The sequence below is a fragment of the Eumetopias jubatus genome, unplaced genomic scaffold (assembly GCF_037043125.1).
Source record: "Eumetopias jubatus isolate StellerSeaLion01/CBP00866 unplaced genomic scaffold, mEumJub1_p1.0 scaffold_4, whole genome shotgun sequence".
Classification (NCBI taxonomy): Eukaryota; Metazoa; Chordata; class Mammalia; order Carnivora; family Otariidae; genus Eumetopias; species Eumetopias jubatus.
Window position 1 is genome coordinate 159,921,528 of NW_028274810.1, and position 72,089 is coordinate 159,993,616.

Consider the following 72,089-nt stretch of genomic DNA (forward strand, 5'->3'; position numbering starts at 1 on the left):
GAGTGTGATTTTGGAGGAAGCAAGAATGACATTTGCAATATTTGGCAAGATAAGTAGGGGAAAGGGCAAGAGCTAGAATAGCTGCTTCCAAGGGTTAGGGCAATCAGGAATCAAAACTCCGGAGAAACTCAGATGAAGGGAAATTCCACTCTGACATCCCTGGGAATGCTTCAGCTCACAGTCTTGCCTGCTAATATTATTGAAAGGATGCTGATTTTTTTCCTTTGGCTAAACCAAGACAGAGAAAGAAACATGTTTTGTAAAACCCAGGCACATTATGGCAAAACAAAAAGAAAAAAAAAATTGCATTTCACATTAGATGTTTTCTCCAAACCAGAACTCCTTTCTTTGAGGATTTAATAAATAAATAATTCGGAAAATTCTAAGGAACATAAGCATATTCTAGGGACTATGTTGGAGCAAAAACACATATATTAGAAATATAAATCTCAACAATTGCTTGGAAAAGCACAGCCTTCAAAGCATAAATGAAGTTGCAACCTCTGCAAAATCTTTACCAAAATGATGTCTCCAAGGGAGGAAAAGGAGATAAAGAACCCCTTAAAAAAAAATCAGCCCTTGTCAAAGTCATTCATGATTCTTCACACCCATACATAATGATTAATCCACTCAGAACTAATCAAGGGGATGACTTTATTGGTAGTAGACGAACCTGTCACTACGTGAAGGTTTTCATTTACCAATATCTGACACTAGCAGCAATTTTTAATAGAGATGTTCAAAGGAGTTTTTCAGCATTTGTATTCATTGAAGTACCTTTGAAGAATGACTTATGTCTTTAAGTAGGCAAAACAATTATTCTCGGTAGAATCCTCGCTCTGTGCAGTATTAATGATCAGGAGGCAGCTTCGTGGTGCATGCAACCACGGGAGGGTCATGAAAAGGGCAACTGGTCCCAATGGTGCACCCTCAGGCATGGAAGTCATAATGTTAGGAAACACAATCCACAGTTTCCTAAATTTTAAATCAGATTTTATGCTAGCTTTTCTCTGTTTCCACATTAAAGGAACGCCTATGCTATTTAAATATGCCATTTGATATTATCATTTATTTATTGCAGATTTGCACTTAATTTGATTTGGCTACCCAGGTCCCTGACTGATAAACCCCATCATGCAACACGGTCTTTAATATGTATAAGTCACTCCCTAATATTTATACACTAAAGAGAATAAGCATTCTAAGAGAATTAGAATCAAAGTAACTCTTTTTAATCCCAGAAAAATACAATATTTCCAACTTGCTTTCTATACTTAAAAATAAAGAAAATCACCTCCATTGGGAACTATAAGTACAAATCCTCAGGCACCCAAAAGGCACAAAGGGGGAAAAGCATATTTTATAAGGGCCTCCAGGGAGTAGTTACGACCAAAGCATAGTCGTTGTAATTTTCCTGCTTCCTTATTTGGAAAGCATACGAAAACATGGCAATTGGAAGATGAATACTCTACCTGTCTCTGACCAGAACTGGAAAAGTTTCAACCATCTCCCCTAAGCCTTCTCAAATGAAGTTGCTTCAAGCTCTTCACTCACACATTTTTGTTTTCTTAGCAGAAGACTGTGAATGCTAATGTTGGTACATAATGTTACTTTGTCTTTATTCCATCTACTGGTCTTTCCTTGAGCCAGGCCCTTGATGAGCTTGGTTAGACAGCCAGATGCTCAGTCTGTCACCAAATCTGTACTGAGTGACTACTGGCTACCATAAACCAGGCCCTGGATAGCATTCTGGCTCCGGGTTCTAGTAGTCAACTTTGTGTTCTCTTATTTATTTACCTTGTGCCCCTGTTGACTACTTCAAATGATAAGCCCCACTGAAAGCAAGCCCCATTTTAAGCCAGTTCCTCTGAAAGGAAATAGGTGATGTCATTCACCACTGGCGGGAGTTTAAAGAGCATAAGCTTCTTAGAGGGCAATTCAACAACGTGTATCAGCATTTACAATGTGAATGCCCACTGGCCCTTCAGCTCTACCCCTAGGCATTTATTCTACAGGAATACCAACACAAATAGACAAAGATAAATATGTACAAGAATGTTTACTAAAATTATTTTAGCAGTGAAAAGTGGAGTTATTGGTTAAAACATGGCACACATACAAATGGAATACTCGGCAGCAATTTAAAAAAATGAGATCTTTTATATTTATTGACACAAAGAGATGGCCATGATGTATTACTAAGTGAAAATGAAAGTTACGGAAGAGTATGTATACACAAAATCTTGACATAGTATCCAATGTCTTTAATAAAAATTCATACTGATATTCCATATTTTTGCTTACACATGCATAGAAAAAAGACTGAAAGGATATTCCTGGAATCATTAGAAGTGATAATCCAAACAGTGGCACAATGATTTTCTGCTCTATATCTATATTATTTGAATTTTTGTTATCAAGCATATATCCACTTTTTTAAGAGCATTAAAAATATTTCCATTTGTGGAGGAAAATTTTCCACAGTGAGAGGAAGAGTATTAACACGGTATCATCTCTTGAGAAAAAAATATTCTTGCTCTGAAACATGAATATCAAGAAACCTTCTTTGGATTTCATGAATTTCTCAGGTTTCAAGATTGAACTTTCATTCCAGAATCATTGCTGGAGAGAGCACTCAACCTTTTGAGAGTTCTAAAGTCAAAGATAACTGAGAGTAAGGCTATTCTGCATTAGAGAAAATTTTCCAATTCTTCCCAGCCCAGACTCACATCCCCAAGTGTGTGGTTTATCTTCTGGGACTATATTACCACTACCACCACCATTACTAGCTGCCACATGTTGAGTGAGGTACATGCTAGGCAACATGCAAAATACTTGACATCAAGACTGCGAATTTAAACGATACCATAAAATACAGCTTTCCAATTTTACAGATGAGAAAGCTGAGTGCCACAGGAATTAATTAGATTGCCAAAGGTCACAAACCAGTGAATAGTGGAAACAGGATTTCAGTATGTCTTAACTCCAGAGTTTCTAGACCTTTTTCTTAATATAACACTTGCTTATATGGCAACCATGAAAATGTCATAGGTATGTTGGTATTCACTGAATATTTTAAAATAATGAGAGAATTATAAGGAATAGTGACAGAATTATAAGGAAGAGATATATAAATTTGTCTTTATAGCATCAAATCATTACCAAGAATCCTGTTGCAGGGATAATAATATCTAGGTTTGGAGAATCTTGGCAAGCCACTGAATGAATGCAGGAATGCACATTTCACCCAGTGAGAGAGGATTTTCATCAAGAGGGAAGTTAACACCTAGATGGCAAATAGAGTTCACAGATGCCTGATGTGTGTGCTTTCTTACTTGATCAGAGTTCACTGGGGAGAAGTCCCACAGCAAGAGTGCCTCCTAGAAAGAATATTCAGTGTCCCCTTGTAATCAAAATTGTTCCTGGATGAGCTGCTCCTGTTCCATGTCTCTGCCAGTGTCTGGTCACAGTTCGTGCCCTACTGCGGCATCTGCTACCGTCTGGCGTTTTCATTCTACCGCATGGTTCTCATTTTGTCAACAACCTGGGGCCCCCAAGTGCTCATCCTAAGCATTCCCTTTCTCTTTCCCTTCTTCCCTCTTCCCTACTTTCTCTTTCCTTTCTTCCTTTTCACCTTCTTTTTCTAGTCCTCCATGTCACTGAGCTCTTCCTTCTCTCTTAAATGTCACTTCTTCAGTGCCTTCTGTGAAGCAGAAACTGTGCCTACTGTCTGCCAGAGCCACTCGAGACCACTCCAGATGCACGGGCCCTCCCCTCCAGAAAGTTCAGAGTCCTCATGTGCCTGTCCCTGCTTGTCTTCCTCAGTTTTATGCCAGAGCGTCCAGCACAGTGACTGACACTTTGTAGACATTTGATGAATATGTGGCTGAATACCTCCTTTGTATTTAGTTCTATTTATGTAATTAAAACCACATGATGTCTGTGCAATTTTTAAAAGCATATAAAATATAAGTGGGCTGAGACTGCTAAAAGTGAGGTTATGAACAGATGTTTCGAAAACACAGGGTGTGCTCATTCCCTGTGGGTTGAAAAAAGTTCTTAGACGCACAAGTAGCAGTGTATATACATACTACTATGACTTGAGGAAGCCAGGCTAGTTCTTCTGTTCTACTGTATATTTACCACACCTGAAATTTTTCCCTTGACTCTGTCAAAAATAACCTCAAGGGGTTAACCAGGATCTATTTTTAAAAATGCAAATACTTCTACTAATATTACAACATCACCTGTCATTTATGCCTTGATATGATCTAAATCAATCCAATTGATTCCCTCCTAATTCAACAATGAACAATACAGAACGTCCACATCATACAGAATGGTAAGCCTAGGGTATCCAAGGATGAATAATGTAACACTTACCTCCAAGGAAATTATAGCCAGGAATTAAAAAGGGAATAACTTAATGTTAAGTGAACACAGAGAAGAGAACAAACTTGATGTGTGTGTGTGTGTGTGTGTGTGTGTGTGTGTGTGTGTGTGTGTGTTCTGTGTGTTTCTGTCTGTCCTCCTGGACATTTTCTTAGTGATATCTTCTAATATCACAACTGGTTCATTTGTACATTCTTTTCTGGTTTTCCAGATTCTCTTTTTCACTTTCCTACAGGCAGTTCTTCATAATGATGCTTGCTTTATTAAATAAAGACAGAGTAGGACACATTCAACATTCAGAAAGTGCTTTGCCAGCTTTTTAGTTGGTTCCTACTTGCACCTGCTACACTATGAAAGAACAGTCCCTTTTATGAATAAGAGGGCAGGTAAAGAAATTACACAACACCCTTGAAGTCACAACACAAATCCATAATTAGCCACAACATTTTTAACTGATGCATAGCCTACCGGCTCAGTCACTCTTTCCAAAACCATCACTATTTGAAACCAGAGTGTCAATGATCAGTCACTGTGAACAAATATTCAATGAATGATACACAACCTAAATAAGGTTACCTTTACTTTGCCTGTTAAACCTAGGATAGGAAATATAAAATAATTCTCACATTAAAAGTTCCTAATAACCTGTGGGGGAGAGAACCAAACAAAATATGCCTAAATTACCTGCCAACATTTTATTTTAAAACTCTACGAAATCCCCAAACATTGGTAATAATATTACATCAATATGGGAACTTTGTTAAAATAAAAGGAGAACCTTGGCATGAACCCCTTCTTAACCTATCACACACATTCTGTGAAAACACTCCCTCTCATCATGGCTTTGTCTCTACTCCTTATTATCCCAAGATTGGGTATGTTTCCTCTTCAACTTAAAAATTGTCAGAAAAAAATACCCTCATTTCCTCCAAAAGAAATAAACACAGGCAAAGGCCAGAGGGATGCATTCCATGGAAGCTGTCCATAGTGGAGCAAAGTGCAAAGCTGTCGCCTGAACCAGAGAGGGCTTGTCCCCAGTCAGCACTGGGTGGTCTGGGGCCACATCCCTAGTCTCCACATTTCCAGAGCAAAGGAAGGCTTTAGTCACTGAATACCCCTTCTCTATGGCTCCGGAGTAAGAGTATGGTCTGGTATATGCATTTTATTGTTGTTATTTGAATATTTGTGAATAAAAACATAGTTGTTCCTATGGGAATTCCTTTTACAGCTAAAGGCACATCTTCTCGCATGTACTTTGTTCATGGGGACCAGGCTCCTCCAGAAGGAAGGAGCTTCCTCTACCCTTCCTGTCATTCCTCACTTTCTTCTACTGCTTTTCCATCATCTCTCCGCTGTTACCCTTGCTCAGCTCCTCACCATCCCACAAGTCATGCCTTGTGAAGGAAATTACATCTGCTTACTTTATCCTTTATAATATATCCTTCCTAGTACCGCTGTATCTTTGTAAAACACAGATTTGAGCCTATGGTTTTATTGGTTTAAAACTCATGCACAAGCAGTAAGAATGATTACATAGCCTAAACACAAACCTCACTCTTTTTGTTAATTAATGTATTAATATAGCAAATATTTGGTGAACAAGTAAAGTACAAGGAACTTTAAGTCATGATTGAGATAAATTTCAGGATGGTGAGGGTAACTCAGGAATGAGAGACTGGAGATGGAATGAAGATATCACTTATCTTGTGCACATTATATGTGTACAAGGTGGGGAGGCAGAGGGGGAGAGAAAGGGAGAGGGAAAGAATCTCAAGCAGAGTCGGTGCTGAGCATGGAGCCCAGTGTGGGGCTTGATCCCATGACCCTGAGATCATGACCTGAGATGAAACCAAGAGTCGGAGGCCTAACCAACTGTGCCACCCAAGCACCCAGAAATCACATCTTATTCATTACTTTGTTCCCTCATTGCACCTGGTACAGTGCCTTGGACATAGTAGGTTTGCCAAAAAAGATTTTGTGAAAAAATTTTGCCAGCATGAGTTTTAAACAATGAAACAAGATTTGAAAATGTTAACGGTATAATTTCTACTAGTTTTCAAGAAAGGATGACCACAGAATTTTGGTTAAATCTGAATTTTCTTCATTAATACACAGGGAAGATTTCTTCAAAGAATGTTGAATCCAAGGTCTTATAATGTTGAATTGTTTTTTAATGTGATTCTCCTTATTGTATTCCATCTGTTTGTATAACAATCCACCAATACTGTGGTGAATGATACTGATTATTTGATGAGGGCACATTCTATCTTATCCAGGCAGCAAGATTAAGTCTTAGGAACTGAGATGAAGGTAATTTATGGAAGTACTAGGTAGTTGCTTATATTCCAAGTTATACTGCAAAGTAAATACATAAGATATGACATATGGGTCTTTGGATTAAATTTCTGGACAGTTTATGGTTCTTTGAAAAGATCAGGAAAATTGACAAACCTTTAGCCAGACTCATCAAAAAAAAAAAAAAAGAGAGAGAGAGAGAGAGAGGATTCAAATAAAATCAGAAATGACAGAGGAGAAATAACAACCGACCACAGAAATACAAAGAATTGTAAGAGAATATTATGAAAAATTATAGGCCAACAAATTGGACAACCTAGGAAAAAATGGATAAATTCTTAGAAATATACAACCTCCCAAATTTGAATCAGAAGAAGTAGAAAATTTGAACAGACTGATTACCATCAATGAAATTGAATTAGTAATCAAAAAACTTCTCACAAACAAAAGTCCACGACCAGTTTGCTTCACAGATGAATTCTACCAAATCATTTAAAGAAAGTTATTATCTATTCTTCTCAAACTATTCCAAAAAAAAGAAGAAGAAGGAAGGAAATTCTATGAGGCTAGCATGACCCTGATCACAAAACTAGATAAAGACACTACAAAAAAAGAGAACTACAGGTCAACATCTCTGATGAACATAGATGCAAAAGTCCTCAACAAAATATTAGCAAACCAAATCCAACAATAGATTAAAAAAAAATTGTCCATCACCATCAAGTGGGATTTAGTCCAGGGATGCAGAGGTAGTGCAATATTTGCAAATCAATAATGTGATACATCAGTAAGAGAAAGGATAAAAACCATATGATCATTTCAATTGATGCAGAAAAAGCATTTGACAAAGTACAACATCCATTCATGATTAAAAACTCTCAACAAAGTTAGAGGAAATACACCTCAACATAATAAAGGACATATATGAAAAACCCACAGTGAATATCGTATTCAATGGGGAAGAATTGAGAGCTTTCCCCCTCTAGGATAAGGATGTCCATGCTGACCACTTTTATTCAACATAGTACTGTAAGTCCTAGCTAAAGCAATCGGACAACAAAAAGAAGTAAAAGCCATCCAAATTGCTAAGGGAGAAGCAGGACTTTCATTATTTGTAGATGACATGATACCATATACAGAAAACCCAAAAGACTACCAAAAAACTACTAGAACTGATAAATGAATTCAGGAAGGTCACAGGGTACAAAATCAATGTACAGAAATCTGCTGCATTTCTATACACTAATAGTGAAGCAACAGAAAGAGAAATTAAGAAAGCAATCCCGTTTATAATTGCACCAAAAATAATAAAATACCTAGGAATAAACTTAACCAAAGAGTTGAAAGACCTGTACTCTGTAAACTATAAAACACTGATGAAAGAAATTGAAGATGACAAAAACAAATAGGAAAATATTCCATGCTCGTGGACTGTAAGAACAAATATTGTTAAAATGTTCATATTACCAAAAGAAATCTACAGATTTTATGCAATGCCTATCAAAATACCAATAATATTTTTCACAGAACTAGAACAAATAACTCTAAAATTTACATGGAACCACAAAAGACCCCAAATAGCTAAAACAATCTTGAAAAAGAAAAACTGGGGGCTCCTGGGTGGTTCAGTCAGTTAAGAGTCCAGCTCTTGGTTTCAGCTCAGGTCATAATCTCAGGGTCCTGGGATGGAGCCCTGTATTGGGTTCTGCACTCTGTGAGGAGTCTGCTGGAGATTAACTCCCTGTCCCTCTCCCTCTGCTCCTCCCCCTGATCTCTCTCTCTCTCTCGCTCTCTCAAATAAATAAAATATTTCTTTTTTAAAGAAAAAGCTGGAGGTATCACAATTCCAGATTTCAAGTTATACTACAAAGCTGTAGTAATCAAAACAGTATGGTCCTGACACAAAAATAGACACTTAGATCAAGAGAACAGGATAGAAAGCCCAGAGAGAAACCCATGATTATATGGTCAATTAATCTTTGACAAAAGAAGCAAGAATATGCAATGAGGAAAAAAAAAAAACACTCTTCAACAAATGGTGTTGCTACATGCAAAAAAATGAAACTGACCACTTTCTTAAACCAGACACAAAAATAAATTCAAAATGGATGAAAGATCTAAATGTGAGACCTGAAACCATAAAAGTCTGGAAGAGAACACAGGTAGTAATGTCTCTGACATTGGCGGTAGCAACATTTTTCTGGGTATGTCTCCTGAGGCAAGGGAAACAAAAGCAAAAATAAACTACTGGGACTACATCAAAATAAAAAGCTTCTGCACAGCAAAGGAAACAACAAAACAAAAAGGCAACTTACTGAGTGGGAAAAGATATTTGCAAATGACATTTCTGATAAGGGGTTAGCATGTAAAATTTATAAAGAACTTATATAACTCCACACCCCAAAAAAACAAAGAATCCAATTTAAGAATGGGCAGAAGACATGAACAGACATTTCTCCAGAGAAGATATATGGATAACTAACAGACATATGAAAAGGTGCTCAACATCATTCATCATCAGGGATATGCAAGTCAAAACTACAGTGAGATATCACCCCACACTGTCAGAATAGCTAAAATCAAAAACATAAGAAACAATAAGTGTTGGTAAGAATGTGGAGATAAAGGAACTCTGGTGGACTGTTGGTGGCCATGCAAGCTGGTGCAGCCACTGTGGAAAACAGTATGGGCATTTACTGAAAAATTACAAAAACGCTAATTCAAAAAAAATATGCACCTCTATGTTTATTGCAGCATTATTTACAATAGACAAATTATGGAAGCAGTCAAGTGTCCATTGATAGATGAAGAGAGAAAGAAGATGTGGTATATATAGTGGAATATTACTCAGCCCTAAAAAAGAATGAAATCTTGCCATTTGCAACAACATGGATGGAGCTGGGGGGTATAATGCCAAGCAAAATAAGTCAGTCAGAGAAAGACAAATGCCACATGATTTCACTCATATGTGGAATTTAAGAAAAAAAATGAACAAAGGGAAAAAGAGAGAGAAAGAGAGAGAGACAATCCAAGAAACAGACTCTTAACTATAGACAACAAAGTGATAATTACTGGAGGGGGAGGTGAGTGGGGGATGGGTGAAATAGGTGATGGGGATTAAAGAGCACACTTATCACGATGAGCACTGAGTAATGTGTAGAATTATTAAATCACTATATTGTACACCTGAAATTAATATAACACTGTACTTAACTATACTGGAATTAAAATAAAAAACTTAAAAATAATTTCTGGAAAGCTTCTTGTTTGAAGGAAATCTCTGTCTTATATGATACATAACTTAGTGGACTTGTTCATAGAATATTAGCATTCCACAGGATGGCCCATGTGTTTGGAACATAAGCTGAGCTGCTTTCAAAGACACCATCCCTTGAGTAACTCTGGCAAGCTTACTTTGTTACTCTACACAACTGATAAGGTGAAATTTTTTCATGTAGACCCAAACAACCTTCTTCTATATTAATTCTTTCATTGCTATTTAAGTTACCAAGTTCCTATACCATAGGTTACTATTTTTGTTGATATGAAATCAATAAAGGAGCCAGTTGTGTTTCTAGAAAATTTCAATATGCCATTTCTCCAGCAATGATCAGACACTAAATATGTTAAAATAGGAACATGAAGCTAATAGCCCATAGAAATATTCCTGAGGTAATTTTACAGGAGTGTTACTGGACTCTCAATTCAATTTTATTGAATACTTAGCTATTGGGTATGCACCAGTAAATAATCACAACAAAACCTCCTGCCTTAATGGAGTTTGGACTCTGCTCACCAGGAACATATATATGTATTTTTGTCATGGTTTTAGAAGAACATATGTCTATGTGTGTCATGGGTTAGTACTGGTGGTCATGTTTAGGTGAAACTGTAATGAACGAGAATGGAATCCGCAAACTCCTGCTGTTCCCTCTGTCTGGAACATGTTTTGTCTTTTATCTTTCCATGCCTCTTTTCTTCTCATCCTCTAGGTATCAGCTCCATTGTCCATCTCCTTTGACTGACCTCCCTGAGCTGCCCCACCTAGTGTTGCCAACCCGCAGAGCAGTCTACGTCAGATTACCTCGTTCTGTTTTCTCTTGAAATCACCTGATGTTGGCTTATTTATCTCCTTGTATATTATCTTCTCCAGAACTAGAATGTAAGCTCTATGAGAGCCAGCAAGTGCCTGGTAAGGTTGCCCATATTGAATCCCCAATGGCTGGCCAAGTTCCTGACACACACGTTGAATAAACAAATAAACGTTGGTGTCACTATGTGACTCTAAAATAGTGCTACTCAATAGAAACATAATGTGAGCCATATGTGTAATCTAAAATTTTCTATGGGGCGCCTGGGTGGCTCAGGCGTTAAGCATCTGCCTTCGGCTCAGGTCGTGATCCCAGGGTCCTGGGATCCAGTCCTGCATCGGGCTTCCTGCTCGGAGGGAAGCCTGCTTCTCCCTCTCCCACTCCCCTGCTTGTGTTCCCTCTCTCCCTGTGTCTCTCTCTGTCAAATAAATAAATAAAAATCTTTAAAATAAATAAATAAATAAATAAATAAATTTTTCTAGTAGCCAGGTTAAGAAAGTGAAAAGAAACATTAATTTATTGAATTAATTTTAGTAATGTATTTTATTCAGCCCAAAATATCGAAAATGTCATAATTTCAACATTTCATAGTTTATATAATCAGTGCAAGAATTTTAATGAGATATTGTACTTTTTTATATTATCCTCAAAGTTCAGTGTGCATTTTATACTATTAGTACATCTCAATTCAGATTCTAAATTTTCTTTTGAAATGCTTGATTGACACTTAGATTTCATAAATTTAGACATTTCTATAATTGGAAGAGTAGATTCACATATTCAGGTTCTCCCACATATATTTAAAAGTTTCTCAATAACTGTATAAGGATCATTTCTTAAATTTTCATTAAAAGTAAGTAAAATTAAAAATTCAATTTCTGAATCATACTAGCCACATTTCCAGTATTCAGGAACCACATGTGATTAAAGACTGCAATGTTTGGGCAGTCCATCTCTAAAAAAAAGTTTAAATTGCAGTGTTAAAATATACATGATATATTATTCAAGTGTGATAATCATTTGAAAACCTGTCTGAAGTAATTTGTTACTAAAAGTAAAGCATCAACATATATCCTGAAAAGTAAACCATTATTCAAAGGCTGGAGAAAATATTTGCAAAAAATATATCTGATAAAGAACTACTACCCAAAATATACAAAGAACTCTTAAAACTCAACAATAAGAAAACAAACAACCCAATTAAAAATGGGCCAAACACCTTAACAGACACCTCACCAAATAAGATGTACAGAGGGCAAATAAGCATATGAAAAGATGCTCCACATCATACTCCATCAGGAAAATGCAAACTAGCAATGTGACGCCACTCTACACCTATTAGAATGGCCAAAATCTAGACTACTGATAACACCAAATACTAGTGAGCAACAGACCTCTCATCCATTGCTAGTGGGAATGCAAAATGGTATAGCCACTTTGAAAGACAGTTTGGTGGCTCCTTACAAAATGAAACATACTCTTACTATATCATGCTCCTTGGTATTTACCTAAAGGAGTTGAAAACTTATGTCTACACAAGAACCTGCATGTGGATGCATATAGCGGCTTTATTCATAATTGCCAAATCTTGGAAATAATCAAAATGTCCTCCAGTAGGTGAATGACATAAACTATAGTATGTCTAGACAATGGAATATTTTTCAGCAGTAATGAGAAATGAGTTATGAAGTCATGAGAAGACCTGGAGGAAACTTAAATGCATATTACTAAGTAAAAGAAACCAATCTGAAAAGGCCACATACACAACTATATTCTGGAAAAGGCAGAATGATGGAGACAGTAAAAATTAGTGCTTGCACAGGTTGAGGGCTTAGGGATGTGGTAAGGAGATGAATAGGCAGAGCCCAGAGAATTCTTAGGGCTGTGAAAATACTCTATGATATTATAATGATGGATACAGGTCATTATACTTTGTCCAAACACACAGAATGTACAACATCAAAAGTGAATCCTAACATAAACTATAGACTTTGGGTGATTATGATGTGTCAAATGTAGGTTCATCCTTGGTAAAAAATGTGAGTGATGTTGATCATGGGAGAGGCTGTGAATGTGTGGGGGCAGGGGGTACATGAGAAATCTTTGTACCTTCCTCTCAATTATGCTGTAAACCTAAAACTTCTCTTAAGAAAATCTTAAAAAAGATAACCCAAAACCAAGCCAAAACAAAAAAGCAAACCATTATTAATTGAGAACATTGTCAAGTTATCACTGTATTAAGGTTGATCATTTTTATTTACTTGTTCAATGGGAAACAGATGAATTTTTAATAGCAAGTCTACCCGGAATGGTACATCACCCACAGTCCATGTATCTATGCAACAGTCCAGAGTGGATGAACATTATTACCGTGCCATTAAAAAAATGCAACAATTAAAACTTACTGTTGTAACATACTTTATCAGGCCTTTATAGCAACTTGTTTGCCTACAGAAAAAAAACCTGTCCTTTATAGAACCTCTGCCTCAAACATTTCTGGGAAGCCCTCTGGATACTTACATGGGTCTGTGAATCGATTGTGTGTGGTGCAGGTACTACGCAGTGGGGTACACAGTGTAGTGATTCATCATGATGCAATATTTTTATTTCTTTTTTCTTTTCTAAAATCTGGGTATGTTCATGGCAGTTTGATGCACATATGAACATCTTCCATCGTTCTGGTATGGGGTAGGAGGAGACTGAAAGACAGGAATACTTTAGAAAAGTAATCTCATGAATTATTCACTGTGTAAAAGAAGGAAATAAAATTTTGATATTGTGTGGCCACCCACCACTTCTGATCATTTTCAAGTAAAGCAACACCATTGAGAGCCGGATAAATTTTGAGCTCATAATAACATAATTCAGGAACTGGCTGAATTTTCTCAGTATGAGGAGCCTATTTTGGGAGGGGGCCTATTTTTTTTTAAAGCCCCAATACTATGGAAATAAATACTATGCTCTCATTTATGGGGTGGAAAGAGTGAGATTAAGTCATTATTAATTAAATTGACAGATTCCTGGTGTATAATTTCTTTTTCACTCATGCCAAACATTTGAAATGAGAAATCTGAGGTACTTTAAGATGCCATTATTTATTTCGTTTTAATTGGCAAGTAAGTCCCAAGACAGCACTGTCCCAAAGAGCCTTTGCAATTACTGAAGAATCTAAGATAATTCTTAGGTTCCTTAATTCAAAAGAACCACATAACTGTAATTTTAATAGAAACTCCAGAAAAGGGGGTCAAAGTTCATCCCAGGAAAATTAACCTACTCTACACTGGGATAAATATGTATGGAAATAATAGGTACAAATTCAATGTACTGAGCATTAAACTCAAAATAGGAATGTTGAAAATATTTTGTGAACGCTGACAAATAATTTGTACTCTAAGTCAAATGACCATTTGCCAGGGAGAACCAAAGTTGAGAAATTTCTATTAAAAACATGACTCAGAGTAAAAATTGCAGAGGCTGGTAATGAAGGAAATGATCTGATACTGTCCCCAATTGGTTATGCCTAAGATCACATGACCTGCGTATCTTTAAAAGGAAGTTATCTGGACTCAAGAAGGTCATAGCACCTTCCTGAGAGCCACAGCTCTTTTTCTCATCTTGAAGATAATTCTAGAAAGCTCATAAAATGTGTGATGCCTTTGTTGGTACCTGGAAACTTAGCTCCAGTGAAAACTTTGATGATTACATGAAAGAAGTGGGTAAGAAACTCCGCTGTGGGGGGACTGGATTTATAACTTTTTCTCTGGGGGAAGAGGGGTTTATGGCTGCTTTTCATTCTGGAAGTATTGGCCAGATAGGAAATGCTGCTTTCTATACAGAGGCTATAAAAGTAGCAAGTGAGAATTATTTGTTTGTAGAAACATTCTAGACCAAAGTCACAACTAATGTTTCCTACAGGTGAACCAATATGAAAAAGGGTCTAACTGGAATTTTTATGGTCCACAGAAATGACAAGATTTTATTTCACTGCTAAACTGGGGTATCTTTGTTTTACTTGGCTCTTTGCCTGTTTCTCTTTCATTCCCTCTTGCATATAAAATAAATAAGATGATTTTTATTTCCTAGTGTTCAATAATTTCTATTTGAAGCTGAAAGCACACTATATTTCTCTTTTTTAATGTAATTTTTAAAGTAAACATATATTAATTATTTCATTTTCTCACTGTCAATCTGTTAAAATGCGTGGCTGTTTTATGGGAGCCAAAATCTTAATTTCAGAAAATACGTTGTCTTAAGGGGTTAAATATTTTTTTGACTAGGAATTACATGGGATGCCATAGGATTATCAAGTCAAAAGGACAATGTTATATCCATAACATACCTCCTCCTTGATAATGGAGGCTTTCAGGGTTTTAGATTCTGCTAATATCGCCAGTGTGTTATGTGAATGTTCCCTGGATAATTACTGTGGTGAATCAAGGGGGTACGGAGGCTCGTTTTCACTCAGACAGCTTCTACCTTGAAAGCTCTTCTCCTCACACCCTTATGCACGATAAGGTTGTATCCAGGGGTAGCAACTTGAGGTGGGGAGGTTTACAGGGGTTAGTATTTAATCTCCCTATCTCAAGACTTCACCTTTCCCTAAATCATATAGTATATATACATTTTCCTTGCCAGTAAGTACTACTATTTTCCTTGTTTATAGACAGGAGGGAATTTAGGGACTTCAGCATAAGAGACCTAACTTTCTAGAATATCAACTAACCATGATTCAATAAACTAATTGGTATGTGCTGATACAGAAATGTCAGGATTTCAGGCTATTTTGCTATTGATTTTTAGGAACATTTTATACTTTTAACATTTATATGTAAATTCTTATACCACTGTGTTTTAAAATTATAAAGTACTGAGGATAATGAAAGACAATAAGATATCTCCTGAAATTAGTTGCTCTAACTGATGATCAATCAGTCAGCAGGTATTACTTTCATCAGTCAAAGAAGGACTATGGAGAATGTGATTTTTCCCAAGGTCAGCCATTCTGGAATTATACTTAATGCTGCAACCATTCATTATGCTGACTCACTCCACATATGTGAAGTTATATTTTGTAACAGAGCCAGGACTTGATGAAGCCAGATATCTTTCCACCTGCAGCCATTTTTTCAGAGAGGTAGCTAAGTAAAAGCCTCAGCATCACTTGTTTTGTACAGTATTTTTCTCCCTCTTACCCCTCTATCTAACCTTTGGTATAGATAAGTAGTCTTTAGTAAGAGAAGTAGCTTAGGTTTATGTACATGTGTTACATGTGTTACAAAATTCAACACATCTACGACTGTCATAAATTCTGTATAACATATGCAGTGACAGTAAGTTCCCACTGTCTACATTAAGTTGTAAATTGTTCATCCCTCACCTTACTTACATAAGAAAAAAGTTCCCTTTTTAAAAGAGGGGTTTGCAGCTGAGGTGATTGAGAATCAAGGTATTGAATTCTAAACTTACTAAAATAGTGGTTCTTTTCAATTTTGCCTTTTGGAGAAATTAATCAAAATCTTCATTTTGTAGTGATTTGGAAAAGCCAAGAAAATAGGACTTGGCAGCAAATGCCATGAAATGTGACTTTTGTACACCCAAACAGATTATTTTTAAGTGGAGTAACTCTGTATTTGTTTTAAAAACCCTATTGAGAATTCTGTCTTTGACCATGGATTTTTGTTTTCCAAAAAGGAAAGGTCAAGATGACCCAGGTGTTTCATGAGTTGAGCAAAATGATAGTTGCTGCCCTAATGGTTGAGGTGGCCAGTTAGAGAGTGTAGTGACTATATATATATATATATATATATATGTATATATATATATATATATTTCAGAAGACTTAATCTTTCTCAAAATTAACAATGTATCTCCTGTGGAGTTGTATCTGCGCAGAAGAAGAAATTTAGGTAGACCTACACTTAGTCGTGCCATGGGTTTCTTTGAATATTAGCCTGCTTTACTTATCTGCAGCTGCTGTCTTATGAGGCTTTTAACAAACTCACCGGTATCTTTTTTCCTTTTATGCACACACCCCCACCTGTACACACTAACCTACCTATACATACACAAACACACACATACGCTGCAGTTCTGACTTTGTTAAAGTTGTGAAGGAAAACTGGACTTGACATTTCTTTTTTCTTTTCCCAACTGTAGGAGTGGGCTTTGCCACCAGGAAAGTGGCTGGCATGGCCAAACCCAACATGATCATCAGTGTGAATGGGGATGTGATCACCATTAAATCAGAAAGTACCTTTAAAAATACTGAGATTTCCTTCAAACTGGGCCAGGAATTTGATGAAGTTACTGCAGATGACAGAAAAGTCAAGGTGAGGAAGAAGGAATTGGAGCAGAATAAAAGCACGGTTTCTAAAAGACTGCTGCCTAGAAGAAGCCATTTTGTATAAAAGGAGGGGAACTATTCTATCACAGGTCAAAGATCCCTGACTTCCTAGATTTAAACCATGTTGCCTTTGATATTTAGTTAGTGAATCTTCTCCTTTCTATAAAGTTGTCTTTATTCTTTTAAAAAAAGTGATTAACACACTTTATTTGTCATACAATATACAGATTATCTGAAGTGAATTAAAATAACATAACAATGTTAGAGAATGTTCATGAAAGACTAGAAGCAAAAAAGGAGAAAAATCACCTATAAGACTGTCATCTCAACATAAATTTATTATCTATATTTTTTACAGTATTATTTCAAGTATGTGTTTTTGTATAATTTTTTGATCACAATGTATTATTTGTATGCTATCGTTTTTGACATTTTTTTTTGTTTTAATATATCCTTACAATTTTGAGTGACTAATGACCTCAAAATATTCCTTCATTCAAAGGTGGTGTATTTTTTATTTTATTTTCCTCTACCATATACCAATGGCAATAATTTTTTACTATGCTCACAGAGCATCATAACGTTAGATGGAGGAGTCCTGGTACAGGTGCAGAAGTGGGATGGAAAATCAACCACCATAAAGAGAAAACGAGTGGATGACAAACTGGTGGTGGTGAGTCTCTTCTAGTTGCTTAATTCTAGACTCTACTGCTAGGTCATCTTATAATCACTATTCTATCTAAAGAAACAGTCATGCTTGCTTGCATAGAACAAAAAAGGTGATTCCATTGGGATTATGGTTTCGCTCTGGCAATTGCCCTTCATGCTTTTAAGTTCAGTCGAGGTGTGCTGTCCCCCAAGAAGCATTCTGTGATTGCTCTCAGCACACACCATATTGTATGATGCATTTCCTGTTATATTTCTCACTCATTATACATTGTAAAGTTCCTTGAGGGGAAGACTTGTGTTTTCTCGGTCTCCATATCTCCCTAACTTACTACAATATCAGGTATATATAGGATCTCAGAATGAATATTTTCAAATAAATACTGTTTCTTTCCCAACATTAAAGGAGAAAATAAATAACCCATGGTTTAGTCCCGTGATTGATCAAGAATTTTTTTGTGTGTGTCTAGGAATGTGTCATGAAAGGCGTCACTTCTACCAGAATTTATGAGAGAGCATAAGTCAAGGGACATGGAGCTGAAGTTTGCATCGAACTTCTGTTGGCTATATTGTCCAAACATGTATTGTTATTTCCTACTAATTAGCAAGCGACTAATTTTCCCCAAACTGATTTTATTCAATGTGGATGTGTTCATTAAATAAAACTTTTTAGATTTAGAAGGTGATGTAATGATTCATTTATTGTGCTGGATCATTTCTTACTCATAATTCAATGAAGGAAATAGGAAAATTGTATTTTTGCTTTGTTTCTCATGTAAGTAGTATGATTTTTCATGGTAATCCAAGGTAAAAAATAAATATTCATGAATTTTCCATTGTCTTAGGTAGGAGATGATAAATTTGTTATCCCTGAATACGTGTTCCTTATGCAGCATGTTTACAGTCAAGTAACTATCTCTCAAGGACCTAAGGTAGTTTTAAGTGTAGTGAAGTGGCCCACAGCCAGCTGGGCCAAATCCTGCCATTTCACACCTACCTGTCCTAGGGCATTGACAAAAAGAACAGCAATACATATTGCAGAATAAGATTTCTAGAACATAAATTTTAATCTGAAAAGTTACTGGTAAACAAAGCTACCTCTGGAATCTCAAAAATTAAGTGCAAATAATCCCATAATGTTCATTCCAGAAAAGAGATGACAGTTTGTAATGAGTAATGATGCAAATGTTCTTATAGTGGTTTCCAAATTTTTCTTTTTTCTACTAGTGGAACTTTTTTATTAAATAAAATATTGAATATGTTCTGGAACTTTTTATTCAAATAAAATCTCCATGGAATCCCAAATTAAAAAAAACAGACAAAAATGATAATGAGGCTTCCCAGACAGAGGCATGCGCATGTGCGGGTGTGTGTTAGAGAGAGAGAGGTTTCTTCTGCCTTTTGTGGAAACTTTGAAGCTACTCTAGAAATTACTGGAGTTCCACACACACAGATTAAAATTTCCAAACTGCATACTTATATTTTAGTCAGCCAAAATCTGTTAGTGTGCTGCAATTGCTAGAATTCTGTTTGTGATGCTTACTTTAAGTCCATTATTTTCTGAATAATTATTTTATGCACAACACCAAGATATGAAGAGGCCAGAAGAGGTGAAGTAAGTTCCTGAGCATAAGAATTTACTTTCTTTGTGAAAACAGAGAGTCAGACTCTCACTTTGGGTTCACTGGAGGATTGAAGAACTCTAAAAGAGAAGACTTGTAGGAACTAATTAGGACAATTCTGGACACACCAATATTTATTAAGCACTTACTTTGGTCCCAGTCACTTTGCATGCTTTACTTCATTTATCATCAAAATAATCCTATAAGGAGATTTTAGTATTCCTGTTCACAGATGAGGAAACTGAGGTTTAGGGTTGAAATGTATAAAGCTAAACAGGGAATAGACACAGAATCTGAAATTCAAGACAGCAACCCTGGCTGGGATATAGATCTAGGAGCCAACAATATCCCAGTGGTAACTTAATTCATCAATGGTGATAAGATCATCCAAGGATAAGGGAGACTTAGAAAAAAGAAAGACTTGAAGGCAATCAAGTGGATGTCCCAGCCACCTCAACTCAACATGTTCTACTATTGCTGCCCCCTTCCACCCACTCCTTAAAACTTGTTCACCATCCTATTTTCCAAAGTTCAGTGAATATCAGGATGTTTTGTCTAATTTCCCATTCCATAAATCTTAAAATCATCATTGAATATGTCTTCTTCCTCACTCCACAGCATCTATTTTATTTTTTAAAAATCATGTTGATTCTATTAACTTAAAATTTCTTTAATGTTTGCTTTTCTTATTCCCATTGCCAATACCACCAAACTTTTTTTTTTAATTACTTCAGGGCTCTCCTAATAAATCTCCCTCTTCTACTCTCAGTTCTCCCTTCTCTTTTCCAAGCCCTGTGGACTTCATAAATGATATTTATACCATAAAAATCTGACCTGGACACTCACTGATTAAAACATTTTAGTGGTGCCCATTGCATCCAGAGAAGGTCCAATCTCCGTAGCATGGCATGCATATTTGTCTTATGCTTGCCTTTTCTCTGTCTAGTTTTATCATTGCTCTTATTGTCTTTCCACTTCTGGCTTCAATCATACCAAGCAATTTTCATACTGTCTTGCCTCTAGTTGTGTGTGTGTGTGTGTGTGTGTGTGTGTGTGTGTGTGTGTGTTCTGCTTCTTTCTGTCTAGAATTCTCCCTTCCCTCATCTTGAAATTTCCTCATCCCTTACTGGTTCTTTTACAAAGTTGCATTAGGCGCCACTTTTAATTATGTGTATTTGTGGATCTAGTTATTTTTGAAAATTTACACTTCAAGTTTAATTCTTATTTTTCAGATGGTATGGAAGCATAGAGTAAGAAGATCCAGTCCAATGTAAATTCGCTAGATAAGTTGATTTTTTTCCTTCTATATTTTCATAACACTAAGGCCATAGATACAGTAGATATCTTAGAGTATCACTGCTCAAATTTATCCTGCCTGGGACTTCTTTGAAGCTCACAGAATCTTCCATCGTCTGACATTGCTTCTACCAACATTATATACAGAAACATAAAGAAGATTCTACTCTTAAAGGAAGAGAGATAAGATCAAGAAGATACTTCTCAGAAAAACAGATATGTGGATATAGAGTCGATCTATATCTTGAAGTAGATACGAAAGGTTCAAAAAGCTATTCACTTAGTCTTTGGAAACTGTGAGAATTAGATGACATGATAGGCCAGCATATCCTTTCTTTTCTCCAGTTCCCACATTACCTTGGAAAATTGTCCTGATATTTCCTTCCTACAATTTCTGGCTTAGAAATACTTCTTCCAAAGTCCAAAGCATTACTGACTTAAATTTTTCTTTGAAAATTATGCATCAGTCTTGAACAGGTGACCTAGCCTGTTTAGAATAGTGATTTTCACCCAAGTCATTATTGTGACTTGAACCATTGTGTGGTATGTCAAAGTAAGTTACTATCCATAATAAAGTACAAAAATTTATGAATTGTTTTGCTTTTAAAAATAGATTACTTAAATTCAATATTATCCTGTAAAATATTGTTTTTTCACAAACTTGTTCTTTTATTTGCTTTCTTAAGTGGGAGAGAGAGGTTATCACTTGTACATGCGAATTACTCAAGGGTTTGTGAGGCACTTGTGAAAGTTATCGCTCAGGTGCATTGCTGCTGAAGGAAAAAATAGATTGTGAAGTCTTGAGTTGGAACATGTAAGCCCCCGAGATGGTTGTCAGGTAGTGATGTTTTTTATCTTTGGGGTCTAGCTTTTAAGCAATGTGTTTATAGCACTCCTAGCCAGACTCTATGGGTAGAGGAAATGGCTGGTGAAGGAGTATGCACAGTGCCTGGATAGCTTATTAGTGACCATCTCTCTAGTTAGTTAGATGTGAAAAACACAATATTGACCTTACATCCAATTATGAATCTATCCATTTGTTCATACACCAGCCCTCTCCCTAATGCAGAATACATTAAAAGGATTTACATGGAGTCAAACAAAGAAAAATGGCAGGCAGCAGGGAAAAAAAAATCCATTATTGAGAGCATCTCAAAGGCAAGGATTGTGTCAGATTTATAGCTGGGTCCCTAGACACTGGCACAGTGAACAGGAGAGTCAGAGCTTAATAAATGATTCTTGAATGAGTAAGTGAACTATCTTCTTTGTGCTAGGTGTGGTATGGAACACAGAAAGAATGACAACCCATATTCATAACCTCAATGTAGTAGAGAAATAGCATGAATACCATCACATTACCTTGGAAAATTGTCCTGATATTTCCTTCTCTTCCCTCTACCCTTATCCCCCTTTCCCCCAAATCTAGGAAGGGTTAAAACTTTCCTCCCCATGACCAAAGAAAAATGTATGTGTTCTTACTATAACAAGATATTAATTACCACATTCCCATTTCTCATCTTTCCCATTCACTAGGTTATCACTGCCTCTAGAGCAGATCACTTACATGTATATCCAGAATCTAGTACAGTGCCTAAAGCATGGTAATCCCTCAATAAATTTTAACAGAAGGAGTGAAGATGCAATATAGGGGAAGAAATGAATTATATGCTAAATTATGTGGTATAGTCAGTGGACTGAAGGAAGTCAAAGGCAAGCAGGACCAACATGTGCTAGAGTATTCAGAAAAATTTGCAACATAGAAGATGTATTTGAGCTAGGCCATGAAAGATAACTGTAATTTATTGCTTATTAATTAGTTTTATGATAGAACAACTTGGCAAATGCCAAGCAGATTTTGCATGTTTTTCAAGTTAAGGTGGCATTAATTCAAATTAGAATTAGTTATAACATTTGAATGTTAAATGTAATTCCCGTGGAAATAAAAAAAGAAAACTGCTATAGAAAATATACAAAAGGAAACAAGAAAGGAATTTTAATGTTTCATTACAAAAATCAATTAAGCAAAAATGAAAATAGTAATGCAGGACATGAGGGATAAAAAAAGCTACAAAGCACAAGGAAAACAAACAGCAAAATGACAGAAGTAAATTCCTCCTTATCAGTAATTATTTAAATATAAATAGATTAAACACTACAATCAAAAGACAGAGATTGGCAGAAAGAATAAAAAAACATAGTCCAACTTTCTGCTATCTGCAAGAGACTAACTTTAGATCCAAAGATCTGAAGTTGAAAGCCAAAGGATAGAAAAGAATATTACATGCAAATAGCAACCAAAAGAGAGGAGAGGTGGCTATACTAATAACAAACAAAATAGACTTTTTGTATATTAATGAAAATTTCAATACATCGAGAATATATAATTATAAACATTTACCCAGAAATAGAACATCAAAATATGTAAAGCAAAAAATGACAGAATTTTTATATCTCAATAACAAAAAACTTGCCAGAATTAAAGAGAGAAATAGATAGTTCTACAATACTTGGAGAATTCAAATCTCTCTCAATAAAGGATAGAACAACCAGACAGAACACATGTAAGGAAATAGCAGACTTCAAAAACACAATAAACCAAGTAGGTGTAACAGACATATATAGAAAACTCAACCTAACAACAACAGAATACATATTATTCTCAAGTGTACATGGAACATTCTCCATGATATAAAGAATACAGATTGTTTCTATACATTTAAAAAGATAGAGATACAAAATATCTTCTTCGAACATAATGTGATGAAGTAAGAAATCAATAATAGAAGGAAAACTGGAAAATCCACAAATTTGTGGAAATTAAACACCAACCAATGGATCAAAGAAAAAAAGAGAAATTAGAAAATACTTAGAGATGAATGAAAACTGAAACACAACATATCAAAACTTATGGGACACAGTGAAAATAGTGCTAAGTGGGAAATTTATAGCTAAAATGCTTCTATTAGAAGAGAAAAAGAAAAAAAGAGAGAAGTTCTTGAATCCACAACCTAACTTTACAATTTAAGAAACTTGAAAAACAAGAAAAAACTGAACCCAAAGCCAGCAGAAAGAAATAATAAAAATCAGAGCAAAGATGAATGAAATTGGAAATAGAAAAATAAGAGAGAAAATCAACCAAACCCAAAATTTGGTTTTTCAAAAGATCCACAAAATTGACAAGCCTTTAGCTAGATGGACTAAGAAAAAAAGACAGAAGACTCAAATTACTGAAATCAGAAATGAAACTAGGGACATTACTTCTGATTCTACAGAAATAGAAAAGATTAGAGAACACTATCGTATACCAACAAATAGGATAACCTAGATAAAATGAACAAATTCCTAGAAATACAAAACCTACTAAGACTAAACCATGAAGAAATAGCAAATCTGAATAGACCTGGAACAAGTAAGGAGACTGAATCAGTAACCAAATACCTGATAAAGAAAAGTTCCAGGGGTTAATGGTTTCACTGATGAACTCTATCAAATTAGAGAAGAACTAATGTCAATCCATCTCAAACTCTTCCAAAAAAAAAAAAAAAAACTGAAGAAAAAGGAAGACTCTCTGATTCTTTTTATGAAGCCATATTACCCAGATGCCAAATCCAGACAAAGACAGTTGAAGAAGAAAAAAAATAGAGAGCAATATCCCATATAAATTTTGATGCAAAAATGCTCCACAAAATGCTAGCAAACAGAATTCAGCAGCATTTTAAAAGGATCATACACCAAGACTAATTGAAATTTATTCCGGGAATGCAAGCATGGTTCAACATACAAAAATCAGTCAATGTGATGTATTGCATTATCACAAGGAAAGGGGGGAAAACTATGTGGTCATCTCATGTGATGAAGAGAGGGCATTTGACAAAATTCAGTACTTTTTCATGTAAAAACCTTCAACAGACTAGGAATAGTAGGAAACTACCTTAACATAACAAAAACCAAATATGAAAACTCCACATTGAACATTCGACTCAATGATGAAACCTAAAAGCTCTTCCTCTATAACCAGGAATGAGACAGAGATGTCAGCTTCTTCTATTTCTATTTAATATGTTACTGCAAGTACTAGTCAGAATAATTCGGCAAGAAAAAAAAGGTATCCAACCTGAAAAAGAAGAAGTAAAATTATTTCTGTTCACAGATGGTATGATCTTATATGAAGAAAACCCTAGAGATTCCACCCACCTGAAAAAAAACCTATTAGAATAAAGGAATTCAGCAAAGCAGCAGGATACAAGATCAACACACAAAAAGCAGTTGTGTTTCTATACCCTAATGATGAACAACCTGAGAAGTAAATTAAGAAAACATTTCCATTTATAATAGCAGCAAAAAGAATAAAATATGTAGGAATTAACTTAATTTAACTTAAAGGAATTAACTTTTGGTAAAAGATTCATACTATGCAAACTACAAAACATTTCTAAAAGAAATTTTTAAAAGACATAAATAAATGGAAAGATATCCCATATTTCATAGACTGGAAGACTTAATATTGTTAAGATGTCAATACTACCCAGAGCTATCTATAGATTTAATGGAATCCCTATCAAAATCCCAATGACATTTTTTGCAGAAATAGAAAACCCATTCTAAAATTCATATGGAATCTAACGGGACCACAAAGAACCAAATTCTGAAGAAGAACAAAACTGGATTACTCATACTTCCTGATTTCAAAACTTACTACAAAGCTACTATAATTAAAACAGTGTAGTACTGGCATAAAGACAGACATATAGACCAGTGGAATAGAATAGAGAATCCAGAAATAAATCCTCACATACATGGTCAAATAATTTTCAATGAATGTACCCAATCAATGGGTAAAAGACAGTGTTCAACAAATGGTGCCGAAAAAATTGGATATCACATGCGAAAGAATGAAGTTGGACCCTTACTTACCATCGTATGCAAAAATGAACTCAAATGGATCCATGACCTAAATATAAGACCTAAAACTATAAAATTCTTAGAAGAAAACATAAGGTAAAAGCTTCATGACACTGGATTCGGCAACAGTTTCTTGAATATGAAACCAGTGGCACAGGCAACAAAAGAAAAAATAGACAAACCAGACTTCATGAAAATTAAAAATCTGTGTGTATCCATTGTGTTGATATATGCTATCAACAGAGTAAAAAGTCAACTCACAGAATGGGAGAAAATATTTGCAAATCATATATCTGATAAGGAATTAAGATACGGAATGTATAGAGAGCTCCTAAAACTCAATAACAAATAAAACAAACAACCTAATTCAAAAATGGGCAAAGGACTTGAAAAGATCTTTTTCCAAAGAAGATATACAAATGTCCAATAAGCACCTGAAAAAACGTTCAACACTACCAATCAGTAGTGATTATGTGAATAAAAATTACACTGAGATACCATGTCACATCCATTATGATGGCTACTATTAAAAAAACAAACCAGGGGTGCCTGGGTGGCTCAGTCCATTGGGCAGCCAACCCTTTGTTTCAGCTCAGCTCAGGTCATGATCTCGGGTCCTGGGATCGAGGCCTGTGTTGAGCTCCTTGCTCAGTGGGGAGTCTGCTTGAGGATTCTCTCTCTCCTCCTCCCTCTGACCCTCCACCCACTTGCTCTCTCTAAAATAAATAAATAAATCTTAAAAAAAAACACAACGTGTTGGTGAAAATGTTGAGAAATTGGAACCCTTGTGCATCATGGATGGGAATATAAAATGATATACCTGCTGTAGAAAACAGTATGGCAGTTCCTCAAAAAATTAAAAATGTAAATATGTGATCCAGCAATTCTGCTTCTGAGTATATACTCCCAAAATTGAAAGCAGTATCTCAAAGAGATATTTGTGTACCCATATTCATAGCAACATTATTCACAATAATTAAATGTAGAAGAATTCAAGGTCCACTGACAGATGGATAAGCAAGATGTGGTATTTACATACAGTGGAATATTATTAAGTATTAAAAAGGAAGGAAATTCTGACACATGGTACAACACAGATGAAACTTACGGAATTTATGCTGAGTGAAATATGCCAGTCGCAAAAACACAAATACTGTATGATTCCACTTAGGTGAGGTACTTAGAGCAGTTAAAATCGTAGAGACCAAAAGAAGAATAGTGGTTGCCAGGGGCGGGGAGAAGGGGACAATCAGATTATTGTTTAGTAGGTATAGCATTTCAGTTGTGCAAGAGAAAGAGTTCTGGAAATGATGGTCATGATGGTTCTACAACAATATGAATGTATTTAATGCCACTGAACTGTACATTTAAGAATGGTCCAGGTATTATTATGCTACATGTATTTTACCACAACAAAAAATTGGAAAATGGGGGCGCCTGGGTGGCTCAGTCGTTAAGTGTCTGCCTTCAGCTCAGGTCATGATCCCGGGATCCTGGGATCGAGCCCCGCATCAGGCTCCCTGCTCCTCTCCCTGCTTGTGTTCTCCCTCTCCCTGCTTGTGTTCTCTCTCTCACTGTGTCTCTGTCAAATAAATAAATAAAATCTTTAAAAAAAATTGGAAAATAAATCTAGTGTGGCTCCAGCTAAAATAGTATATGTACAGCAATAAATTACCAGACATACTTCTGAATACTTCTGTAGCTGCCAGTATATTTTTATTTTTTACCACTATTCCTCACCAGTGGAGAATGTGGCATCTCAAAATTAAGCCTTTTTAAAAACTACTTAATATCTAAAATGTCACAAGAAAAGAGTTAATATAGAAGATGAGATACTGGAGAAACATATAAAAAGGAGATAATGGAGAAATAAGCATTGTAACTATCATGAAAACAAGATGTGTGACTGTTCTATAACAAATTACTGTATTCTAGTTCCTTCGCTAGGATTAGCAATTAAGAACATTCTCACTTGACTTTAAAAGAATGCCACCATTTTTTTTTTAAAGAGAATTGAATAAACCTACCTGTTACAGGAGGGTTGTCTTAAAAATGAAAATAAATCCTGCTTAACCGAAGCAAAAAAAAAAAAAAAAGAACATTCTCACTTGAAAAATTTTTTACTTGAGGGAATGGTGTTTTTCATTTTGTTTTGTTTTGATAATCAAACAAGAAAAGCTAAAGGCTAGTGGTGCAAGCAGCAGAACTAGCAGAACACTTTCTTAGTAGAGAAGAGAGACTTGTATGGTAATAATGAGACACGGAGCAAAGACAAAGAAAGTCTGAGAATCCCTCTACCATCTGATGACCCTAATGAAAGACCTATTAACAGGAGCAGGTTGGGAGAGAACAATGTATTACAAGCTTGCCTATAGTCACTGTTAGAGAGATTAAGATCAGTAATGAAGGGAACTGTCAATTAAAATGAAATAAACACCGCTTATTCCTTTTGTCATTCATTCGTCAAACATTCATTGACCACCTACAGTATACCAGGCACTGTCTTAGGGATGTGGAGGTGAGTAAGAAATATTTTCTTTGCTTGATGCACTTGTAAAATAATTCAGGGGACAGCTGGAAGATAACTACTCGCAATACTATGAGAAATGTTCTCCAATACACTTCTGTTAGAGTTTAATTGTATTACATACTAGGGATCAATTAGCTCTGAACAAGTTTCACAGAGAAGGAAATGTTTGAGTCAGACCTGGAAAGGTGGGAGTTGCTATGCATGAGGCCAATATCATAGGATACATGGAATTGGTTGCTTTGAGAGTCCAAATTAATCATTTAGGTAAAGCTATTTACTAAGGCATATTACAAAGGCTTAAGCTGCAAGTAACAAAAACTCAGACACACCGTTGTTTAAATAATAATGAAATTTATTAATTCACAAATTCAAAATTCCAGAAATAAAATGGTCTTAGGTCCTCCCCACTTTCCCCTCTGCCATCCTCAGTTTTGGCTTCATCTTTGAATTGGTAACACAGTGGGTGCAGGAGCCCTAAATATCATACAAAAAAGCAAAATGTGCAGAGGAGAAGAGAAACGGTCCCTCTGGCTCTTTCTTTTAGGGGTAAGGGAATTTTATGGAGGCCAGAATTTTTACTTTCCCTTTTGTCTCACGGGACAACTGAGTTCTCTAAATGGACCACAGGGTTGATTTCTGAATCAATCAATGGAAGGGAAATTGGAGCAAGGATGATTATACTAATGTACCTTAGCCCACTGGCAGACGTATATAGCCATGGTGGCGTGGCGTGCTATCCTTTCAAGCAGATAATGTAAATACCCATCTAGAACCAGTAAAGCAAGATCTGATCGTTTGTTCTTTATTTGAACATCACCTCTGAGTATACTTTCAACTGTTAAGGCACGTATTTTGGGGAGAGGTCTCAGTTTCCTGAAACTGATTCTAGAGTTTTTGCTTCCCCTGTTTTGCCCTCCAAATATTTTAGTAACTATTCCATCTCTAAAGATACTGCATTGTAAATTTCTTCTTCACATGTTGTCATCAAAAGAAATTCTTTATCCCACTTAAGTTATAACATTATGGTGCCAAAACATCAACCTTTTTAAAAATTTGTTTTTTCCACAAACAGATGATTTAAATATTTCTTTGAATGGAAGAACTATTTGACACAAGCAGAATATAGTATGAATATTCTTCTTCTGGTGCCTAATTTTCCAGCCTTTTTCAAAACAACTGGAATTCAAAGCTGAGATATAAATCTAGAGCCTCTGAATCTAATCCTTTTCAGTAAAGGCAAAATTGCAAAGCCCATATTACGTGGGTTACAGAAGATGATTTCAGAAGTCATTGTACAGAGATTTAAATTCTACTGCCTTTGTCTTTTAGAATGCAGATACCAAAATGCTGTTTTTCTCTCTAAAACTTCCCCTCACAATTTCAAGCGGTATCTTTGATGTTTTTTTTTCAAGTAGTATCTTAACAATCAAGATCACCTTGTAAGCCTAAAAGATGAATTTTCTAAGCATTAGCTCCACCTCCTTTTTAGGGCTTACGTCACAAAACACCATTCAGTGGTAATTGTCACCTTTCCTCCCAGTGGGCAATTACTCTTGATGAACAACAACGATAATATTAATAATACTCTATACCTCACTCCAAGCAACTGAAGACACTTCAGTTACATTAACTAATATCAGTTCATCAACCCTGCAAGGAGGGGAGGGGAGGGGAAGATATTATTTTAATGAAGAGTGTGCTCTGGCACCATGACGTGTCCAAACAAAAAACAGCTGAGATGGACAAAGCGAGGATGTACTTCTGTTACCAGGTGGGAAAACAACCTTAGTCAGGTGTTTATTGGACATTTGTTGGGATATTCCTTCAGAGTTGACTCAGCACTCAAATTTCAAAGGGCTGATATATTGAAAATTGTCTCCATTCCACAAATAATATTTATCAGGTGACTTGCTGGTGTAAATCTCTTTCCTAGAAGCTATAATCATTGACTTAAATTCAACTTTACATGTTGATTTTCTGTTTCTCAATTTGGAGGTAAATAAAATGAGTCATGCTGGTAACTAGAATCTTTGGTCTTGCTGCTGCCCATTGGTCATTTCAGAAAAATCACATGATGAAGATGCCTTTTAAATTAAGATACTGGTAGCACTGCATTCCCTAAGTTTCTTGGGCTTTTGGTTGTGAGCGCCTCTTCTCAGCAAGCTTTCCATCATGATTGAGCCCTTCTTGGGAACCTGGAAGCTGATCTCCAGTGAAAACTTTGAGGAATACATGAAACAACTGGGTAAGAAATACCCTTACAAGATTTGGAAACTGGCAACACATTCTGTGATGTGGTTAGGTTCGCATTTTACAATGAATTTTCCTACAATTCTCTTTTTTGTGATCTTAGGAAATAGTCATATAAGATTAACAAAGTTTATGTATCTGCTTTTGATTTTTTTTGTTACTAGTAATAATTGTCTCTTTTTGGAATACGAGGCTCACAGATACTTCCTTCTAGTCATTTTCTGTGTATTTAAGTCCATTTATCCTTTTTGAAAATGCTTCCTCATCCTAAGCCCTGGATAGAGTTTATCTCTAGCTTCATCAATTCAACTAATAGCATTTCCTAGCTTCAAATTTACAGGTAATAATCATATCTATAATTAAATTTATCAGCTAAATTTGTTTCAAGGTTTGCTTTAAGTTGTGACTTCAAAAGAACAATAGCAACAAATGAAATTTGGTTAACATTTAGAGTCTTCATACATATGGGAGATATTTTAAAAATATTTTGAAAAATTTTGAATTTTTTATTGGAGAAACGGAACACTTTTACTCATCGATTGTCTCACCAACAATTGATTGTTGTTCATCAAGAGACAATATTTCTCAGAAGTATAAACCCTATTCATCCTTTAGCTCTATCCTCAAGTTGAATAAACATTAATTATAATGACTCAGACCTATAGCAACTAAACTATTCTCACTAATGCTAGAAAAATGGTAATTATTTAATATTTGATTAAGTAATTTTTAAGATTTAATTAAAAGAAGTCCCTTGCAATAATAAACTGTATATAAAGCCAAGAATTTTCTTTAAATTTGGCGGAAATGATCAAAGCATAATAAGTCACTGTGTTCATAATGTAACTTTTGTCCCTTTTTCACACTCAGTATTCACTTTCTCCAGGAGCTATAAGAAACATGTTTCCCTGTTTCTTCATGGATTCATAGACTCACCTGTTTTGAGTTTAAATTTGGGGGCATTAGGAAACTTTGGGCTTATGGCAAGAGTAGCACTTGGTTTGACCCTTTTTCACACTCAGTATTCACTTTCTCCAGGAGCTATAAGAAACATGTTTCCCTGTTTCTTCATGGATTCATAGACTCACCTGTTTTGAGTTTAAATTTGGGGGCATTAGGAAACTTTGGGCTTATGGCAAGAGTAGCACTTGGTTTGATTGGGAGCTGGGCTTAGGCAGAGAAGAAGAGCTGAGTGCCTACTGTGTGCCACCGCCATGCTAATTCCTTTCCCTTCACCTCCTGGCACATCTAGGAGGCAAGTACTACAGTCATCCATGCTCCGCTACTGAGAAAGCGGAAGGTTAGAGAAGGGAAGTAACATGCCAAGCTCACACGTGACAAAGCCCGCATTGTAACCACCCCACTCTTCTCTCTTCTGTGATCCGCAGCTAACACTGCCTCTTTGTAGTCAGGTGTGTCTTGTCAGTTCCACAATCTAAATGTGAAATCGAGTTCGATATTGATACTGAGAGAGAAGACTCAGTTCTTCTGCCTACCCATTACGGGAATCAAGTTTGACAGTGGACAACCCCCAACCACAGGGCCAGGCTCTAAGCCAAATTGTCTAGGTTGCCTACTTCTTTATTTGGCCAGATCTGAATGTAATCTGCAAATAAGAGAGGAGCTTGGACTTTATTATTTTTTTAAGGATTTTATTTATTTATTTATTTATTTGAGAGAGAAAGTGAGAGAGAGCAGGGTGGGGGGCAGAGGGAGAGGGAGAGAATCCCAAGCAGACACCCTGAGCAGGGACCCTGACACGGGGCTCAATCCCACAACACAGAGATCATGACCTGAGCTGAAATCAGGAGTTGGACGCTTAACCGACTGAGCCACCCAGGCGCCCTGGAGCTTGGACTTTATAAATCATGATCTTTTAGAGTAGTTTAGATACTCCAAAAATTGTATTTCTTAGTTTGTTTTTTTTTAATGTGCTAAAATTCTTAGACTATTAGAAAACCTGTGTTTAAATCTCAGCTCTGCTACTTACCAGACACATCACCTAGACTAAGCCTCTCTACGTCTCTAGGACACTGTGTACTCATCTCTAAAACGGGGATAATTACACCCTCTGCACTGCTGTTATAACACCCCATGAGGTAAAGCATGAGTTCTGATCCCCTGAAAGTCACCATACAGATACACATTTTAGATGAAGCACGAGTCTGGAAGATTTTAGATGAGGCACAATAGCCTCAAAAAGTGAATTTAGCTTTTCAAAATGTCAAGTGTAATTACTAGATATACCTTCTGAATGGGCTTGTTTGGCTCAACCCCACTATCACAGTGAGCACTGAAGAAATTATGGCACATTACCCCAAACCTGAACGGAGAAAAGTATGTATTCTCTTTAAATTGCTTCCCAAAATGGTTGTTAGCACTTCCTAAATGTCTAATGAAGGCATGTTGCCTTACAGGGATGAGCACAGCAGCCCGGAACCTGGCAGGGTTAGCAAAGCCGAGAATCAGTATAAGTGCCAATGGGGATGAAGTGAACATCAAAACGGAAAGTTCCTTCAAGAATACGGAGATCTCCTTCAAACTGGGGGAAGAATTTGATGAAACCACAGCAGACAACCGGAAAGTAAAGGTAAGAACTAAGTCTTCCTGGTGCAAGAATCCAGAAAAAAACTAGATAACCCAGAAAAAAAACGAGAAGGTGGTTGAGCATGGTTCATTCATATCTAATTTGATTAATTACCAAGTCAGTTTGGGCTTGTTTTTTTGATTACTGCTGAACATCTCTAAAGCCAATCCCTTTGCAAATTATTCTGATGGTTAACAGGGCCAAAAAAATTTGACATGTTTTCACTTTTTTCTGATCTCTCTTTGTCACTGTATAAAAGAGCATATAGAAGAGAACAATTATTCACAAACAGTTTAGGTATTGTTCATCTGGGGAAGGAGAGCATTAATTGAATAATCTCTTGAGTCTTCTCTAGTTTGATATTAAATTATGACAAGAACTGAGGGGGGAATTTGGGGGAAAAGAATGTCAAAACAGAAATGAAAAAGTAGATGTCTAGTTTTCGGTAGGTTAGAGTGTAGTGAATTACTATTTCTAACTGATTCCTCTATGCATTTATAGAGCATCATAACATTAAACAGTGGTGCGATGATTCACGTCCAAAAATGGCTTGGCAAAGAGACAACAATCAAAAGACAAATTGTAGATGGGAAAATGGTAGTGGTGAGTTTTCGATGAATTGAATTTTTTAGATACTCCTCTTTGATGTATGCCTTTCAAGTTACTCAGTTGCTGTGCATCCTGAATTGAGAGTCTGGGGAAGGAGGGACAGAGCAAGTTTAAACTGTCATCTGCCAACTCTAATAGATCCCTTTTTGTTTTTAGGCATATACCATGAATAAAACTGTCAGTACTCGAATTTATGAAAAGGTATGAAGGAAGTGTCTACATCAGTGGAAACTTGTTCACTAACAGGAAGCTGGGACTTGAAGAAGATATGCCTCAGGGCCGGTGATTGAAAAAAATTGTTCAACATAAATTTGCTCAATAAAACCAACAAATTAAGTGCAGTTTTGGAGCTGTGTGATAGTGAGGGTTGGGGAGAAGCGGATTAATTGGTGAGGTAAGAAGCTACTTACTTGTGGTATGAGTATAAGAGCACTGAAGTCCCCTTAAGCCTCTGTCCACCTGACTTCCATAGTCCTTGAGTTCCCTCCAGTGGACCTATTCCATTTAGGTTAAGACATTCTGTCAAAGAGTGCTCTGTGGAAATTCCTGTGACCTCACAGAGGGTATAACACACTGGAGATACAATCACTGGAAACTACTTTGGGCAGCACAGATGCTGAAAACCAACATTGCTGACTTTTGATTTTTGCAGAAGGCGGCTCTGCTTAAAGTCATTGGGATAGATGAAACACAAAATAGAGCCTGAACCTCATACACTGTGGTTGAATTATTATGGAAGAACATTTAAAATAATTATTGTCTTACTTACCTATAAGCCCATTTAAAATAATCATGCTAAGGCATCTGTCACCACTACTTACAGTTGAGTCTTTGCAGAATGACATTATGTTAAATGCCAGTCTTGAATTTCTAAATGCCTTGTTGGAATATATTTGTTAGAGCTACACAAAGTCCCTTAATAATCTCATTAAGGACTGTTGCCAGGAAGTACTCTCAGGGCTTAGGGCAAAAGAGAGTAATATAGGTAAAATTAAAGTGTAAAGTCTGAAAACCTGAGGGGAGGAAAAAAGGAAAGATGAAGAATTATGTAAATATCATGTTGTACTTTAAATTTAAAAATAGATAGTAGTTGATCAAAAATAAGTCCTAAGAGTTATGTTTAATATGTGCTTAAGTAGAACGTCCATGTAATTTGTTGCCTAAAGTGGAAAGCGGGTATGCCTGGGTGGCTCAGTCAAGCGTCTGCCTTCGGTTCACTCAGGTCATGCCAGAGTCCTGGGATTGAGTCCCGAATCGGGCTCCTTGCTCAGCAGGAAGCCTGTTTCTCCCTCTCCCTCTGCCTGCTGCTCCCCCTGCTTATGTTCTCTCTCTCTCTGACAAATAAATAAATAAAATCTTAAAAAAATATATAGTGGAAAGGGGCTGTATCAGTAATTACATTCGGACAACAGGCATAAATGGGAACTGCCCTAGGCAACCTGGGGGGAATGGCCACCTTAGTAGGATGAAATTGAAAGGTAATATACAAAAGCACTGAGCATGGGCCTGGGGCAAGAAATGAATCAAGGAAAGTAAGGGGGTCAAGGAAAGGAACTAGGATTGTCATATTAAAACCAGAAGCACACAGCTGTGCACCTGAAGTGATGGGCTTGGTGGTGGCCACACAGCTGCTGGATGTGGGCAGTGACAGTCATTCCCACATGACTTGTGCCCATCCTTCCTAAAGGACTCAAGTGCATACAAAATGTAACCATGCTTGTTCTCCAGAAGTCAGCCTCTCAACCCCCAACGTGTCCTTGCACAAAGAGGAACATGGGCCAATGGTTCTTTAATCAGAGGACAGTCGGCAAGGTGCATACAGAGGACAGCCACTTTAGCAGTGCCCCTCAGAGTAGGGGTTGAAGCGTTTCTAGCAACCCTCAGGAAGAGGATACTATTCTAAAAAGCACTAGGCACTTACTCATTTAAATCTTTGGATTTATAGGATGCCTGGGTGGCTCAGTTGGTTAAGCGTCTGCCTTTGGTTCAGGTCATGATCCCAGAGTCCCAGGATTGAGCTCTAATTGAGCCCGAATGAGCCCCATGTTGGGCTCCCCACTCAGTGGGGAGTCTGCTTCTCCCTCTGCTCCTCTCACTTGCGCTCACGTGCGTGCTCTCTCGCTCTCTCTCGAATAAATAAACTCTTTAAAAAATAAATCTTCGGATTTACAGAGGCCTAATTTTTTTTTTTAATATCATAGTGTCTTGCAGTTTTCCTTTTTTTTTTTTTAAGAGTTTATTTATTTATTTGACAGAGAGAGACACAGCAAGAGAGGGAACACAAGCAGGGGGAGTGGGAGAGGGAGAAGCAGGCTTCCCGCTGAGATCATGACCTGAGCTGAAGGCAGATGCTTAACTGACTGAGCCACCCAGGTGCCCTTACAGAGGCATAATTAAGAATAATATAGTTCTGAATTTTCAAGACTTATTTCTCTTCTCTTTATGCCACAGCTCAAGGTACAAAGAGCCTAAATGAAACAAAAGCCTGATGTTTAGTCTTTAGTATGACTGATCTTTGGATAATTAATACTTTTTTAGGTTGAATCAAACCTACTACTCCTGAGGAAATCATTCACTCAACAAATTCTTACTCTGACAACTGTTCAAAACCAAGTTAGGTGCTGGAACACAGCACCATGTTAGGTGGGGAGTTCACAACTTTTGACGTTATAAGTAGCCCGACATCTTGAAACCCTATTGCTTTTACTTTTATTCTCAGTCAACTCATGTCAAAATTTCTGTAGGAAAAAAAATTCACTGAAGTTTTGCTAAAGACTTTGCTAAAGACTTTCACATGATCAGTCTCCTGGTATATCTGACTTGTCTTCAAAAGTCATTGTCTATCTGTTAGTAAATGATAACATGCTGTATTTGTCAAGTTGTACTGGGTTTATCGTTATCTCTCTGTAATTATATAATAGCATGTCACATTTGTTAACTTGTGTTGGAAATAATGGAACTTTTCATTATAGTGACCTAAGCAATAAAAAGCCATTATTTATTCACTTTCCAAAGGGATTTGAAATAAAGGAAGTGAGAGTAGTTTTTATAAGCCACACAGGAAAATATATTTTATTTTTTGAATATTTTTAACCTAAATGACTTAGTAGTAAGTCACATTCCATCATATTTCAAATCCACATTGAAGTTTGTGGGGAAGTATTAATTATCCAAAGATCAGTCATACTAAAATCATGATTAATACTACTACCAAAGAATAATTCACCAGATTTCTTTTTTTGCTACCCGATACTACTTAGTAAATCACTGACAAAATTATTTGTTTAGAACATTCTTAGTGTATTTAATTGTCATACTCTTTGGACAAAAATGCAATAAACATAAAAGTCCATGCTTTTCTTCACTGGCCATAACAAGGTAACTGACTATTCCAAAGACAATAACCAAGAATAGATGGAAAATTAGGATGAAATATCAGGAAATAACCTAATCCCAAAGCTACAGGTTAAGATTTCTAAATTGAAGTTTAGGAAAAATATAGTTTGTCCATTTTGAAGTTTGATAGCTACATCCTGTGTAGTTTTTGGAGAGGGACAAGACTGGGGAGGAACCATCTAGACACCACCCCATGCTAGAATGGGACTTGTCTGTTACCCCAGAGGCACAACACAGTGAAGTGGAATGAATAGGGTTTGAGAACCAGTCGGAGCAGGACTTGAATCCTGCTTCTGCTGTGGACACCTATGTGAGCATGCGCAAGCTGCTTAGCCACTTTGGTTTTCTCCTTTGCAAAATGGAGTCTATCTACTTGACAGAGTTGTCTAGATGGAAAACAGGGTAAGATATCAGGAAATAACCTAATCCCAAAGTCTTAAGATTTCTAAATTGAATACTTAGAGAAAATACAGTGTGTGTGTGTGTGTGTGTGTGTGTGTGTGTGTATACGTGTGTGTAAATAATGTTTTCTCTCAAGGCCGTTTTACCATCTCAATTATTGAAAGCATTTATAAGATATAATCAAGAAATAAAGTAGGAAATAATGTAGGCTACCTATATAACACACAATTAGAAAATCACTTCAACTTTTATGAGTTTATATTTGTTCTTTATGAAAGAAAGCTAGACACAGACGCTTCTCACTATGCTTTGCAAGTGAATTATTTTTCAGGGATTCCTTTCTCCCATCAGATGTAAGGGAGCAGATGGCTGAGTCCTAAAAAGTATTTCTGATGGCTCTTTATGCTACAGCCTCTTTAATGCCGTGAATGTCACTTCCTCGCTAAGAGGGGAAAAAATGCAAATCGAAGAGAAAAACTGTGGCCAGCTTGGTATGTGCTATAATGACTAACAAAAGAAATGGAAATGCAGAAATTGTCTTCTATTTCCTCCCCAGTGAATGAGGAACTTTAATTCTCAGGTGTTCTATTAGGAATAATGATTTGAAATCTTAGACTAGATTTTGAAAAAGAAGACATGTCTCCTGGAGTCCAGTAAAAACAAAGCTAATGCATTGTTTGGAGGAATCAAAAACCACTTCCCTCTCTTTATTGACATTCAACAAAAGAAAAGCTATTAACTACCTTTGGGCAGCATAAATGTCACAGCAACTGTCACCATAGCAACCAAAAGGTCAACTATCCACTGGTGACTAAGACATGATTTGCATTAAGAAAGCAACTATAATGTCAGTATTCTTTTTTTTTTTTTTAAGATTTTATTTATTTATTTGACACAGAGAGAGTGAGAGAGAGCAGGAACGCAAGCAGGGGGAGTGGGAGAGGGAGAAGCAGGCTTCCCGCTGAGCAGGGAGCCCAACGCAGGGCTTGATCCCAGGACCCTGGATCATGAACTGAGCTGAAGGCAGACACTTAACGACTGAGCCACCCAGGCACCCCTATAATCTCAGTATTGTTAAACGTAGAGAAAAACACAAGAAACCTGTAATAGGAAGATATCCAGCCTGAAGTGCTATTGTCACGTTCTGTCAAATAGCTGCTGGGGGGCACCAGATGCCTCAGTGGCTGAGTTCTGAAGATAAATCAGATCATCAGTCTCATAGCATCTGGTGTCTAAACAATTCCATAAGGGATCTTTCTACATCATAATGGTTCATTGGCTCTTTAATGGTATCCTCACTACCTCCATCTGCAAATGATAGAGAATAATAATTGGGAAAAAAGGAAAATAACAATTGAATATTCTAATATGTCTCTGAATATTTGTTTAATGTCTATCTTCCTAACTAGACTATAAGGCCCATATGGGCAGGAACTGTTGCTTCTTCACTCACCATGTTCCCTCCCTGCTAGTTCAGTTCAATCAATTTGTGTTGAGGAATTGTCTGCACGCATGCAGGTGAGAATATGTGCAATGAATCTTGGAATTACCTTACATGTGCTTTCCTAGTGGTATACTACGATCATGTCATCCTGAACATGGAAAGAATCACCTGCTTTTACCACTGACTGAAAGAGTGACGAAATGAAGGAATGAGTGTTGTGATTAAGTTTCACACTTAGATATGACCCACAGCCAGTGCCTTTTCTGTGCTTCCAGTGGGTATGAAAAAGGAAAGAAAGGAAAGGCAGGGGAGGGAGAGGAGGGAAAGAAGTTTAGGAGAATAATATTGTTGATCATAAGCACTGATTTTAGATGCTTTCACAATATTATATGAGTTAGTGCAAACAATAACCCCCATAAGTAGAAAATCTTGTATTTTCTTCATTCAGTCAGTCAACAAATATTTATTGACCGTGTCCATGCATGGTGTTATGGACTTGGGATACTACACAAGGAAAGTCATATGTTGTCCCCACTTATATGGAATCAATACCTCAGTGGGCGATATACATATTAATCAAATGATATCCAAAATTAATAAAAATTGCCATTGCAGTAACTGTTCAATGATATTATACTAGAAAAAGGTTAAGAAAGATGATTGAGTTGAAATCTAAAGGATGTCAACCCAAAGGTAGGCAAGTACGACTGAGCTGAGGTTTAAGGATTAACCATATGGGAGTGGTTAGACATTCCAGGAAAGGAGAAGAGCATGTGCAAAGACCCTGGTAGAAGCAAGTTGGAAATTAGTACTTTCTTTTCTATTCTCTGGGAGATTTTGTGTAAAATCAGTGTTATTTTTTCTGTCAATATTTGTAAGAATTCATTGGTGAAGCTTATGGGCCTGGAGTATCTTCTTGAGAGAAATTTTAATTATAGATTCAATAATAATGGATTTGGGAGTAATTACATTTTTACTTCTTGTATTAATTTTGGTAAATTGTGTTTTCTAAGGAATTTATAAAATTGCTTTTAAATCTGAAAATTTATTGGCATGAAGTAGTTCATATTATTTTCTTATGATCTTTTTAACTACTGTAAGTTATGTAACTATAATTTTTAATGACTAGGATATATGGATATGTCCTTTTTTATTCCTGCAATCAATAACTTTTGCCTTCTTTCTTTTTAAGTCCATCTTGCTAAAAGTTTGACAATTTTCTCAGTCTTTTTCTTTTTTAAAAGATTTTATTTATTTATTGAGAGAGAGGGAGAGAGAGCACGTGCAAGTGTGAAAGCAGGTGGGGGGGTTGCAGAGGGAGAGAAAGGATCCCAAGCGGACTCACTGCAGAGCAGGGAGCCCAATGCGGAGCTCGCTTTCACGACCCTGAGATCATGACTTGAGCTGAAACCAACAGTTGGATGCTTCACTGACTGAGCCACCCAGGTGCCCCTCAATTTTATTAGTCTTTAAAAAAACTGTTGGTTCTGATGATATTTTCTATAACATGCTTGTTTTTATTAATATCTGCTCTGTCGATCATCTAGTTTTGTGGACTCCTGTTTCTTTCGCTTTTTGAGCGTATTTTCCTATCTCTTTGCTCTATTTACTTATTTAAGATTTCATTTATTTGAGAGAGACAGAGCATGCACAAACAGGGGGATCATCAGCGGGAGAGGGAGATAATCTCCAGCAGACTCCATGCTGATCACAGATCCCCATGTGGGTCTCAATCCCAGGACCCCGAGATCATGACCTGAGCCAAAATCAAGAGTCTGACGCTTAACCGACTGAGCCACTCAGGTGCCCCTCTACTTATTTCTGATTAACAATGTACAAGAAAAGTTGTGGGAATAATTTAGATTTATGGTGACATTATCTTCTTTCAGAGAGAGTTTGTTTCTGACTGGTAGCTACATTCACTGGCTGTCCAGATCACACTAAACTAATTTTAAGAACTGAATTGATATTAGCATGGGCCCATTTAATTCACTTTTTTCCCTATGCTGCGACCTTTCAAAGTCCCAAACCAAATCGTGGTGATTAACCAGGAATTCTCCCTCATTGTTCCCCTAAACCTTGTAACATGGTCATAAACGTTCCTCAGACTTTTGCCTCTCATCTGCCTTTTGCAGGGTTCATAAATGCCTAGAGTCACAGAAGCCCCAAATATTGGGACTGTTTCTCTGGCTGTTTTTTTCACCCAAATCCTAGATGCTTAATTTTTCTCTGCCTTTTTATCTCTCTGATGCCTTGAAAAATTAAAAAAAAAAAACCATCTGTTTTTTTCTAAGATGTCATAGTTGGAAAGTTAGCTTGATTTCCTCATCTATCATAAGGAAGTAAAAATTCTAAAGTCCATTTTTGTTTATTCAGTTATTTTTTAAAAAATGACCATGTTATTTATAGTGACACATTATTTCATGCCACCAATCATGATCACAGTATTTCTATTTTACAAATATAATAATTTTAATAGAGAAAGTAAGTTCCAAAAGGGTATGGAATTCTGTTCAATGATGTTTAACCCTGAACAGTGCCCAGCACTTAGTAGGCTCTCAATATTTTTGCAATTAAAATGGAATCAGATCTTCAGCACTCAAGTGGATGATCATGAAGTCTTTGTTCATTTACTATAGGGTGGTTGGCTATCACTTTTTCAAATATATAACTGGATGTAGCTTGAAGATAATATGTGAGGAATATTTACATGACATGTTATATATAGCAAGCTTTCTTTATTTTGTTTGGACCTCTGGGTGTTCTTTTCATTGTATGATTCAAGTAGCTCCCCTTATCATGAGAATTTACGTAGGCAATAAATCTATGAAAAGTGAATCCATATTGTAAACAGACTATTGTATATCCATTTACAAATATTTAGTTCAAGCCTAAATATATGTATCTAGTTATAATATGGTTCTGGTGTTTATTATCCACTGTTTTTCACTAGGATTTTGATGAATTTCTTAGCTAGGAGTGACTTAATGTCTCAAGCCTGGTTCAGTCTGGATCTTTGCTCTTTGCTTTGATCTGTGCCTTTGACTCACATGTGAGCCTCAGAATTTTGTCTTTGGCTGAATACATCTGGTTCATTCCAGCAGTCAGATACATTGCTGATAAGCTAAAATAGAAAGTTCTTTTCTTTATTTAAAATCGCTTCAAAGTTATAAGCCCTGCCAATACATAGCTCAATGGTTATATTTTAACTCTACAGCTATTCCTATGTGCAATACAGGGACTGCTGAAAATTCATACAGCTCTCCTACATCAGTCTCTCTGAATACAAGGGCTCAGCTCAAGTTGGGTGGTTTAAGAGTCCTTCACAAATTTAGGCAAAACACCTAAGTGTTGAATGCTACACTTCTCAATAAAGTTTGGTCACAAAAAAATATTTTTGAGGACCCAAGTGACATCATCATTTATTTTTATTAAGGGTTTTGGATAAGAAAATAACACATTCTTGGGGCACCTGGGTGTCTCAGTCAGCTACGCAACTGACTCGGTTTTGGCTCAGGTCATGGCTCAGGTCATGATCTCACAGTTGTGGGATTGAGCCCCGGGTCGGGCTCTGTGCTCAGCGTGGAGTCTGCTTCAGATTCTCTCTCCCTCTCCCTCCCACTCACTCTCTCTCTCAAATAAACAAACAAACAAATAAATAAAATCTTTAAAAAAAGAAAATAGTACATTCTCTAATCCAAAGCCCCTTTTTTTAAATAGCTTTTTCTTCTATCCCTGTACAGTGTCCTTCCTCCAGTTATATTCTCTTGGGTCTAGGACTGGGTTTAGCAGATTAGCAGAGGAATTTTTCTAGTCACTGTTTCATTCCCACTTTGAGTTATCCACGCACGAGTAATGTAAGGTAAGACTCGGACTCATGGTATATGATTCCACATTTTGACCCAACTTGGACCCTAAGGACATAAATGCAATGGTTATGGCTCAACTATGACATTGGTAACCTGAGCCCAGAAAGCCAGCAATTCTACCTGTTATGATCATGGGAAAATACTCCATTGTTGTGAAGACTGCCAACCTGTGTACAAATATTTACAACCTAGTAATATCGCTTGTCTCACAGTCAGGACTGATGCCAATATAGAAAACCACTAGGAAAAGGTATGGCGGCAAGAAGGTATTCCCAAGAGCAACACTTACATTTGAAGTGGTTTTATGTCTGCTCCCCAATGTCAAAGACTGCGGCTCTGCTGTACTTGTAGACTGGATGCTTCATCTCTTGACTTTCACCACTCTTGATCTGGGGGCAGAAAGGACTATCTCTATTTAGTCACATGGTGGTGTCAGTATCACCTGACCTTTGGCCAAGGCCACTGTGCATATGTGATACAAAGGGAATAGGGTAAGATAATGGCCCCAAGTCTGGGCTGGAGAACAATGCCAGGTTCAAACCTTGCCTCTCCTCATTCAAGTTTTGGGAGCAAGTTACCTAACATTCTCATTGGTAAAATGGATGTAATAATAGTACTTAACTCTTGGAGGTGTTGAGAGAATTAAATGAAATAATCTGTAATAAGCACTTAGCAGGGTGACTGGCCCATAATGAGCTCTCAGTACACATTAGTATTATTTATACAGAAAATCTTTCTCTTTATAAAACTGAAGATTTATTTGAAAGGGCTTAAACTCAGAGTTGTTGTGTCAACTAAGAACCTGCGTAATTTGGACTTAAGGTTTTTTTTTTTTTTTTAGATGAAAATCTTTGCTGTGGCCAAAGATCGTGTTCTAGCGCTCCTTCTTAGCCGTCCCATGAATACGATTTCTGTGCTCTGCTGTAATAGACTGACCGTATTGTCTGCCTACTCTGCCTGCCTGGGATATGTGAACTATGCCAAGCCTCCCTTACCTATGAATACTTCCTCACACTGCTTCCCTGCATTTCTCTCCCACAACATATTTGAGGCGGTTATCACAATACTCATGGACATTTTCCTCTCTTTCTTCTCTTTCAGTAAGAATTCTTAATTGTGCAGACTCAGGATTGAGAGTGACCAAGATGCCTGAACGCGCGTGCGTGCGCACAGACACACACACACACACACTTTCTCTCATTCATGCTCATATAATTTAGTCTGGTATAGGATTCAGTTCATGGAGTCTTTTCCAAAGCATTAAAGGCTAAGCACTTCTTAAAAATTTAAGATCGACCAAAAATTTTTTTGAAGGTTCAAATAGTACTCTCATCTTTATAAAAATTTTTGGACACTAAACGGAAACATTATGTGGGCTTTCTTTTGTCCTAACGGGTGATTCATTGCCCGGTCCTGACACTGCTTTTCCCCATTGGGTCTCTGTGAGAGTCACGTGCTTTGGACATCTTTGAAAAGATCTTCTGAGGCTTTAGCATCTCATTTGAGTCTCCTAAATCTCACCTAGAGCTGTGTTGAATTCTCATCCATCACAATGAGCAACAAATTCCTGGGCACCTGGAAACTTGTCTCCAGTGAGCACTTCGATGATTACATGAAAGCTCTGGGTAAGAAACGTTCCTTGTAGCTCTGGTTGGGAAGATCCTTTTTTGCGAAAGCTGCATGACTATTTCCTGCTAACTCCTTTTTCAGGACTCTGGGGAAGTTTGCACAGGCTCAAGTACAATCCTTTTCTGCAATTAAATTTCTGTTGTGTCATTCCAATAGTTTATTGCATTTTGTTTGTGGAAATTTTAAGAGATTTTAACCTAAGAGCTGCTTAATCGCGTGGAACTCCCACTGATTTCAAAGGTAGTTTCGTATCAGCAGGGCTTTGCTTTCAGAGGAAAGAAATCTTAGAGGCTTAGGCAACCCATCCTCTGGCTTTCCTGAAGGTTCGTTTTATAAAAGCTGAAGTGCTCATAAGATAAGGAGTTGAAAATACTGAAGTTAATAGAAAGCCTCAATTTAAAATTTTGGTGTTTAGCCAAACCACAAGTTCACACTACTTTCCTGGAGTTGGAGCCATGAACGAAAGACAGAAAATCCAGTCAATAGTTTTATCAACTTCATCTTATACTATTTCTAGAGAATGTTGCATGATATGAGCACAACAGTTATGAAGTGTCTTTGGAAATTTCCAGAGCTATTTAAGTAGGCTAGAAAGTGATGCCAATGACCCAGGTTGCTATGCTTGACAAACGGCCTGTAACTTTACTTAGCTGTTCAGAAAGCTCGAGAGAAGAGTTGTATTTTTAGGTAAAATGAGCTAAATCGTGTCATATTGCCCAGAACACTTATGAGAACTTATGGGTACAAATCCATACTATGAGGTTGGTTAGATTTATGGACTTGTCTTTACAGTTGAGGAAGAAGCAAAATACAAGAGCCTCAATGAAGGACTCCCTAATTCTGTCATTTTTCAAATTTAGAATGCATAAGATCACTTCGGGGTTTGGTATAGTGTAAATTCTCAGGCTCAACTGCAGAGATTATATATAATATATATATTCATATATTTATATGAAAGTAGTTTTTCCTTCATTTATTTCTCTCATTTGACATTTCTCCTTTTCCCTGTATTTCTATAGTTTTAGTAATAATAGTAATAAAACTTGAGAGTCTAATTTTGTTTTGTTTTTCAGATGGCGAACATTTTAAAAAATTAGTTTATTTATGATTACGTGTAATGGTACAGATCTTGAAAGGAGATGGATAGATTTTCCCTACCAGTTAAACTTAGGGGCCACAACAAAATTTCAGAAATATGATTCTATTAAGGATGTGGGGAGGTGCGTCTGGGTGGCTCAGTCATTAGGCGTCTGCCTTTGGCTCAGGTCATGATCCCAGGGTCCTGGAAGTGAACCCCGCGTCAGGCTCCCTGCTCCGCGGGAAGCCTGCTTCTCCCTCTCCCACTCCCCCTGCTTGTGTTCCCTCTCTCACTGTGTGTCTCTCTGTCAAATAAATAAAATCTTAAAAAAAAAAAAAGGATGTGGGGAGAGTTCTTTTCTATATACATAATGTATTACTGAGGAGAAAAAATTCATAGAACAATATGTATCTGTCATAGTTGCATTTTAAAAATACCTAGAATATTTATATGTAAAAACTAAAATGTCTGGAATGATTCATACAAAACACTGGTGATTTTCAAAGACTGTGGGATTGGATGTGGTAAGAGGGGATGACTTGCACTAAACACGTTTATCTTTAAAATCTGCAGACATTACTCTTGTAATAATAAAACTTAAAATATTTAAGCCGATGGACATGTATTTCCATTAGGTGGTGAAACATGGGAGGAGGTCCTCAGTAGTCAGTGATACTACCTGCGATTTCCACACCTGAGCATAGAATGCAGACATGCATAGTCTCTCTAGGTACATCTCTTTGTCAACGTAATTCTAACACTATCTTGATCTACAGGTGTGGGGTTAGCCACCAGAAAACTGGGAAATTTGGCCAAACCCCGTGTGATCATCAGCAAGAAAGGAGATATTATAACTATAAGAACTGAAAGTACGTTTAAAAATACGGAGATCTCCTTTAAGTTAGGTCAGGAATTTGAAGAAACCACAGCTGACAACAGGAAAACAAAGGTAAATTTTAATGTTTCTCTTCAAAGTTGGCTCGTTCTCCAGCTTGGGAGGATTATTTCTGTTAGTGTTCATAAGGGCAGACTACCCCATTCTATTGAAAATTGGGGCACCTGGGTGGCTCAGTCGGTTAAGTGTCTGCCTTGGGCTCAGGTCATGATCCCCGGGTCCTGGGACTGAGTTCCACATCGAGCTCCCTGCTCAACGGGGAGTCTGCTTCTCCCTCTGCCTGCTGCTCCCCCTGCTTGTGTGCTCTCTCTCTCTCTCTCTCAAATAAATAAATAAAATCTTAAAAAAAAAAAAAGAAAATGAATGTGCCTTGGGGGAGCCTTGCTTGATCTCAGGATTGTGAGTTGGAGCCCCACGTCGGGTGTGGAGCCTACTGTAAAAATAAATAAATGAAATGAAATGAAATGAAATGAAATGAAATAGAAAATGAATGTGCTTCATGAGACATCTATTATGAAAACAATTCGATACTGAATGAACTGCTTCCTTAATCAACCAAAGTCCAAGCAACTCGATTATGTGAATTTGTCTTTGCAGAGCATTGTAACCTTATCAAGAGGCTCATTGAATCAAGTGCAGAAATGGGATGGCAAGGAGACGACAATAAAAAGAAAGTTAGTGGATGGGAAAATGGTAGTGGTAAGAGTATTTTCACTTCTAAATACAAAAATAATGGTATTTAAATAGAGAAATTGGTTATATTATTTTCAAAATATTCTTTTTTCTTTGCAATACTAATGGATAAGAATGGCTAAGGATAAAGTCAGAGCTAATGGTTAGATGATATTTCAACCATGAAGACTCATCTACAGTACTTTAAGTATAGGTCCAAGATTTTAGAAATAACAAAGCCCATTTGTTATTTTAGAAATAACAACACCTAAAAATAACAGCAAAGTCAAAGAAAGTTTGGGTAAATCTTACCAATTTGGACTCACAAAGAGAAAAGCAAGCCTAAGTTTTAAAAGCAAAACAAACCCCGAACGGCTCAATTAGAGAATATTTATAGATATCTAAGTGTTTTGCTTTCAAGAATCCAAAGTAACTTGGACTACACCATGTCAATAATTTAAGCTCAGCTCATAGGAGACCTTTTAGTCAGCAGATAATGAAGGATGAGCAGGGTTCCATGAGATGCCATCTAATGATTTTTTTTTTAGGTTTTAGCTTCTGTGCTTACTAATACATACATTGAATATAGATTCATGTTATTTTAAATGTTTTTTCCTTTAGTTTAGAGGTTCTTATCCCTAGCTACAAAACAGATTTTCATGGAGAGTTAATACCAATATGGGGCCCCCAACACAGATTAATTAAATGCAAATCTCTTGGGCTCCTGGGTGGCTCAGTCGGTTGAGCGACTGCCTTCGGCTCAGGTCATGATCCTGGGGTCCCGGAATCGAGTCCCGCATCGGGCTCCCTGCTCAGCGGGGAGTCTGCTTCTCCCTCTGACCCTCCCCCCTCTCATGTGTTCTCTCTCTCTCTCATTCTCGCTCTCTCAAATGAATAAATAAAATCTTTAAAAAAAATTAAAAAATAAAAAATAAATGCAAATCTCTTGGGGGAGAAGGAACCATCAGTATTTTTAAATGCTCCTCAGATGATGCAAATATGCATATAGTTTTGAAATCCACTTTTAGATTTAAATGCACACAAATTATGCATAAAAACTTGCCACTTTAAGAAAATTCTTTCATAGTAACATAGATTGACTTCAAAACTGTTTCTCCTATTTCAATGGTCATAATTCCGAATTGTCAGAGACTGACATACTGATGTTCTGCTCCTTTCTAAGCTTAATCTTATGAGTTTGTTTTTATTTTCTGTTGCTACGTGCAAATTCGCTGTTCCTAGTTTGAGTTTTAGATACTCAATGAATCTCTCTCTTTTCTTAAGGAATGTAAAATGAAGGGCGTGGTCTGCACCAGAATTTATGAGAAGGTCTGAGAAAATTGTTTCCTCATTGAAGTGATATTTGATCATTTGATGTTGGAAATCAACGGTTTTCGTTGGCAAGGCCCGACTACTCTGCAATTTATCTGTTTGTTTTTGCTTTTGTCCTAATAGATCAAATAGGTAAAGGCCTAAACTGAGGATTAATCTAAAATTCAATGTTGTTTAAACATTTTCAATTTGTATGCATTTCCTTACTCTATTAAAGTATGTATATTGGCCAGACCTAAATAGTTGGTAATGTCATTTAGTTATCTGTGAAATTCTAACCTATGTTGTACTTTGTATATCGAAATGATAGTAAAGCAAGTAACTGGATAGTAAAAGGAAGTAAATGTATTGGTCTGAGTAGCCCCAGCGTGGTGGGGAGGAAGATCGGAAGTGAGACAAACTACAACAAGGAGCTGTTTTAAATCAGAGTTCTATTTCTGCTAAAAGGGCAGCCTCTACTGCTGCCAATTTTTTTTTTTAATTGAAGGGTAATTTATGGACAGTGAAATGCACAGATATCAAGGGTAGAGTTCAAGCCATTGTGACAAATGCACACACCCCTATAACTCACATCCTGATCAAAATAATGGTACATTTCCTTACTCCCAGAAAGTTTTCTCATGCCTCTTCCCAGTCTGTGTCCTGCCCTGTCCCACCTCCACCAGATGAAGTAGTCATTTGGTTTCTACCGTTTGGGCTTTACACCACACTTTTCTTTAATATGCAGGGTTTTATACAAATAATATTATTTTTAATTCAAAAAAAGTATACATTTTTTAAATGAAAAGGCAACCAGGAAGTTTTTTTAAATCCTGGAGAGGAAAACAACTGCTCCCATTCTGCATGGTGTGAGCCATCACTTGCACATGTGAACATATCACACTCATCTGCAACCACAGTGCTCATACTGTCTTACATTTTGCTTTTTAACAAAAAGTGACTTTAACAAAGATTCTTCCACATTTCAACAGGTGCTATACCATAATTTATTATGATTCTATAATATAACGGTTCTATTTTTATGTTATATCCAGTTCGGAGTTATCACAGATTATTTGGCAAAAATTGCCTTCATGTATATATCTGATTGTGCTGAATACTTTTTCCAGGAGAGGGATTAGTAAGTCAAAGAATATGGAAAACCGGATGGTTTCTTACTGAATATTTCTGTATTGCTTTCCTCAGTGTTGTTTGTAATGAGGGATCAGCAGTATACTTGTATAGGGCAATGCATGAACACAGGTCCTATACTGATGCTAACAGCTACCGAATGTCATATGCGTGCTGTGTGCCAAGCTCATTGACTCTCTACCAGACAATTTTCATGCCATGTTGCCATATTTAATATAATTTCACACAACAACCCTATCAGGTAGATACTATTATTATCCCCATTTTATAAAAGAGGAAACAGTATAGAATAACTTGTGCAAAGTCCCAAAGTGGTAGAGAATGAAGAGAGCTCATTTGCCAAACTTTTACTCTATTTTGTCTCCTTGGTCACACCTGTCTATTAGAAACATGTCTGTTTCTTGGAAAATCTCTAAAGTGTGCCACTAGAGATTATTTTTGCCTGTTCTTGAATTTCATATAAATGGAGTCATACATTATGTGTTCTTTCTGTTTGCCTTTTTAAACTCAGCATAGTGGTTTTGAAATTCGTCCATATTGTTGCATGCAGCAGTAGTTTGCTCTTTGATTGCTGAGTAGTATTCTATTGCATGAATATATCACAGTTCACTTATCCATTCTTCTCTTAAGACAGTGGGACTGTTTCCAGTTTTTGGTCAAATATTTTTGGCCAAAACATTTTGGCCAAACATATTTTGATGAATAAAGCTGCTATAAACATTCTCGTACAAGGTTGTCGGTGGACATATGAGTTCCTTTCTTTTGGATAAATAACTGGGCATTGAGTTACTGGGTCTAGTTGATTTTTGACAGGCAGGAATAGGGACTACTGTGCCCAAGTAATAATGAAACTCTTTCAGATGTATTGTATGATTGAGCAAATGACAAACGTGCTGATGTTGTTAGGGGCCAGGATTTTCACTTGGAAGAGAAACATACAAATATGGAATGAGGGAAGCAAGAAAGAATCGTGTGAGAATGGATTGGAATAGATGTAAATCTGTGGTTTCTAAGGCATGTGCATATATGTGCATATGTGTGTGTAATTGTGTATGCATATCTGCCTTCATTTATGTGTGTATATATACATGTATTTATGTGTATGTGTATATATACCCATATATTTCCCAGATCTATCTGCCCAAAGAGCTTAGAAGCAATGACACCTCAGTAGGAGTGATTCCACCTACCGCCCAGACTTTGGTGTCCAATGTCATTCCCCACTAAAAGGAATGAGAGTTCCTTGGGGAAACAACTAATTCTAATGTGGGGTCAAGGTAGGTACAAAATGAGCCTGAAATATCTTGTTATACCAGAAAGTAAGGAAGGGTTTAAAAAAATAATAGAAGCATGCCAAAATATGGAGGCCAGCTTGGAGGTGTTCCCCTTGGTTTAGACTGAGACAATTTGAAAAATAAAATAATTGAGAAAAAAATAATAACTTATAAGCCACTGAAGGAAAAATAAGGACCCATGAATCCATAATGATAATAGAGAGAAAGAGAACAGTCTTCTTTATAGCAGAATACCATGGGCTGACCGGTATATGTGAAAGGAGTGCTAGAAATGGAAAGTCATCATTTTTCAAGTATCACGGTAGTTCAGGCAAGAACTGCCAGTGGTTGCTAAATCTAGAGGGAAATTTTGATTAGGAGAAGGATATTAGTTTGGTCTTAAAGTATCTCTTCACAGATTGCTCATTAGTTATGAAGAGAAATAATAGTTTTAACTATGCAGTGAAAAATTGGGCAACTCCTTGACTGGGTAATCAGCCCTGACATCACCAAAGAGGGGCAGAAGAACATGTGTTTTCAAATGTGATACCCTGAGAGGGAACATCACTTATGTAGTTTTTCAGTCCAGAATCCCTATCTGGATCTAATCATGGGGAGATATCAGACAAATTCCAAATGAGGAATGTTCTATCAAAAAAGAAGAGGGTGGTGTTGATCGAATTCTTCAAAAATGTCATCGTCACAGAAGACAAAGAAAGGCTCTGTGGAAATCTTCTAGATTAAATTACATTCAAAATATGTGATGACTAAATCCAGTAAAAAAGAGGTTGAAATATAGATGACAAATTAGGTTAGAAGTGTACTGGGATTATGCAAGAGAATATCCTTATTCTTGGGAAATACACACTGAAGTATTTGGGGGTAATAGGCCATAATATATGCAATTTACTTTAAAAAACTGAAAAAAATTATGTGTATTTGTGTGTGTGAATATATATTAGTGAGAGCAACTGATAGAGCAAATGGGGGTAAAACTTAAAAGACAAATCTGACTAGAACCTATATGTCTTTTCTTTGTAACAGTTTGGTTCGTGCAACCTTTCTGCAAGTTTAAAGTTATTTCCAAACAACAACAGAAAAATTTTTTAAAGCTATACTTGGCAAGTCCTTTTCTGCCCCCGGGCATTTAATCAACACGTGTCTGAGAGGCATGATAACCGAGGTGTGGTTTTTTATTTATTTATTTTTTGGCTCCAGCCAGATAAACCCATAAAAAAGGAGAGTTTTAAAACTGTGGTGCTATTTTTAGAGGTTGTAGTAATACGACTTGCAATAAAATGTATTCCTCAATAAACATAATTGCTCTATTACACAAAAGTCATGAGCAGTTTCTGTTTTTGTAACAGGAAAAGTGGAACTAAACTGATAATGAGAAAGACAAAATGATCATTTCAGCAGGTGCTACATGTTGCTAGATTTGAAAAAGATTTTCAAACAACCAGAAGTCGGGGAGGGAGCTGGAGTTCTGCACTATTTAAAAAATCATCTCGGAATATAATTTTGATGCTCAATTCTTCTTGATAGAACCAAAAGTTCTTTTTGAAAGAACATGGGGTGGTAATTAATGTAACATAATAAAAAAAAGAGAGAGAGAGAAAGAAAGAAAGAACATAGGGGCTAAGAGCAATGAGACTGCCTAGTTCAAATTCCAATTTGCTGCTTACTAGCTACGTGTCAATCGGCAAGTAACCTCTCTGTCCCTCAGCTCCTTTATTGTAAAAATGGGGATAATAATAGAACACACCTCAATGAGTTGTGAGGGATAAACAAAATATGTAATGTCCTTGGCATTGGAAAAGCATTAGAGAAATGTCTTTCGTTATTATTATTTACCTAGTAACATACATGATGTTCAAATAGGTCATTTTATTATACCTCAAAATGAAGAGAATTCACAGGATCTCAGAGCTGCTGATACTGATTTGCACACAATGTAGCTAAATTTATTAAGAATAGTATTTACATAAGCATAAAAACAACCAAGAAACCTACTTACTAGCACACCACTGCCTGGAAGTAGCATAGTACTTAGATTTTACCAGTAACAGTTTTAGCTTCATGTTGACTGTAATATTTCTAATTTTTCACTAAGTCACTCTGGCTTAGCTTTTGGGAATATTTCTTCTAAACTAAGTGGTACCTCTTTAAATATGGTTGCACATTAGAATCATCTGGAAGTTTTAAGTATCCCAATACGAAGATTGTGCCACAGACCCACTAAGTCATAATCTATGGGTGACGGGTGAGACCCAGGCATCAGTATTTTTCAGGTGATTCCAATGTGTGGCCAGTTTGGGAACCACTGTGCCAAAGTCTTCCAAAGTTAGAAATTTAATGTAGGCTAGTATCACGTTGCCATCCATTAAAATGGAGCGAAAGGTCATCAAAATCAGGAGTACAAAATGTCCCCAACGTGACACAAAATAACAGTACGTAGTGAAAATACTATGGTAAAATCAACTCAGATGTAATCAAGTCTTTTGTTAGGAAAGCAACTGTTTACTTCTTATCTTTATTTCCACCAGAAGGCAACACAATTGGCCATTATCCATGACATATGGAAAAGTGAAGGTTTCAAAATAGCAAAATGTGGAGCAACAGGGAAAACAAAGCTATAAAGTAATGCTAAAACAGCTGCAAAATATAAACTAATTTTCAGCAGAATTTAGGAAACAAGTTCAAACTACTCAAAAAATGTAGTATGGGACTAATTTTTGAAATAGCACCTTGCACATTTTGCTATTAAAATAATCAGTGATGACATGCAAAGTGTTCAGATCTCAGTTACCTGGATCGGAATTTGGGCACTATCTGAAGTCCTCCCCTTAGTAACCAACTGCAATGCAACAGTTTTTTTCTCTTTTTTAAAAGATTTATATTTATTTGAGAAAAAGAGAGTGGGGGGGGCAGAGGGAGAGAAAGAGAGAATCTTAAGCAGACTCCCCGCTGAATGCAGAGCCTTATGCAGGGCTTGATCTTATGACCCTGAGATTGTGACCTGAGCCGAAATCAAGAGTCGATGCTTAACCCACTGAGCCACCCAGGCGCCCCTATGCCACAGTTTTAATTGGTCTGCTGGTACAAAGTGAATAGCCCAGCAACACCAAAGGATTGATGCTTCTGTAGTTAAAGGGTTCTGAAAACTAGATATGTGACAAGTCTAAGTTTCACATTCATTACGACCAAATAATATTATTCCTTTGTTGGAATTAAAGACGGACATGAATTTTTGCACCATCTTGCATTTGACATTAGAGTATAGTTATTCTTGATTTTCTATAATTGCACTTGTTTTCAAGTTATTAATGCAACATCAATGCATGTAAGCTGCATCAAGTAAGATAAATAGTGTAGGGGAGCCTAGCTGGCTCAGTCGGTTAAGCGTCTGACTTTTGATTTCGGCTCAGGTCCTGATCTCAGGGTCCTGGGATGGAGCCCCACATCAGGCTCCACGCTCCCCTTGGCATCTGCTTATCCCTCTCCTTCCCACTTTGCCCCTCCTCCTGCTCTTTCTAACAGAAATAAATAAATAAATAAAATCTTAAAAAATAAATAATGTAGAGTAAATTAATGAGAGCATTCAGATTTAGAATTTCCAAAATAAATCATTGGTGGGCTTATATTGTATTTCCATAATGTAATTTGGCATTTGGAGAATACCTACTGCACTTAAAGCCAGCCAAATCTAAAAATTTGGATTTTTATTAAAACCTATCTTGTGTTATACCATATTTTATTCATCTCAATCCCGTTTCCCTCAGCTAGACTGCACTGTTTTTTTTTTAAGATTTATTTATTTATTTGAAAGTGACAGTGTGCATGAGCAAGCGGGGGGGGGGGCGGTGTGCAGCACAGGGAGGGGCAGAGGGAGAGAATCTCAAGCAGACTCCTGGCAGAGCATGAAGCAATGTGGGGCTTGATCCCACCACCCATGAGATCATGACCTGAGCTGAAACCAAGAATCCAGTCGCCCAGCTGACTGAGCCACCCAGGCACCCCTAGACTGCACTGTTAAAGTCAAACACAGAGACCAGACTTGAAAATTCCCTGAGCAAACAAAAGCAGTTCAGTCATACAATAAAAGCTTAATTTAGCTCATTTTACAAGACAAGGGAGGCTCACTTGACCTGGGTTGCTTCTTGCTTGTGCCTGTGATGATTATAAGCAGAACTTAAATGGTACCCCAAAATTGATATGAGGTAACCACTAACCAATTCCCTTTCATTTAAGAAAATTCTAATATTATAACCAGTCACTGTGAAGAATAAACAGTTATTGCTTCCATATTATGTGAACTGCTTTATAACAATATACCTCTGAGCATCATTCCATGTTTTGGTTTGGGTGCTCCTGGTTGGCAAACTGTCTTTTTGGTGTATACACAATAAACTTTTACTAATTACTAGTTCAGTGCTTTATTGGTTTTACTTTTTTTTCTAAACTTTTGATAGTTTGCTGTTGAAGGTGACACCCCAAATCCTGAACTGCTTTGTGTCCATGAAGGCTTGCAGGAAAGTGCTAGGTCCCAGCGACTGTTAGTTATTGACCTGATACGGGAAGGGGCAAGACATCTATTGCATATTTCATGTGTTAGAGAGGCAATGGGAATGTAACAGCAAGAATCCTGCAAGTGGGGCGAGAACATAAGGATTTGAAACCTGGCTTTGCCACTTGCCACGTCCTAATTTGTACAATGGGGACAATAATGGCTACTTCACACAGTTGGTGGGGGAAGAAAACTTTCACGCATATGAAGCACATTGTAAAGTGTAATGTGTTATTCATATGTAAAATATTCTTATCATGTCCATTGTTATATCACACATATAAATCCTTCTATTCAGCATATAGGTTTTTTTGTTTTGTTTTGTGTGTGTGTGTGTGTGTGTGTGTATGCATGAGAAGTACCCCCAAATAATGACTGTATGTAGAACCTTTCCTATTTGTCAGGCTCCTAAATGAATAGATATTGGAAAAAAGTTGAATAAAGTCAAATATATTGCAACTTTGATTCATTCCATTAATAAAGGGAAACAGATCCTATAAGATACTATTAAATGGAGTATTATTCAGCATCCGGAGTCATGGGCTTGAATCCAGTTCTATTGTCGTGCAGCTGGGTGACCTTCTGTAGCTCATTTCCATTGCAAAGCGCCAGTTTCTCTGTCTTTAAAAGGAGGGGCTGATCTGGATGATCTTTAAGATTTCACTTATTTCTGCATTTTATATCACTGTATCTAATAGGATTGGCTCTTTAATATTGAAATAACCTTATTATATTTGTGAACTCTTCTATTTTAATAACTTCCCCAATTTCTAGAAGTTCCATGTAGACAGAGATATGCATCCCACACTGCTTCCCATCCAACATCACCTTCAAGAGACATTGATCCCATGCTAACTTCCTTGACCTGCCTCCAAGGAGGAGAGTAAGAATTCCCTCCACTCAGTTTCCAATGCAATATAACCATGTATTTAAATCTCTAATTCTGATTGAAAGCTCAAGTGAAGAAATTTGAATTTCTTAATTTGATTGATTCCTAGAAGAGGCTTTATAAATGTTTGCTGAGTAAATGAGGGCACGAATGAGTACCACTTCACAATTCTGCCGTACTACCCTGCTCATGCAGCCTCGGTCCATGCTAGCTTTTACACAGACTAGATAGGTGAATTCTTTTACTCAGAATTTCACAGACAATGAGGAGCAATGAGACGCCATTAAAATATGCCGTCACATCGAACTTTCCCGTCTTTCCTCTTGAAATGGTTAGGTCTGGAATGCCAAACTATAAACAGGAAATCTGTCTGCTTTTCTGTTCTCTGGTAAGTCACATGCATAACCCAGGGATGACTAAACACCCTATTTAACAGGATTCCTCTTAAATTCCTGGTTCCACAGAAAAGCTAAGGGATTTTCTTATTTAGAACTCATGAAAGACAGGTGAGTCCGTGAATTAGTAATATGATTAAGATTTATTTCTGTTGTAACATGGAATATAGATTAGATCTACGATTTCCAACTGCACACACTGTATTTATCTTGTATAGAATTCATGTTGATTTTAGATTTTTGAATTATTGACGCGAGTGCAAGAACATTTGGGTGGAGAGGACACAAGGAATAAGAAAAGCACAGAAGGAAACCCTTTTGGTTCTCTGTGTATTTGTAAACTGTACTTGTAACTCCATGAATCTAGAATTCCTGCAGGGTTCACGAGATCCACACAGTCTTCCTGCTGATTTATATCTGTTTTGCTGATTCAGCTGGTAGATGTGTGAGATCACTTGTAGACCATTCTACCATCATCAAATGTTTAAATTGAAGCATCTTTCCTTCTTTCAGTCAAAACTCTGTGGTTATCAGTAGACAGTGGGTGAGAAATGGAGAGAAGGTGTTTGAAATAACTCCCGGTAAACACTGAAATAACTTCCAGGTGAACAGAAAGGAACAGAAGTCTATTTTGGTAAAGGAAGCTCTCCTCCCTGGGGAAAGTAGAAAGAAGGCAATATCAAATATTCAATTAGGTTTATCAGTATTTGCAGCATGTACTCCAGAAAGTGAAAGTATGGTACATAAGCCACAAGAACACCAAATACTTCCACCCACACTGCTTTCTTGATCTCAATGAATATGGTGGGAAAATGCCTCATTTTTACACAGTAATAGGTAACAACAGCACGTTAGACACCACCCTAAACAAGCACCCTGCTCAGCAAATCCCAGTCTAATTCAATGCGCAGTCACTCACTCACTCAACAAACATGAAAGATCAATGAGAAAAGGCCCTGCCTTCAAGTGGCTAAGGAATTCCTTAGTGAGTAGGAAGCTGGATGAACAGGAAGGACGGAAACACGTGGAGGGAGTTTGAGGACCCAAACCAGAACTGTAATGAGTGTCATGTTGTTCTTTGAAGATAGGTTTAAGGAAGGTACTTGATATGATCTTTTTTTTTTTTAAGATTTTATTTATTTATTTGAGAGAGAGAGAGCACAGAGGGAGAGTGAGAGTGAGAGAGAGAAGCAGACTCTCTACTCAGCCGAGAGCCCGACATGGGGCTGTATCCCAGGACCCCGAGATCATGACCCGAGTCAAAGGCAGACGTTTAACCGACTGAGCCACCCAGGAGCCCCACTGATATGATCTTCTTAAGCATAAACACTGAACCGTCCTATGCTATGTCATCCACTCTCCTTCCTTAAGAATTTTACCTGAAGGGCTAAGGAGACCCATTAGAGGTTATATCATTGGCATTTCAATAACTGGGACATTCATAAAACCATTTACATCTACATTCCCCTTAGGACTGCTATGTGGCTCAGGAGGACCTAATAAATAGGGTGAATTCCTTGCCTCGCCCTGGTGTTCACAGACTAGGGTGTCCGAGAGTCTTCATGCTCAGGACTGTCTCTTACTTGTTTCGCTGGCAGTCCCGTCACCAATCCTGATCAAACAGATCTAGCAAGTTCGGAGTTCTATAGGTACATGGGACATCTGCCTGTGTTGAAAGAAGATAGCGGGCAATTCCTATTTTGGGGTAAAGCAGAAACACTTATGATACTCAGTATGGGTCTTTTCTGTTTTTACCGAGCTGCATTGGGCTGCGAAGCCACTTAAGTGCAAATTCAGAAGGACAGCAAAGTCACTGACCCTCGGAGTCGATGAAACATTGACAGGGAGAGGCCATCCCAGGTAGTAAAAAATTGTTGGCAAGTGTCCCACAATGCATTTTAGAGGGATAAGGCACCTCTTTAAGTTCTGTGTAGTGAAGAACAGAGAAAGCTAAAACTATAGAAATAGACTTGGTGAAGACTCAGTTCTTGACCTCTGAGCAATTACAGACTAGAAGACTGAGAGTTCATTACTCTTCTTAAAAATCCTTGTAGCTGGAAGTGATCGTTCCAGAGCAATAAAAGCCTAATGTCGAACTTGAAATGGATTTGGGTACCAGTAACAACTAGATTGCAACACGGCACAGATCTGCCCTTTAGCCACACTTAGCTAAGAGCCTGAAGAAATCTTTTTTTTTTTTTTTAAGATTTTATTTATTTTACTTGAGAGAGGGAGAGAGCCGGAGAGAGTGAGCAGTGGGGAGGAACAGAGGGAGAGGGAGAAGCAGGCTCCACACCAAGCAGGGAGCCTGATGTGGGGCTCCATCCCAGGACCCTGGGATCATGACCTGAGCTGAAGGCAGATGCTTAACCGACTGAGCCACCCAGGTGCCCCTGAGGAAATCTTTTTAAAGGAAACAGGAAATAAATAATAGAACCAAACCATTGAGTATTTCTGCTTTCTTTAACTCTGCATATTAATGATCTTAAAAACTCTACAATAAACCAAAGTAGAGAACTAAGTTAGAGTTCTCATTATATAGTTGAGAACCACTCAACAAAATTAGTCCTTCCAATTTTCTTTTTTCAGTGTCGAATAGTGAGCTAAAGGATGCCATCAGTTATTGGTATAAACAGATATTTCCCTATATTTCCTCTATAGATAATTTTAACCAAGATTCCGCTAATGTAAGCCGAGTGACCAGGTAAGCAGCAAACCTCTGAGAATAGTGCCTAACAAAGTTTATGCCTGTGTACCTTTCTTGCAAATCACAACGGCACATTTTCAGGAGTGGTTATTTGAGTAGCTAACAAAGAGTCAGATATCATTTTGTGTCAAAAAAGAAAAGCACAATGGTTATACATTTGAATTGGGTCAGCAAGAGCTATGTATCATAAGCCTTTTCCTTTACAGAAATCTAACTGTATTTCAAGAATTTCACCATCTGCTCTTTATAAATAAAGAAATAAAGTTATTTTCTTCTTGACTTTTCTACCCCTTTGGAGAGCCAACTTTCACAAATGGCTATAAATCAGGGGAATCAACCTCAGTAACATGGAAAATTATTTTGAACAATGCATAATATCATGGCAGGCTACCAAATGGCTGTGAAAATGCTAGAAGGAAGTCATTTGCTTCTAAATGAGAATGACAAGGATGTTAGTTTACAATGTCCAATCAAGACATGTTATACTAGGGTCCCAAGAGAATATTCTTTAAATACAGCTAAGGTCACAGGGGTTAATGATCTTATCAGCCTTGGATCGGTTCCCAGTTGGCAGAATACAGACTACTTCTTTTACAAACTGAATTTCCCTCGTTTCTTACCATGTAAGTAGAAGATCCTGAGCAGGGCTGGTATGTTCTGAGTTAGGCCACAATTTCTTCCATGTATCTCTTGCACTAGATTTACTCCCCAGGAAATATGCTTTGTTCAGAACAACAACTCATGTTCAGATCCTTAACAGTATTAACAGAAAGATTTCTTAACAAGTGACTATTCTAACTCGTTTCACTGGTATGGTACCAAGAGGAAGGGGCAGCAGACAAGAAGGCTCTGTCTTCATCACTCCCTTTACCTGTGTTACCTTCTCCCTTCACCCCATTCTCTGATCCACCAGTCCTCAGTGTGCAGTCTAGGAGGCAACGTGAGCATCCCTTGGGTGACTGAAGAAACGTAGATTCTCCCGCCCCACTCAGATCTGCGGATTAGAATCTGCATTTGACAAGATTGTCCAGGTGATTCCTGTGCATGTGGAAGTATATAGGGCATCCTCCTAAAGCTAGACTTTGTCCTGCTGACAGGGAAATAGGACATTGATCTCTTTCGGTATGTTCATGGCTATTATCTTCACTGTCATCCAAAAAAATCACAATCGAGAATAAACCCTCTTCCCCCAAGCCAAAATAAGACAACTGAGAAACAACCAACGTTTGTTTAACCCTTTAACAATTTACAACACACTTTCATAATCAAACCCACTTGATGTTCACAGTATCCTTGAGAGGTCAGCAAGGGTTAGAATTCATTCTATAAATTAGACAATTAGGGTTGATGGATATGAAGCGACCTGTTCCAAATCACACATGACTAGTGTTCTGACTCCAAGTCTAGCACTCCTTTGCTACTACACCATGATGATTGGACAGAAGATCTGAAAACAGAAATGGCAGGGGAGAAGAAGAAATTCAGGACACAAAATAGAGGTGGAAATCACTGGAAAAAGTTGGTGGAAAACTGATTAAGTAATTTGTAACCACCTTCTATCTAAGACTTCATTCCCTGAGGATCAGGATCTACAAACACATCGGCTATATTTTTAAAAGATATTCAGCCCCTTCCTGATTAGGAGCTAAACATAATCATAAACAAGGGAAGAGAGGAAAACCAGCTGTGCTGCGCAAGCGCCCTCCAGGCCAGCGATTCTCACAAACACAGCAGCAGGAACTGGTGGCGAAAAGCCGGGCAAGCTGCAGTCCCAACATAGGTCCCCTAGGAAACATGTGGCACCCCTTTTCACCTAGTCCGCATCAGTCAATCACATGCCATATGACCCATCGTGGTTTTTGAAGAGATTTCCTTCCAGGCAAAAGCCAATTTGCATTCCATGTACATTTCTGCATTTGCGTGATTTTTTCCCCCAAAGCTTATATATTATGCTTCCAAAACAGAAACATTTCAGCTTCATTTTTTTTTTTTTTTTTGATTTCCTCATTAGGAAAACATAGGCAAGTTCTTCCAAGAAAAGTCTCTCTGCCAAAGCCACTTCTGGTTCTGGTTGCTGATCTTGTGCTTACGGGCACGCATCCCACCATGTCTGGGGCTGCAGGAAAAGTCCAACGCCTTCTCCACGGGCCGGAGCGTCTGTGCCCAGGGGCTCTGTATGCATGTCTTGGGCAGATCATCCATTAAAGGACAAAAGAATTAGAACATCTTTCAAAAAAAAACAAATTTCATCACCAAGTCTCTCTAGGTTTTCCTTTTTTTTTATTATGTTATGTTAATCACCATACATTACACCATTAGTTTTTGATGTAGTGTTCCATGAGTCATTGTTTTCGTATAACACCCAGTGCTCCATGCAGTACGTGCCCTCTTTAATACCCATCACCAGGCTAACCCATCCTCCCATCCCTCTCCCCTCTAGAACCCTCAGTTTGTTTTTCAGAGTCTATCGTCTCTCATGGTTCATCTCCCCCTCTGATTCCCCCCCCTTCATTCTTCCCCTACCGCTATCTTCTTTTATTTTAACATATAATGTATTATTTGCTTCAGAGGTACAGATCTGTGATTCAACAATCTTGCACACTTCACAGCGCTCACCATAGCACATACCCTCCCCGATGTCTATCTCCCAGCCACCCCATCCCTCCCACCCCCCACCACTCCAGCAACCCTCAGTTTGTTTCCTGAGATTAAGAATTCCTTATATCAGTGAGATCAGATGACACATGTCTTTCTCTGATTGACTTATTTCGCTCAGCATAATTCTAGGTTTTCCTTTTAAGAGTTTCAAGGTGAAAGATGATTTGGTGACTTAGGATGTTACTGAGTAAATTTGGGAAAGCAAACCTTCTTGATACAATTTGCAAAATGTTTTCCTTAATATTTAAAGAAAGAAAAGGTCAGCACGCAAAGGGGGTGGTCAAGATTGCAAACCATATCTCAAGCATCTGTTCGGTAAGTGAGGGGGATGCACTGAAAGCACGGAAGGGCTGAGGCCACAGCAATCCATGGGATTTCCCGATATAGATGCGCGCCTCCCCCTGGGGATTCGAGCTGGACAAGAGCCCTGTGTTCAAGATGGAGAAAACAATCCTGCTTTAAATCCAGCAGAACTAGGAATGGATAATTCTTCCAATTACAAAGGGAACACATCCCCAGCTAAATATGGGAGTAACAGCATGTCCATAACATTCAGGTGCGATCTGTTTTAGGAGTACTCAGTTAAAAACTGGCAACAGCCAGGAGTTCCCAAATAAACTTAAAATTAATCATGTTCTAGTATTTTGCTCTTCTCTTTTTAGTAATTTGTTCTATTCATTTCTGGAATACTTCATTCTAGTGGCTTCTACTTACATATATTACCTCTTGGCCATCAAACTTTAATACCTAAATATCTATAATAGATACCTATTGGTTTATTTTTTATTTTTATTTTTTACTTTTTAAAATTGAAATTCAATTAGCCAACATCTAGTACATCATTAGTTTCAGATGTAGTATTCAATAGTTTATCAGTTGTGTATAACACCCAGTGCTCATCAATCACATTTATTTTAAAATTCTATTATTTAACTAATAAAAAGAAAGAACCATGAGGTAGCGTAGGTAACAATTCTAACCATGGATACTTTTCAGAGAGTCATACTGCAAACAAATATATTGGCACTTATTATGAACCTTACCATTTTCACTGAACAGGTCAACCTATTTTCTGTGCCAGATCTCTGCTCTCTCTGTCTGAAATTTTCTTCTCTCTCCTCTTTCCACGTTTGGTGGCTTCTCCTCCTGGTCTCTTCTTTAAATGTTGCCTTCTTAGACCTTCCTCAACTGCTTTATCTAAAGTACATGTCCCCTGTTATTTATCAAAATACATTATGTATTTATTTCATAAGTAGTTACCATTGTCTTATCCATTATTACATATGCTGTGTTTACTTGTTTATTGCCTGTCTCTCCCAGCAGCATGCAAAGCCTTGAGGGCCCGAATCTTGTCTACCTTTATTATCCTTGTATACCCAGCTCCTAGTCTAGAACAAAGTAGGTGCTCAATAAATACACATTGACTGAGTGAATGGACGTTTGACTTTTCCTTATTTGTTTAGTCCTAATATCAAGGCTTTAAAGATTTTCTGGCTTCACTTTCTTTACTATTCTTTAAACCAAACCCAAATTTTTCATCAAACTTTTTTTTACCTACACATACACACTATCATACAACATGACTGTTATAGCCTGAGAAGCATTTCCTGAATTTGAGAAATAAATAGTCCCTTTGATTCTGAAATCTAACTTTAAAATGGAAACAGGCACCTTTCTCCAAGGGATACAGGTATTGGTAAAGAAGAAAACATTCCATTTTTAACCACTGGTTATAAGCAATAAAAAAAAAATCAACTATTTTCAAAAATAATGTTAACTTGGGGCACCTGCATGGCTCAATTGGTTAAGTGACTGACTCTTGATCTCAGCTCTGGTCTCCATCTCAGGCTGTGAGTTGAAGGCCTGCATAGGGCTCCACACTGCCTGGTGTGGAGCCTACTTTGAAAACAAAAATAATGTTAACTCCATGGTTGAGTTTTTTTTTTTTTAAGATTTTATTCATTTATTTATTTGAGAGTGAGAGTGAGTGAGCGAGAAAGAGAGAGAGAGCATGCGCACAAGCATGTGGAGGGGAGGGGCAGAGGGAGAGGGAGGGAGAATCTCAAGCAGAGCCCCATGGGAGCCCAGGCAGGGCTCCATCTCATGACCCTGACATCATGACCTGAGCTGAAATCAAGAGGCAGGTGTCTAACTGACTGAGCCACCCAGGTGCCCCACTGAGTTGGTTTTAAAGATTATTTCACTTATTTTTAAGTTCTGATTTAAGATTCATCAAGTCAACAAATATTTCTTGAGCCTTTTTGTAGTTAATGTGATTGCCCCATTTTGCAAACCTCAAATTAATAAACTTTGAGGTTTAGACACAGCTTAGGTGATTCCTCAGAGGGGATCAGGAATAACTTTCTAATTCATAATGCACACACATATGCAAGGAGTAATTCATAAAATACTGTGGATATCAGACGCATATAGGGCTTCTGCTCTAGCATCTGAGTCTCCTACCCACGCAGAGGCTATTCCTTTTCCTCCAGTATCTATTCTTTTCTTTCAGTTCCTAGTTTGGGCACTTGATCTGCAAGGATAAAGATAACATTTGCCCGGTTCCATGGCCACATGACCAAGTGAGGGCCAATGGGGTGGAGTAAGAGTGGCCCATCTTCTCTAAAGGGGACACATCATTAAAAGAACGGGTGTGACTTCCCTTTTCTTTAACTCTTTCCTGGTGTCTGGAATGAGGACTTGGTTGTGAGTTGTTTGATACCATAGTGATGAGGGCAAGATCTTACAGATAAAGGAAACAGGAGATGAAGGGACCTGGCACCCCTTGCTGACTTTGTGGACAAAACTGCCGTGTGGCTTAGACCTCAACATGAATTAATATTAAATGTCCACCTTCTTTATCACAGCTGCCAAATCTACATTCCAAGTAATATGCCTACACAGGATTCTCTTATATATCTTTTACAAAATTTTAAAAAGAAGAGTTTACTTGATTTTAAGTTCAAATTGCTTCCCCGCCGCCCCCCCACACCCCGCCCCAGTCTTCTATTCTTCCTGGAATTCTATGGGTATTTCCAAAAATACAATAACGGATTATGTCTTGGAAAGAGAGATATCTCCGATTCAGTCATGGAGTTACTTTATAAGAGCTGGAAAGGGTCTAAGACTGCATTCTCAGATTAGGCTTCATTAGGAAGAGTTGTTTCAATGTTGAGGGCAGCTCTTCAGTAATAGAAAAATCTTTTCTCCTAAAGAAGGTTGAGAAAAATATTGAGACAAGTATTTGAAACATGACCTCCATGTTTTAGAATATTCTGGGATACAGAGAATTCTGAAATTGACTCTTTGTGATCACACCTTCTAAGTTTCAGAACAGAAATATGTTGAGACTTTTAAAGTCAAACCTTTGCAAAAAACTCTGGAGGAGCTGTTATCTGTTCCAAGGACATCTTTAAATTAATAAACTTTGAGAACTTTCTTTATTCACAATTTAAAAGTAATGTTGCCCTGGATATTATCATATTTCTCAGAAACTGATGATTTCCAAACCCACAAGCTAAGGTGGTTTAGATACTTACTATGGACTAGGTGATTTGATAACATGTTGATTTATGGAGAAACTGAGGCACAGAGAGATTAAATAATTCCCCAAGGTTCTATAGCTGAAAGGCTGCAGAGCCAGGCTATCAAAGATGACTCTAGAACTCCTAGTCTGGAAGACGAAATTTCTGCGAGATGTAATCGTAAGTCAGGAACATGTGAGATTTCAGGAACTTGAAGATTCCAAAACAGGTCACAGCTATGGCCACACGGACATCAAATATTCTACCACAGCCCAGTCTATCCTTTCCCCAAATTCTGAGGCTGTATTTTGTCCTATTGAAAGTGATTAGCTGCATTACTCTGCCTGCAAGCTTGTGGGGGCACGTTTGGGGAAAAAATTTTCTATTTTTACCTGAAATTTAATAACTATTACCATCTGCATGTTTAACCACAGAATGTGACATTTATTTTATCTCATTTCCTGTTCATGTCCATTTCCCTGCAGCACAAGGACAACGGGATGACAGAACTGGAGAGTATTCCTAGCTACCCATTGTACTAGCCATCTTTGGCCTCAAAATATGGGCTTCCAAACTTTTGCACAATGAAGGTATAGTGTTTTCCAGGTTGAACATCAATCAGTGAACCTTACACTATTGCCAAACAAAACTGCCTCTGTTCTTGAGTGCTGGCTCAGCAATCACCTCAGAACTTCTGGGAAACGGAGGTAAGGGGAATAACTGACTGCTGACAAAGTCACTGCTGTCAATGCTGGCCAACACACTGGAGGAGAACGAGCTGAAAATGTTGTAACTTTCCTAGCCTTGACTTCAGGCTTCACTGGAATTGACTACGTTTGTCCCAGAGAAACCATGGTACAAAAGGAATAACTAAGGAGGTATGAGCTGAATGCAAACAGAGTTAGCGTACTTTCTGTGAGAGTCATGATTAGCTATCTTCATTTATTCAGGTGCTGAAACTTACACAGCCTTTACAGATCCAGGAATATTTCTCTAAATATTAAATTGTTTAATGCATGCATAATGATTATCACTCTGTGACATAGGGCTGTCACCCAAAGATTTCTTTGAACCATAGGCAGAATAATATCATCATGTAATTTTATGACTAGAAGGGACCAGCCTGTGATCACCATCGGTGCTTTTCATCAGACATTTGGGAGTTGCCCTGTCTGGTCCCACAAGTACTTTGCTGAGGGAATGGTACTTCTTCTCGTCATTGAGTTCTGAAGAGAAGGAACATGTGATTCTCTCAGGCTGTGTGTTTCGTTGCTGGTGTGAGACCCTCCAGAGTTCTGTTTGCTCACTGGTGCAGTAGCAAGCAAGTGCTTGGCACAGTGGTTATATTTTGTTGAGCTTGGATCCTTGAGGGCCACAGTGAGTAAAGGGCCAACCAGCACTTAAAGGAATGTGCCCTGAGTGAGACATAAGCCTTTGTTGTTTTAAAGCCACTAACTTTTTTGGTTCTTATTCACTGTCTCAGCATGTAGAAATTAGTATATACAACTAGGGTAGAGCACCATACTAAAATATACAGCTTTGGTTTAGGAACCAAGAAGTGTTTCATAATGAAACTATAGTGGAGGCCTAAAGGATGGCATTCTGGGTTTTTCAGTGGCAAAACATTTAGTAAATCCTTACCTGAAATAAATTGGAAGCATATGATGTACTTAATAAACTCAAGGTCTTGGAAAGAGGCTTAAAAACTGAATACTAGTAGCATGTGTTGGTTGCTTTGGGTAGCATTTAATGAAGTACTAAGTCTAAATTGCTAAGTGGCTGACTACTCAGACCCAAGATCTCTTGCTAATCCATGAGAGACATGTGAAAACCTTTGCTCTTCTATACAGTTGAAATTTGGGGCATATTGGTTACCTCAGCAAAACCAAGCCTGTTCTGATAGAAATGTAGCTCACATAACAGGTGAAAAAGCTGAAAGATATTTGGTGACTATCTCAATATTTCAAAGCAATTAAAGGTAGAGCCAACATAAACCAGTGTGTTTTGTCATTGCAAACCAGTGTGTGGCTTTTTGGGCACCGAACAGGACCTTCTCCAAATAGATCTTTCTCCTTTAACCCCTGTCAGAACTTGTGCAAAAATGGAGTAAATGCCCTTTGGTTCATGAAGTCTTTCCTGAGGAGATGCACAACTTGCTCAAGAAGACAAAACCCGGGGGTCATAGTCTAATATTCCAGTTCAAGGAGAAAGGAGACGAAACAGAAACCTCTACAACACACACAGGAAGTATGCCCTCATCAACTCTTCAGAAATGAACATCTGCAAATGGCAAGAAGAAATCTGAACTAATCTGAACTATTTATATGACTTCCAAAATCAACACTGAAGGGTCGAGGCTTTACATACAAGAATCAAGTAAACACTCAAAAATTAAATATAAACATTGTACTGGGCATGCAGCTTTTCAGACTCTGCTGAGTGTTTGAAAAGTACTTGTGTCTTGCCATGTTTTCATCTCTTACCTCCTATTGAGTGAAACCACCACAAAAGTTTGAGGTCAGATGAGCAGGAATGTTTGATAGAGCTCAGCCTGTCCTGATTTGCGGATTGGAATAACAGCAGTCTTTCCATGAGATCAAAGGTCAGTTTGGAGGCGATGCCTGCTGGTTTCTCACACAAAATGTATGTTTCCCACGAGAATGGTTAACCAGGTTCTCACTGGAATATGGTGCTATCATTCCACATGTAGAACAATTCTTTATTTCAACAGGATGACAAGTAATTGTCTAGTTAGCAGCAGGTTATTTAATCCAAACAGGTATGTCCTCCCTGGAACGAGGGAAATAATCGAAAACTGAGCCCTCAGACCTTTCAGATTCTAATTTTCCTCACCAAGATGAGATAAACTTATGCTCCTTGAGAGTTGCAGTGAATGAATGGGACTGAAAACATATCTGAAACTGACAAAAAATTGGGGCCTTATAATGAAATGATTAGGACTTTAACTTTGTCACTCTCTTCTCAGCTTCCCTCTAACCACAGAGAGCTGTGATTGAATGAATGCAAAGATTCTTATCCTCAATTTCCATTTTTCATGTAATTTCATGCAGATTATTTTATAGTCATGCCCTGACAGTGCATGAGCATTTTAACAAGCACTTATAACAGTACACGACTGCAATGCACAGCCAAGGAGAAAGCCAGCGCCTTTCTTTCTGCATCAGGTAAGCCTTATCTTCTTGTCCCTTTAACTTCGGAAATCTCTCCCTTCTTCCACCACTCCTTCTCCTTCCCTTCAGTAGCATTCGATACCCTTTTCATTGAATAGACTCCTCATTTCCCTATAGAAATAGAGCATGATTTCTATGTTTTCCCCAGAGCATATATTAGTCTCTTGACTTGTTCTTACTGTTGATTGTAAATATGCCAGGATAGACACATTAGTTTTCAAACAAAAAATACTTTGTTTTTTAAAAATAGTACGTTTGGGGGCGCCTGGGTGGCTCAGCCAGTTAAGCGGCTCAGGTCATGATCCCAGCGTCCTGGGATGAGCCCCATATTGAGCCCCCTGCTCAGTGGGGAGTCTGTTTCTCCCTCTGCCCCTCCCCCTGCTTGTGCGCTCTCTCGCTCGCTGTTACATAAAAAAATAAAATCTTTAAAAAAAAAACAAAAAAATAATAAACATAGTATGTTTTGTGTTTTCAGGTAGGAAAACTTTCCTTTTGTACCTTTTGCAGTTCCTTTCCAGTAGTCCTGAATAGATTGAACATTGACATCATCCTGAACCAAGTTCAAATCACCAGACTGTAGAAATGGACAGAAGCATACTTCGAAAATTCTTTTTCTCATGATGACCCTGCCACCGTTTGTCACTCAGTGCCCCAAAGGATATAATGCTGTCCCATCAAGAGCTTTCTAACCTGCTGCCACTTAGTTGGCATTAAAGAGAAACCACCAGAAAATGAAAATAAATATCCTTTTCCTTGATAACCCAAATTCCCAAATGTAGGAATGGTCAGACAGATTTTAATTAACTTCTACACAGGGAAGTTGAGCTCTTCTTCCCATCATTATTTAAACCAGGAATGGGCAAACTCAGAACTGTGAACCAAACCTAGCCAGCTGCCTGTTTTGCTGGTCCCACAAGCCAAGAATAGCTTCTGCGCTTTTAAATAGTTTTTAAAAATAAAAAGAAGAAGAATGTTTTGTGACTCAGAAAATTCTATGAAATTAAAATATTAGTGTTCATAAATAAAGTTTTATTGGAACACAGCCACGCCCAATCATTCACTCGTTCGTCTATGATTATTTGTATCCCACAGCGGCAGAGTTGAAGCATTGCAACAAAGAGCATATGGCACAAAAGGCTGAAAATACTAACTGACCCTTTATGGAGAAAGTTTGTTGACACCTGATTTAAACTACCTAACTTGACTATTAAATGAGAGGTTATGAATTCTAAAGAACTCATAAGATTTTGTTTTGAAATCTGAAAGAAATGGAAAACAAACACAACAGAGATTTGACTATTTCTCAGTAGAAAAAAGAAAGCAAACTAAAATTATAAAAGGGACAAGGGATTTGGAATCAGAAAACCAAGAGTGAACCCAAGTTCCTCTACACACTGGTGGTCTTGACCAATCACTTTACCTTTCTTTCATTTATCCATTCAGAAATTACAGAGTACTTACATTATATGAGGCACAGTGAAAACAGCAGCGAACAAAATATAGACCCTGTCCTCAAAATGCCTAAAGCCCATTGTGAGGGTCAAATGCAACAACGTGCTTGAAAGCACTCTTAAAATTTAAAGCACTATATATAATTATTCCTATATTTGAAACTACAAGTATGTGGGAGTTTAGTCTTACGGCTGACCCAGATCTTGCAAAGCTAGAAACCTTCTGCCACCTTTTACTAGACAAGAGGCATTCCCCCCCCCAACTCTTTAAGCTCTAATACCTTTATCTTAATGTCATCTCAGCCACGCAATCCCCCCCAATTCTTTAATAACTTGTTACTTATTTAGCATTTGATTCAACCATATTACTCTATTCACTCTGCACATAGGATAAAATGTGAGAGCCAAATACAGTAACAGTAGCGGTCATAATTGGCTCCTCGCTTATCTTTTGATAGTCTTATGTGTGTGGATTTTCTTTAAATGAAGAATTGTTGGGAAAACACATTTATCTTGGGAAACTAAGTAGCTAAGGTATGTTGCCATTGAATGGTAGTGCATATCATCATCATGCAATAACTGCTAAGTAAACACTTTTATCTACACAGTATTTAGGTCTTAAAGCTTTTGATAAAAGTAGTTGGAAAAAACTAAGCTATATTTTCTGATAAAGAAATGCTTATAAAATACAGTTGTTAAAAACATCCATTCAGCATTAATGATGCTTTTAATTATTGAATAAGAGATGGCATTATAGTAAAATGTTCAAAATATTGTTATTTTTAATTCTTCTGGCTTATTTATTGAATTAGTCAACAAACCCCGATTTGTCAAGTTGACTATCTAGATAAAATTGGTTTTCTTTTCAAACTTGCGTATCTTGAAGTGAATTTCTAATACCCATGCTACCCACAGAATCTCTGTTTTATTTCACATGTATAGAACAATTTAATTGGAAATAATTACTTAGAATAAAACTTACATTACTAAATAATTGTTAACTCCCAAAATTTTTATTTTTCCCTTTTAAATGAAAAGCAATGTAAATGAAAAGTAATGTAAATAAAAAGTAAGCCACTGGTGTTTTCTATTAAGTGGTTTTACAAACATAGATAATAAGTAATTTCATATCTGTCCTCATATTATTTTCCCCTTTAACCTCTGTTAAAGGGTATAATAATCACGAAATGTTGTTATGTTAGAATATTAAATGCTACACCAGGGGAAAGATGGGAAGATGATATTATAGGTAACTTTATTCAGGATTTGACCAATATGCTTATTGCACCTTCTGCTAAAACTATACCAGCTCTCTTTTAATCATCAAAACCAACACAAATGAACAGGTCTGGGAGGAGTTAAGTGGCTAGAAATTCTATAATTCATTTATATTTTAGTGCGAGGTATCAGACAGGCAGTCATTTAAACTAACGTGAAAGGAGTAGGAATTTTTATTTCATCCAAAGTTCTTCCCTTAAAATACGCTATTCGGACCCCACCATCTTTAAGAACACTCCTAACTCCTGCTAAGAGAAGTGTCCTTAAGTAAGGCATCTAATCAGCATCCATTCCCCTAAATGCCCCACATTGTGCAAATTACATCAAGATGTAGTTCTGTATACCACACAGGAGCCAAGGGACTGTGCATATTGGCGATATGCCACAAACTAATGACAATTGTACATTCTAGTGTCATTTTATTTAGTGTTGCACCAGATGACATTATTAAACTGTCCATTATAAATTTTCCCTCTACCGTCCTTTCTCCTCAGAGCAGTCACTTGCTCAAAATTTTAAATCTTCTATGATAGTTCTTAACCTTCATTGGATCATGGTTCTATTTGAGAAGCTGATGAAAAATATGAACTCATTCCCACAGAAAGAGCATGTACTATATATACATATGTATATACAGACGTACATGTATGTGTGTGTGTATATATATATATACAAATATATATATATATATGCATGATTACACTCATAAAATTCTCAATACCAT

The 72,089-nt window shown here is 37.3% G+C and overlaps 3 protein-coding genes across 3 annotated transcripts; all 3 read left to right on the plus strand.

Moving 5' to 3' along the window:
* Window positions 1-14,421: 14,421 nt before the first annotated feature.
* Window positions 14,422-18,308, plus strand: FABP4 (fatty acid binding protein 4). The gene is made up of 4 exons (XM_028110992.2): window positions 14,422-14,494; window positions 16,935-17,107; window positions 17,693-17,794; window positions 18,258-18,308. Exons 1-4 carry the CDS (start codon window positions 14,422-14,424, stop codon window positions 18,306-18,308), a joined length of 399 nt encoding a protein of 132 aa, XP_027966793.1.
* A 12,001-nt stretch (window positions 18,309-30,309) lies between these two features.
* LOC114216164 (fatty acid-binding protein 9-like) lies at window positions 30,310-33,790 on the plus strand. Its single transcript, XM_028112557.1, has 4 exons — window positions 30,310-30,382; window positions 32,805-32,977; window positions 33,476-33,577; window positions 33,740-33,790. The coding sequence occupies exons 1-4, from the start codon at window positions 30,310-30,312 to the stop codon at window positions 33,788-33,790; spliced, it is 399 nt and encodes a 132-aa protein (XP_027968358.1).
* A 10,456-nt stretch (window positions 33,791-44,246) lies between these two features.
* LOC114215856 (myelin P2 protein) lies at window positions 44,247-48,303 on the plus strand. The gene is made up of 4 exons (XM_028112063.1): window positions 44,247-44,319; window positions 46,178-46,350; window positions 46,894-46,995; window positions 48,253-48,303. The coding sequence occupies exons 1-4, from the start codon at window positions 44,247-44,249 to the stop codon at window positions 48,301-48,303; spliced, it is 399 nt and encodes a 132-aa protein (XP_027967864.1).
* The last annotated feature ends 23,786 nt before the right edge of the window (window positions 48,304-72,089 follow it).

Bases quoted from the DNA above. Each gene is read 5' to 3' on its own strand.
- FABP4 (XM_028110992.2), top strand. From the start codon at position 14,422: ATGTGTGATGCCTTTGTTGGTACCTGGAAACTTAGCTCCAGTGAAAAC. The intron at 17,108-17,692 runs GTGAGGAAGAAG...CTATGCTCACAG, and splicing joins CAGATGACAGAAAAGTCAAG to AGCATCATAACGTTAGATGG. The intron at 17,795-18,257 runs GTGAGTCTCTTC...GTGTGTGTCTAG, and splicing joins TGGATGACAAACTGGTGGTG to GAATGTGTCATGAAAGGCGT.
- LOC114215856 (XM_028112063.1), top strand. From the start codon at position 44,247: ATGAGCAACAAATTCCTGGGCACCTGGAAACTTGTCTCCAGTGAGCAC. The intron at 44,320-46,177 runs GTAAGAAACGTT...CTTGATCTACAG, and splicing joins TGATTACATGAAAGCTCTGG to GTGTGGGGTTAGCCACCAGA. The intron at 46,351-46,893 runs GTAAATTTTAAT...TTGTCTTTGCAG, and splicing joins CTGACAACAGGAAAACAAAG to AGCATTGTAACCTTATCAAG.
- LOC114216164 (XM_028112557.1), top strand. From the start codon at position 30,310: ATGATTGAGCCCTTCTTGGGAACCTGGAAGCTGATCTCCAGTGAAAAC. The intron at 30,383-32,804 runs GTAAGAAATACC...GTTGCCTTACAG, and splicing joins GGAATACATGAAACAACTGG to GGATGAGCACAGCAGCCCGG. The intron at 33,578-33,739 runs GTGAGTTTTCGA...TTTTGTTTTTAG, and splicing joins TAGATGGGAAAATGGTAGTG to GCATATACCATGAATAAAAC.